Genomic DNA, 72089 nt, shown 5'->3' with positions numbered 1-72089 from the left:
AAATTTACCATATATTAGTAACTGTACGCTCCACGACAATCTCAAGATTTTAAGTACAGAGGGTATTGTAGAAACCATCGAGCCAGTAAGTGTGACTTGGAGTTTTGAGTGTGTGAATACAATTGTTTTGATCGGTGTGGATTTGTACATCTCTACTATAAAGATATTCATAATGTTTTTCACATATGATACAGTTGATATCATTTATTTAATTCAATTTTTTACGAACCGAATCAATAGTAGTCAATAGAAAACATAATCAATGGTGATCTATATTAAAAAGAATCAATAGTAGTGTATAGTAAAGATAATCAATTGTAGTCTATGATAAACAGAATCAATAGTAGTTTGTAGTAAACAGAATCAAGTTTATAGAAAACAGAATCAGATCGTAGTCTATAGTAAACATAATCAACAGTAATATATAGCGGACAGAATCAATCTTAGTCGATAGTAAGAACAATAAATTGTAGTGTATAGTAAACAGAATAAATGGTAGTTTGTAGTAAACAGAATCAATAGTAGTCTATAGAAAACAGAACCAGATCGTAGTCTATAGTAAACAGAATCAACAGTAATATATAATGAACAGAATCAATAGTAGTCTATAATCCCGTGAGGATCCTGGTTAAAATAGGTCCTCATTATCCCTTGTTTGTCGTACAAGGCGAGTAAATGGGGCTGTCCTTCGCATGAGACCGCAAAGACCAGGGCCCCGTGTCACAGCAGGTGTGAGACAATAAAGATCCCTACCTACTCAAAGACCGCAAGCGCCCAGCATAGCAGTCTGTAATATACAGAATCAGTAGTAGTAGTTAACATTATCAATAGTCTATAATAAACAGAACCAATAGTATTATATAGTAAACAGAATCAATAGTAGTATATGGAAAACAGAATCAATAGTAGTCAATAGTAAACAGAATCAATAGCAGTCTACAGTAAACAGAAACAATAGCAGTCTCTAGTAATCAGAATCAACAGTAGTCTATAGTAAACAGAATCAATAGTAGTATATAGTAAACAGAATCAACAGTAGTCTATAGTAAACAGAATCAATAGTAGTCTATAGTAAACAGAATCAATAGTAGTCAATAGTAAACATAATCAATAGTAGTCTATAGTAAACAGAATCAATAGTAGTCTATAGTAAACAGAAACAAAAGTAGTCTACCTTAAACAGAAACAATAGCAGTATAGAGTAAACAGAATCAACAATAGTCTATAGTAAACATAATCCATTGAGGAATACAGTAAATGTACTACACAATCCATTATACTATGTAGTTTCTGTTATAAAGGGTATTAATAAAGATAAATCATAGATGGTCGTAAACAAGTTGAACTCTAGTATATATTAACCAATCCAAATGCTAGCGTATACAAAACAGGAACAATCCTATCATATGATAAACAAAATCAATCCGCATATACAATAAACATAATGAATCATAGTTAAAAATAAACAAAATCAATTCTAGTATCTAGTAAACAAAATCAGTCTACGAGTTTAGTAAACAAAACCATTCAAAACGGTAAACAAAATGAATCGTAGTGTGTATTTAATGAATCCATGTGACATCTGAAAGCAAACTAGATTAGTGGTTACACAAATCATTTTCAATTTTATATGATCAAGATATCAGCATCCCGACAACCATCGTTTTCATGGCCGAGTATATGGCGATCCCATTTTAAGCTATGAGGTTTATACGAACAACATATTGTAGGTATGCTTTCAAGCAAATTCCTTTGTTTATTGTGTTGAATTTTACCTCAAAGTATCGTTTTGAGATTAAATTATGTTCATGATCTTCACCCTTTCATCTTAAAGATTAGATTAATCATACCGATATATGTTTATTGATACATGCTTTGATTTTTGGTCCGTATTTGCCACGGCTCCATTTATATTTTGATTGCTAAATTTTTGTTTCATTTGTACTGGTTTGTACTCCTGCTACTTAACGGAAAGCTTTGACTTAGATTGTTTAACAGTCGGATGTTTATTTCTTGCTGTGTACTACTTGGAATTCATTGACACATGCGACCTAGATTATTCTAAACCTCAAGAGTACGTTCTGTTGTAGAAAGATGGTTGTATCATTGTCTTTCAAGGTTGTACTACTATTATAAATACACTGGAACTCTGATGATAAAAAATTCCGATTAGGAAAGTCCTGGTTAAATACTTTAGGCATTTTTATAATCACTGTTCGTTATCTTCCCCTTTCTTTCAAAACTGGGAATTAGGATTTCGGACTTACTACTTCTGTGTGTGTAGATTCTGTTTGGCACGGATTTTAATATTAATTGTTTAATTACCGTAATATAGTATGTTGCTATTGTTACACTTTCTTTCAATTATCATTTGTAAATGAATCCTATTAATTGTTTTATTGTCTATGTTAGTACATTCTGCTGCCATTTTATCAATGATAGGACTGATCCATTAAAGTACTCAGTAAGGAACGAGTCTTATGAATTTTGTATGTTGTTGGTTTTATCGGCGGTTTTGAGTACTCTAAGATTATATTGAATTTCAGTCGTTGTCTATCATATCATCGGTAGTGTTCGTCATTGGTTATAACTTCCAATTTGTAATCAAGATACTGAATTTTCCAGGCCCGATCGTCAATCATCCGCCATTAAGAAGTGAGAATCATGCATGTTAGTAAATGACTTTACTACGTATATTATATGTCGCAGTGAGATCTGGCGCATTAAAAAATATCATTGCTTCGGTCCTGAGCGCTACGCTTTCAGATAAATATTGAAAAAAAAAGATTATCATGTTCTGGAAAAAACGAAATGCAAGAAAAATACAGTATCATTCAGCGAAAATTTAGAAATTTAGAAATGGTGCTCAAAGTAAAAAAAAAAACCCCTAAAACCCATTAAAAATCTAGTTTGTATAGGTGTTGTGCGATTGATCAATGTTAAATATCTGAACTGTTTCATGATACATCTAGTTAAAGTTAGATTCTATTTCGGTGAATACTAAAGACCGAATAATGAGGGAACGGTGAACGAAATACAAAGGAAAACAGTATCTACATTGACGCACTGTTAATTTGAAAACGAGACGTTTATGATACCTGACAAATGATATACAGCTGATAAATTCGCCGCCTCAGCTAAAAATCACATACCAACAATTATAGATAAGTATACAAAGAATGAGGAGGAAAGAACTTCGAAAATAATATTCACCACAACACAGTGTTGATGTTAGACTAGAATTGGTGAAATTATTAGTGTTTTTATACCACCGTGATAAAGACAATATCTGTGAAGATTTTAAATTGCTCTATGAAGCAGTTCCACCATTTGTCTCTAGAAAAAAACATATTTTATTGAATTATGTGATGATACCTTTCAGAATTATCATCAGCAAACTATTTTGAAAGTTCTTGCATAACAATATCGCAATGTTTTTAAGCTCATATTGTGCAGAAGTAACGTGTTAGTTATGATTCGCGGAACCCGTTGTCGATTTTTTTCTAAAACCGTTGATTGCATTTCTTTTGTTGCATCAGTGTTATATCAGAAACAACACTGACACTAAATGTACACATTTTATTGAGGTGCCTATATGACAATCAAATAATAGAAATACCACAGACAGCATTCTCCAGTCTCGTGAATTAAAAAAACCTGTAAGTGTATTTTATGTACTTTTGAAAAGGAAATAAAATCAATATAACAGGATGGTCATCTAAAAATAGATACGTGATACATCGATGTATATTGAAATTTACCAAATGATATATTTCAGCATCTATCACATGCACACAAAAACAGAAAATCATGTCAATGTCAAATTGCAATTAAAGTCTATTAATTTTAACAACAATATCCACCACATTGACACTTACCAGTCTTTTCACATGTAGTCATTCATGTTAGTTTCCCAGAAAAATTGTTTTAAATGTGTTTTAAAGAGAAATACGAGTCAGAAATACATATGATAGACTGTTTGTTCCCAGAGAATCTCACTATGTGCATAGTACAGAGGGTATTGTAGAAACCATTGAGCAAGGAAGTGTGACTTAAAGAAATGAGTGTGTAAATACAATTGTTATGTTCGGTGTGGAATTATAAATCTCTGCCATAAAGATATTAATAATGCTTTTCGCTTATAATATATTCAATACTATCAGTTTTCTTCAAAACAGATAATTAAAGGCAAAAAATAGTGATTTTCTGCAGTAGTGTTACACATAATTCCAACTGTAAATAGTGCAAAAGTGAAGATCACAAATGTTATGAATCACACAAATTAAGAAAGATGAAAAGCTAATTTAAGAAAGGCGACGCTGACGCTTATATAATGAATACGAAATTGAGAGTAGGTAAACACAAAACCCTATTGATGATATGACACGTGAAATCAGGTGGCGGGGTTTGTAAGTATCTCATTTTGATAATCATGTACAGTGGATTCAACGCATATTATTCATGTAAATGAGCTACATCCACCATGTACGATTCGATCCCTCAATAAAACCCCACGATTGTACATTGGCCTATCCATTTTGTTCAAACGGTTAAAGTTTTTGAAGAAAATAGGTCAAATTTGGAGGTTACTTGGTCAAACGCGTTGATACCATATCGAAGGGATAGGCATGCTGCATTTGAATATCAAATATTAAATCCTTATGCCCATGGTTCAAACGATATAGGCAATGTTAATGTTTTTGAAAAGAAAATCGAAATCCAGGGTCAACAGTTCCGGTAACAAAAAAATGTACTCTAATTACGCATCTATATTCATAACATCAAAGCTGCATTCCTTTTATTTAAAAAGATATAGCCCAGTTAAAAGGTTTCGAATAGTTGGTCAAAGTTCAAGGCAAATGTTATTAACTAAAATATCTACACCAACACCCTGTGCCTTGTTTCAAGAGATATAACCCTGGTTAACGTTATTGAAAAGCAGGTCAGTGTCCAAGGTCACAGGGTAAATAATCTTTTTACAAATATAATCGTATCTTCATGAGATATCTATATGTCAAATATCAAAACCCTATCCCCATTGTTTCAAAAGATATAACCCAGGTTAAAATTTTAAGTATCCACAGTAACGGTAAAGGTCAACAAGTCAAAAGTCTATATACCAAAACAAAGGTCTCTTAATGAGGCATCTCTTTGTGAAATATTACCCCCACCCCCCTCTTGGTACAAAAGTGTTAGCCCAGGTTAAACTTAATTCTTTGGATATAACACCAATGCCGACGCTGACATCATGCTCATGACAATTGCTCTCGGACAGTCGACGTAACGATCTTAAAATATCGTCCGTTACAACTGCTTTTGCTTTATCAAAATATTTTGTTAATGTAATGGATACGGCTGAATCTCGGTTTTCTGACAAACTGCCCGATTTCGTGGTACAGCCATATCAGTTTTACCAGTCAGGGATGTGTGACAAGCAAATAACGGTTCTTTATGTGAGGATGGTCTTGAAGATGAGTTTACAGATCAAGGTATCTAGCCGTCAGATAGGCACACTATTTTCGCTACCGTTTACGTGATCGTCATAAAGGACTGACGGCTGGTGTTATCGGTCGAAGGAAATGCTTACTTGTCCTAGGTTCCCGATTTCACCTCTGCTGCGGCCAGTGGTCTGTCTTTGTAGGGCCTCCATTTATATTTATATTGGTACAACTTTTTAGTTTTAAAAGTCATAGGAGACGATTTTCAAAATTAATTTGTTTTGCACGAAAATGTGTTCTTCTTCAATTATTTAATATATGTAAATAAATTAGTCATAAAAAAAATCGTGAGGTAACGGACGTTACCGATCGTCAAATGTTGCTGTGGTATGAAGTATCAAAATAGGATGATTACTTGTCGTCCTTGCTTGATAACGTCAAAAGAGACAAGTTTGACGCAATATATTGTATTTGCTTATATTAACAGCTGCAGATTTTAGCCATAGAAATGTTCAACGTGCTTACATTCAACTGTAATGTAGCAAGTCAGTTGTTTCAATGCACTTTTGTCCAAAGTAGTCAACGTCCAGATTGACTTGGGTGTGAAATCTACATCGTGAACACAGAACTCGAAGTTGTGTGATGTGCAATCATTTTCCGTGATTACAGGGGTTGATGATGATCAGTCTCGTTCATATCATATACACTCTACTTTAGCCAAAATAATGGGTATATAGGCCTATGAGAAATTAAATCTTCGACCCGATGCAGTTCCAACCACTTTCAACAACAGACCAACTGTAAGTACGGTGAAGACGAGAATATTCTGCAGAACGTTGACTGCATTGGCCTAATGACAGTAGTACATAGATTTATAACTTAGTATTTACATGTTTTAATTTGTCAATGAAATTGAACTATGAAATACTCACACCAAGCTCTTCTGATCAGAATGTTCTCTCTAAATATGTAAGTAAATTGAAGATTAATAGGCCTAGATCTAACGTTATGTGTTGAAAGTTGCAGTATCAGACCCCCCTTTCTGTTTATAAAAGGATGTCCAGAAAAAATATGGCGCGATATTGAAATTACAAGTTTATATATAAAGTGAAATAAAGTAATGTTTACGGTCATACAAGAGTGGGGGCGATCTTTTTAATGGCGCACGCATTTGTTATTTGGTTTCCTTACTAGGGACGAAATGAAAAAAACCCAACATTTTGTAAAGTGATAACGAAGAATTATTCTTCATATAGGCCCTAATGTCGCAAATTTGATTGTAAAAAAATCTTTATTAGCCATTTATATTTATTGATTATCATATTCACTTGTTAAACTGAAGTAGCTGCACACATTGCATTTAAAAATCTAATAGAAAGAAATTCAAAATACGGCGCTCATTATGTGTGCAAAGGAAATTCTGGTCTGTCTATAAGATATATCCAAATCAGGGTGGCATTTAGGCACGTAGAACAAAAGGAGGATAGGGATGGTGCCCACTTTTTTGTCAGTCAAATTTCAACTTGACTCCCCCTTTTGAAAAAAAAACAACCAAACACACAATCCTGCGTGTCTGAATGTGGTTAGAAATATTGCAGGTAATAAATATCTACACTGGCGGAAAAAAAGAAACTGTGCATTATTTAATATATCAAAAAATACTAAAAAAAAAATAACACTGAACCAATTTTTTTTTGTAATACTGTTAGCAAATGTATTCATTAAAACATTTCATAGTCCATTAATGTTAACGTCGAATAACGTCAATTTCAGCACACTCGAAAGGCACTGGTATTCGAACTTGAATTAACAAAGTTAATACCGCGTGTGACCACCATTTGCATTCACGCATGCTTGACATTGATGCCAATAAAGTGTTCAGAAATGCTTGAGGGGTGTTGTTCTAGATGTTTGTTAAAGCCCGGCCTAAATCAGCCAATGCCACTGGCTGATTTGGTAAACGGCGTAGACGTCGTTCCATTTCATCCCAGACGTGTTGGATCGGCGATAAATCGGGGAAAACAGCTGACCAAGGGAACACATCGACATTCTGTTGAATAGAATAGTCCCTGACTACACGTGCAACATTTGACCTTGGATTGTATTGCTGCAGAGTGTTGTGATCTTGCTGTCTCTGTATGAAGTGTATCACATGACACCAAATGATTTCGTTTCGATAGGTACGCCGGTGAGATTTCTATTGACAATTTGTAGAGGGGTCCTTCCACGTGCTGCTATTCCACCCCACACCATAACACTACCTCCACCGAATTGTCGACGTTGCACAACACAAGCGTCCTGATACCGCTCTCCAACGCGACGATACACTCTACCAATTAATCTGGATTCATCAGTGAAAAAGATATTTGCCAAGTCCCGTATTCTGAATCGCAGATGTCGTCTGCACCACGCAGTATTGGGCGCACCGCTGGACGTATTTGTCTGATGTTGTGTCCGCGCAGACGATTACGCACAGTTCCTGGACTGATTGGTCGAAGTTCTGTAATGCTACAAGCAACCAAACTTGCTGTCTGGAAACGATTTATCAGGTGCACAAGTCTAATGTGGCTGTCCTGTCGACGCGACGTCACTCGAGAACGCCCAGAACGTGGTCGATCCCGAGTGTTACCAGATTGTTGGAAACGTCTCCATAATGACTGGATGGTTTTCTGATGAACTCCAAAGTGTCTTGCTGCGATATTTTGTGTCATTCCTGTTTGAAGCATCCCAACAGCACGATTACGTTGGTTTTCGCTGATTCGTGGCATGACAGAAGGGTAAATTTTGTCAAAATTAAAGTGCTTTCCTTAACGAATAAGGTGCAAACAAACCTTTTACAGTTCTTACTCCAAACAGTCTTGGCCAGTTAAACTAGTGCGTACGAACACTTAAATAAACATATGTTCATTAACCATGGAAAAGTCCGTGCATCTGAGTTGGCTACAATCCGATATTGTTAAAAAACATCACCTTTATCGATTGTTTAGATTTTATAAATATAAACAATAAATATAGAACAAATATACTAAATTTTATAATGCACAGTTTCTTTTTTTCCGCTAGTATATACTTCTCTTATTATTATCAGATAATATTATCTAAAATTATCATCCAATACATTTATCATTATTTCAACCGATTCGGAATAAGTAAGATCTTGATTGATCTCCGATATTGTTCGTCCTCCGATGAAAAATCGTCAATGTGGCTTGCATTTGCATTAATTATGAGTTCAAAGTAATATCCTTGCAAAACAAACGCCTCTAGCTGCAAATTAATCATATATGGCCTTGCTTTTGTTTTGATTCGCAAATCTGATTGTGGTCTCTTATGAAATCCCCAAATCTGGGAATCTGGAACGATAATTGGGTAACGCTTTTCTAATCAAAGTACCTTAGCACTTCAATTTCTTAGCGTTAATATCGTTATTAATATACAAAAAGCATTTTTATGAGGAGTCTAATGAGCAAAGCTGATAATTATGGAGAAAAAAGGCATTGTTAAAAAAACGTCTCCTATGACCTTTAATGAGGAAGGAACGGGACATGATTCGGGCTTATGGAATTGTTCGTGTCGTTGGTCAGTTCGGTGGGTTTTTTTTTTAATTCTAATAATATCGACAATTCTAAAATATTTTTCTATCATGTCAACGATAATGGTAGCTCATTGATTATAACGTTGTAACCAAGACATTTGGGCTCAAGACCTGTTTGTCACCCGCTCGCCATGAAGAAGTGAGAGTGTTGCGTTTTAGTTAATAACATTAAACAGATATCCGATGTCGCGGTGGATTCTGACACGCTAAATAGCAACACTTGCTACGGCTTGGGCGCTAAGATTTGACTTAAAATCACATTCAAATAACCATAGATCAATTTATGTAACATGGCAATAAATAATAAGGAGGAAATAACTTCAGAAACCAGGTTCACCATACCGCAGTGTTGATGCTTGACTAGAACCGTACACATTATCAATGTCTTTCATACCAAAATAAGAAAGAAAATATTTGTGAAGATTGTGATTAGCTATATTAAATGATTACATCATGTCTCACTTATTTCTAGACAAACGCACATTTTTATTGAATCATGTGGCGATATCTCTCTGAATTAGAATCACTCGTCAATCTTGAAAGTACCAACAGAGCAATGCTACCATGCTTTTTAAGCTCATGTTGTGAAGAAGTAAAGTAGTGTTTATAAATCATGATACTGGTTCTCAAAAACAGTTTTTGAAATTACTATATCAGAGACAGCACTGACTTTAACTATATACATCCCATTTACATTCAGTGCGCTGCATAACAATGAAATAAAAGATATACTACAGACAGCATTTTCCAGGGTCGTGAATTTACAAATTTTATAAGTGTATTTTCTTGTAAACTTGAAAACGGAACAAAATCAACACAACAGTATGATCTTCTAAAAATGAATACGTAACACCACGATACATATTGAGACTTACCAAATTATGCCTCTATTACATGCATGCAATATTAAATTATCAAGTCACTGTGAATTTGCTGTTACATTCTATCAATTTTAACACAGATATCCACCACATCGACACCTATCAATCTTTAGACATGTTGCAATCTATGTTAATTTCCCCAGAAACTTGTTTTCAATGCATTTTAAAGAGAAATGCGAGTCAGAAATATACCACTGACTAGCAACTGTATTCTTTAAAACAATCTAAAGATTTTCTTGGTACAAAGGATACTATAGAATCGATTTAGTTACTTAGTGTGACTTGAAGTTTTGAGTGTGTGAATACAATTGTTTTTGGTCTCTGGAACTGTACATCTCTACGATAACAATATTGATGATACTTTTTGCTTATACTCTATTCTATAAAATTTGTTTTATTTAATTTTAAATCAAACAGAATCGATATTAGTCTATAGAAAACAGAATCAATAGCAGTCTATGGTAAAGTCAAAGACAACTCATAGTATTCTATAGTGAAAACAATCAATGGTAGTATATAGTAAACATAATCTATAGTGGTCTAAAGTAAACAAGATCTATAGTAGTCCATAGTAAACAGAATCAACAGTAATATGAAAGGTGAAGATAACGAACAGTGATCAATCTCATAACTCCCACAAGCAACACAAAATAGATAGTTGGGCAAACACGGACCCCTGGACACACCAGAGGTGGGATTAGGTGTCTAGGAGGAGTAAACATCCCTGTCGACCGGTCACACCCGCCATGAACTCTATATCCTAATCAGGTAAAAGGAGTCACCCGTGTTCAAAACCATGTGACAGGAACGGCCTAATAGTAGGTATGGACTATGTCAGACAGGATTTTACCAAATGATAGGTTGTATTGACGAACTAGATCGTTGTAACGACCATAGAATTTGCGAAATGCTGACTTCAATCGAGACTGTTGAACCCTTTACCATCAACTTGTTTGTCAGTAGCTTACATCGATTTAAAAACTGACCACACGAAGAACAAGCTCTTGCGTATCGAATCAGTTGGGAGATATAAACAACATATGCAAGTGATAATGGAATATAGCTACATAAACATGGGGAATTGACGGTGGAGAATACATATACAGTATCATTGCATCCTACTTGACATGCAGTTCCTAGAGTTCTGATACAAAATACGTCATCTAAACAAACTGAAGTGTAGTGCGATTGACATTTGTAAGAAGTTTACTTTGTCAGTATTATCCCCTGTACTGGCATTTTTAGTTTAAATCCTCAGCGAAATAGACAAATAAATATTATTATTATTATTATTAATATAAGTACAGGAGTTTCAACCGTCTCAATTGAAGCAAAGGATTTTGCAAATTCTATGGTCGTTTTAACGATGTAGTTTGCCAATACAACATATCATTAGGTCAGATGCTTCATGAATTCCACTTTTAGTAATTATGCGTATACTCCAACTGTTTTTTTAAAAGATGAAGTTCTTCAAAACCATGCTTCAGTTTTACACATATTTAATATCCCAGTCGCAATGCCGGATGAATAGGAGTTATCGTACCTATACTGACTTCCTAAACGTCAGGAAAAAAACACTTTAAAAACTAAGATTTATTCCTGGGTCCAGTTAAGTGTTTTATCAAGTCCCTGTCTTTGCTAAAAAGAACTGTGAAGGAAAAACTTCAAACGTACTCTGCAATTACATATGCCAGTAGTGGTGAAATAAAATGTGGATTAAAAAATCGAAAGAACTTGAAATCAACCCTCGAGTTTAGTAAACAAAATAAATCCTGGTTTATAATTCATGAAATGATGTAACATTTGAAAGCAAACTAAATCTGTTGTTAGACACGTCAAATTCTATTTTCACTTTCTTAGCAGCCCGACAATCATTGTTACAATGTCCGAATATATGGCGATCCCGCTTTAAGCTTTGGATTTTATACGAACAATTCATTGTAGGTGTGCACTTAAGGAAATATTCTTGTTTATTTTTTTAATTTCAGCTCAAAGTATCGTTTTGAGATTGAATACTGCTCGCTATCTTCCCCTTTTCATATTATAGATCGGTTATACCTGTAAATGTTAATTGGTGCATATTTGGATATTTAAAAAACCCACAGTTACTTGTATTGCATTAACGAAGTATCTCGTTAATTTAATGGATATAGACAGAATTCTGTTTTCTGACAAACTGCCTGATTTTGTGGCACAGACATACCAGTTTGAATCAGTCAGGGATGGGTGACAAGCAATTAACGTTTCTTCACAGGATGCTGGTCTTGAAGAGGAGCTTACGGATCAAGATCACTTTTCATCAGATACGCACACATATTTTCACTACGGATTACACCGTTTACTTGTTCGAGGTATAGGGCCCATGACGGTTGTGATCGGGGTATATGGGACGTTTACTCCTCATTGGCACCCGATTGCACCTCTAGTGCGTCAAGTGATCTGTATGTGCTATGGCTCCATTTATATTCTTATTGCTAAAACTTTTTCATTTGTACTGTTGTGTACCACTTGCACTCAACTGACACCAATGATCTAGATTGTTCTAGAGTTGGATGTTTATTTCTTGCTGTGTACTACTTGCACTTCATTGACACCAGTGACCTAGATTGTTCTAGATGCAAGGTGAAGATAACGAACAGTGATCAATCTCATAACTCCTATAAGCAATACAAAATAGATAGTTGGGCAAAAAAGGCGGGAGTAGTAATATCCATACTTCAGGTGCCTGTGGTTTATAGTACATATGGTACTGTAGAAACGATTGAGCCAGGAAGTGTGACTTAGAGTTTTGAGAGTGTGATTACAATCCGTTTCGCTCGGTGAGGAATTGTACATCTCTACGATAGTGATATTCATAAAGCTTTTCGCATCCAATATATTCGATATCATCTGTTTTATTCAATTTTAGTCGAGTTTCCGTTCCCTAAAAGCAGATAATTGAATGCAAAAAATACTGATTTTTTTACAATGGTGTTACACTTAATTTCAACTGTAAATCGTGCAAAAGTGATGATAACAAATGTGATCAATATAAAACTTATACGGTACCAATTTTGATGCACCAGATGCGCATTTCGACAAATAATGTCTCTTCAGTTATGCTGAACCGAAATGTTTGAAATCCGAAATAACAATGACGTTTTAGAGCTATTATAGGGGAAAACAGTATACCAAAAAGTGGAGTCAAATTCGTCTAAGGATAAGAGCTATGCGTGAGGAAGATAATCCTAAATTTTGAAATTAATTTCTAAATTTTATAACAGCAATTAAATATACATCCGTACTTACAAGCTAGTAACGAAGTACTTAGCTACTGGGTTGTAGAGACCCTCGGGGACGAACAGTCCACCAGCAGAGGCCTCGACCCAGTGGTAATAATGTATAACTTATTCGGTACCAATTTTGATGTATCAGATGCGCATTTTGACAAATAATGTCTCTTCGGTGATGCTGAACCGAACTGTTTGAAATCCGAAATAGCAATGAAATTTTAGAGCTATTATATAATGAATACACAAATTAAGAGTAGGAAAGCACAGCACTTTTTTGACCTCCATGAACCATATACAGTGCAGCCATCATAGTTTATCATAGGAGGATGGCCTTGGAGAGAGGTTTAGAAATCAAGATCTCTGGTAATCAGATAGGCACAGATATGTTCACTACGGATTACTCCGTTTACTTAATTAAAATATAGAGTCCACATCGGTTGTGATTGGGGGACAGGGGACATTTACCCCTCCTAGGCAACTGATTTAATCTTTGTTGTGGCCAGTGCCCCGTTTTTAGACAGGGACTGTTTTGTCCTCATAGGCACCGGATTCCACATCTTGCGCGTCAAGTGGTCAATATTTGTTAGGGCTCCATTGATAGTTTTATTGCTAAACCTTTTTTTTCAATTGCACTGTTTGTACTACTTGTACGCAACTGACACCTTTGACCTAGATTGTTATAGAGTTGGATGCTTATTTACTGCTGTGTACTACTGACACTCAACTGACACATTTCATCTAGATTGTTCTAGATCTCAGGTGTACTTTCTTTAGTAGAAAGATGAAGTAATGGTTGCATCATAATTTTCTTTCAAGATTGTACTAGAAAATTCATTCTTATTGTATATACACTGGAATTCTAATGATAAAAGGCTTTAATTAGAAAAGATCTGGTTAGACACTTTAGGTATTTTTGAATTACTAGGAACTAGAATTTTGGAAGTACTAGTTTTTTGTGTGTGCATTCTGTTTGGTACGGCTTTTGATATTGATTGTTTAATTACCCTAAGATAGTATTTTGCTATTGTTACACTTTCTTTCAATTATTATTTGGAAATAAATTACCTATACTGGATTCGTAAACTACATAAATTCTCTACAAAGAAAGATGCATCGCTGGATCCAGAAAAAACTACATATGCAAGAAATGGTGCAAATGAAATGTGGATTAAAAAAAACCTGAAGAACTTTTAGCAAACTTGAAATCAGAAAACTTTTTACACGACCATTCGTAACGATAAATTAAAAAAAACCCAGACTTTTTGACATATAGACAGTTCTTTCATCAAGCAAAAACAAAAAACCGCAAATATCCCTATCTAGTGATCAGTCATCTAAAAACTTACTTTGTTAAACACCACTCTGACTCCACGCACAAGTACTCTGAACTTGAAATAAAAAGTATGCTGGAGTTCAATTTTAGTATATAGTAAACAGCATCAATAGTAGTCTATGACAAACAGAATTAGTAGTAGTTCAAAGTTGAAAAAATAAATCGTAGTTTATAGTAAAGAGAATCAATGAAAAGTGAAGATAAGGCCTTTTTTTTTTATTAAGTTGGTTTACGGATCCGCCGCACTGGTTTTTTGGGATGTTGAAAAAAAAAATGTTTTTCACTCCTTTTTATATTTCCGACGCTGTAATGTTTCCTTTTCACAAAAAAACCCCAAACAAACAAACAAACAAAAAAGAAAGAAAGAAAAGAAAATAGATTCTGCTGGACTGGATATTTGGATAGGCACCTCCGCCGATCGTTGAAATATCGGGACAGTCCATAATATCCATGTGTCATGTGTGGAATATCAGTCAACTTCAGCCGGTGCTAACAATTATTCTGCACCTTAGTAACAATGCTTTTTGCTTCCAATAAGTTATCTGTTTATGAAACCAACTTCTAATTAGCATTAGTTATGCATTGTATACCATTTAGATATTTAAATCCCAAAATAAAAACAAACACTTGTTTTCAGATGGCATTCATGACGTACGTTGGGTTGCACTAATCACCTAAAGAAGTATAACCCTGTCTGACCTTACCATGCATACATTTTGCTGAGGATACACTTTTAAATTCTTATTAATGAATTTTAAACAAATATTCTTCATAATTAATATGTGTAATTCTTCATATATTGAAGGAGGTTGAAAACATATTTAACATTATTGAATTCATTCATTGTATATAATTTGTTCACTACCAACAATAAATTGATTTCACTTATATAAAATTCAGAATTTTTAAATAAATGTTTATAGGTTTCATGAATTTTATTTATAACTTTACTTGACTTCATAAATAATACTTTAAAACTTAAAAGTAATTTTTTAGACAAAATATAAGCTTGGTAAGGTCAGTCAGAATTTTAGTACTTCAGGTGATTTGTGCATCCCTATATACGTCATGGTTGCCATCTTTTGAATGAAAACACGATGTGGTTCTTTTATTTTGGGATTTACATAACTAAACGGTAAACAATGGACATTTGATGATGATAGTAAGTTAATTTAATAAACAAATATCATTGTTGAAGGAAACAGCATTGTTGCCATGGTGCACAATAGTCGCTATATACCACCGTCTTAAGCTCTTAAGTTGACAATGAAGAGAATATTAAAGTTGATGATAAAACATTGACCTCAAATCAAGTTCATTTTTATTACTTAACATTTTGTCATTTGAACTTTTTTTTTTACCTCCTCCCAACGGATTTGAAAATTTTGAAATCCTAAACCAATTTTTACAAAAAAAATGGCCTAACAAACAGTGATCAATCTCATAACAATGGTAGTCTAGAGTACACATAATCAATAGTGGTCTGTGGTAATCAGACGTAATTGTAGGTTATAAACCCAAGCAATAGTTACGATGTGTTCTGATTTCTTTTCAGACCAATCATTTTTTCAAGACATTAACATGTTTGACATACACACACTATCTAATTAAGATTGAGACAGTTTTAGTTGGATGACAGAAACTTGCGGAAGTTTTCATCCCCCCTCCCCCTCACTATTTGAATTTAGATTTTTATCCGACATCGATCTTTAAATCTCGCCTCTTACATATGTACTTCACGTTGCCAATGATTTTATTTAAAATCTAATAAAATGTTAGATTTCGTGTCCATTACTGACTTCATTTGTTTCAGTAAATTTTTATGTAGTATGATTTTTTATGGTTGCGTAATCTGTGCGTTCGAGTTTTGAAAGGCACGGGTTTGACTAGGGTCTCTTTATCAACACTAAAATTACCAAATTGAAAATGTTGACATATTTCCTGTCTCATTTAAAATAACAATGTTGTTGTGTTAACCTCACAGGAGAATACATATACATTTTAGAAAATATTTCCCCCCATTTTTTATACTTTGTTTGATATACATAACTTATGCATACCACGAAATTGATGATGTAATTTATGATGGTTTTTTACCCCCCCCCCTCCCCCTCTTTCTGATGCTACTAAAATAACCATCTTCCTGATAATCAGTAATCTTCATAAACCTGTAAATATATAATAACTTGAAATAATCAAATAAAATAATAAAACTAAACATGAATAATTCTTCTGCAATATCGCGTTAGATTTTTCCCGTTATGCAGTAAACAATTTGGAGCTGTGTTGCAGTAGTGTATCCCCTAATCTATCACTTTACTACTGTTGAAAATATCCAATAAATCTGGCAAATCGCTCACTTTATCACTATTTTGTCTTACAACCCAAGATATAAAATAACCCACTTTTCTCTGTATCAACGATAAAACGTAGTCAAAACAAATGCGCATTGAAAGTGTGTTAAAGTGCATGATTGTGGGGCAAAGGTATATGCGTTAAAGTGCGTGATTGTGGGGAAGGGGGTTAAACAGAATCAATTGCGTCTATGGGAAACAGAGTCAATTGTTGTTGTATACAGTAAACATAATCAATTGAGTCTATGGGAAACAGAACCAATAGTAATATATAGTAAACAGAATCAATAGTAGTCTATATTAAACATAACCAATAGTAGTATATACTAAACACAATCAATTGTAATCTATAGTAAACAGAATCGATAGTAGTGTATATTAAACATAATCAATAATAGTATATGGTAAACACAATCAATTGTAGTCTATAGTAGACAGAATCAATAGTAGTCTATGGTAAACAGAATCAATAGTAGTGTATAGTAGACAGAATCAATAGTAGTCTATAATAAACAGAATCGATAGTAGTGTATATTAAACAGAATCAATAGTAGTATATACTAAACATAATTAATTGTAGTCTATAGTAGACAGAATCAATAGTAGTATATATTAAACATAACCAATAGTAGTATATACTAAACACAATCAATTGTAATCTATAGTAAACATAATCAATAGTAATCTATAGTAAACAGAATCAATAGTAGTATATACTAAACATAATCAATTGTAGTTTATAGTAAACACAATCAATAGTAGTCTATGGTAAACAGAATCAATAGTAGTTTATAGTAAACACAATCAATAGTAGTCTATGGTGAACAGAATCAATAGTAGTATATAGTAAACATAATCAATTGTAGTGTATAGAAAAGAGAAGCATTGGTGTTTATAGTAAATAAAATCAATTGTAGTCTGTAGTAGACATAATCAATAAAAGTCAATGGTAGAAGGAATCAAATGTAGTCCGTGGAAAACGTTTTCAATTTGAAGTTGATATTGAACAGAATCAATTGTAATATATAGAAAACAAAATCAATTGTAGTTTATTGTAAACAGATTTAATAGTAGTTTATAGTAAACATAAAATGTATATAGAAAATATAATCAATAACAGTCTATAGTAAACAGAATCAATAGTAGTCAATCATAAACGGAATCAATAGTAGTCTATAGTAAACAGAATCAATAGTAGGATATTGAAAATATAATCAATAGTAGTCTATAGTAAAAAGAATCAATAGTATTCCATGGTAAACAGAATCAATAGTAGTCTATAGTAAACATAATCAATAGTAGTATATAGTAAACAGAACAAATAGTTGTCTATAGAAACAGAATCAATAGTATTATATGGTAAACAAAATCAATAGTAGTCTATAGTAAACAGAATTGGTATAAGTCTATAGTAGAGAGAATCAATAATAGTTTATATTAAGTATAAGAAATTGTAGCCTACATTAAGCTGAGTCAATAGTACACTATAGTTAGCAGACTCAATAATAATATATAGTAAACAGAATCAAGTGTCGTCCATAGGAAACAGAATCGATTGCGGACTACATCAAATGTAATGCACAGACTAAATCCTAGTGTGTACTTTATTCTATACAGGATAGTATTCAAAATAAATCATACATTATCGTAAACAGATCGCATGCTAGTCTTTATTAAGCGATGTAAATCCTGGTGTGTACAAACAGAATATGTCCTATTATATGATAAACTGATAAGTCTGTGTATACAGAACAGAATACAGTCTTAATGTTTAAAAAAATCAACATTGATGTATGGTAAACAAAATCAATCTTAAAGTATAGTAAACAAAACCAATGCTAATGTATTTCAAACCTAATAGACAACATATCTCGCCTGAAAGATTGACTCGTCTTAGCTTATCCATTTTAGTTAAAACAGTTTTTCTAAAATAGGTCAAAGTCCTAGGTTACTAGGTCAAACGCTTTGATACCATAGTGAAGGTCTTGACAGGCTGGATTTGTAACATCAAATCCCTGTTCCGTTGGTTCAAAAGATATAGTCAATTTAATGTTATAGTCCAGGGTCAACAGTTCTGGTAGCAAAAGAAATGTTTTCTAATTACACAGCTTTACTTATAGCATCAAAGCTTCATTCCTTTCGGTTGAAAAGCTTTCAAAAATTGGGTCAAAGTTAAAGGCAAATGTCATTAGCTCAAATATCTGCACTAGAACATACCTATATCCTTGGGGTATTTAGATGTGAAGTATTAAAACCCTGCACCCTTGATTCAAAAGGTATAGCCCATGTTCAGGTTTTTGAAAAGTAGGTCATTGGCCAAGGTCAGAGAGTAAAACGTCAATTTACCAATACAATGGTGTCTTCATGTGACATCAATATGCGTAATACCTGAACCCTATCCCTTTAGTTGAAAAAGTATAGCCCAGGTTAAAGTTTTTAATAATTAAGATAGCTCCTTACTTTTCATTTTATCTGATAAATCCTGTCAGAATTGTGTTTATTATACAGACAAACATTCCAGCAAAAGAAAACAACAACAAAATAAAGGTCTAATCACATCAGATTTACTAAACCAGCCTATCAAACATGTATACCCCCTATCATCTGTTAACAGTTTTTTAGCGTTTTTACCAATTATGACATTTTAAGCTACAACTTGTGTAAAAATAGTACAATAGTCATTATATTACACATGCTTCTTCTAATTATTTACCTTAAAGTATATACACATTTGTTTTTATGAATGGAAAGCACTAAAAGAAAATTTTACATAATATATGCCTCATTCTCACAAAAATTGTACAACAAGAATCATTGAGAAAATTGGACATCATGTCATTTTTATGGAAATTCCTCTGACACAAACATTTAAATTTGATAGTAAATTAAGGATAAACATCTGTTTAACAAAAAACACTTTTTTCTTTCAATTAGGCATTGTAAATAACTCTTATTAATTGTTCGATTGCTTTTGTTAGTAAATTCTGCTACTGCATTATGAATTGCAATTTTGACCCATAACAGTACTCAGAAAGGAACACGCCTTATAAATTATGTGTGTCGTTGCTTTGATCGGAGTTTTTAGAAATCTAATATTATATACAATTGCAGAAGTTTTCTGTCATGTCACCAGTAGTGGTTGGTCATTCATTATAACGTCCACTTTGTAACCAATATACCGAGAGTTCAAGACCCGCTCGTCAAACATCCGAAACTAAGATGTGAGAGTCCTGCATTTTAGTAAATGACTTTAAAAATATATATTAGATGTTGCCGTGGGTTCTGGCACGCTAAACAAATATCATTGCTACGGCCCTGAGCGCAACGCTTTGATTTAAATATTTGAAAAACATGGTCATGTTGTGGAAAAAAAAAGAAAGACTACTGCAGTGTAATGTTTGACGAGAATCGCTCAAATTATTAGGGTCGTTTATACCACCGTAGCAAAGAAAATATATGTGAAGATTCAAGGTTCGCTGTATTGCAAGACTTAGAAAAAATGAATTGTATTTTATAATAATAGAATGAATGTTAGTATATAGTTAACATAATCATTTGTAGCCTATATTAAACATAATCAATTGTAGTCTATAATGAAAGGCGAAGATAACGAAGAGTGATCAATCTCATAACTCCTATAAGCAATGCAAAATAAACAGTTCGGCAAACAAGGACCCCTGAAAATACTAGAGATGGGATCAGGTGCCTAGGAGGAGGAAGGATCCCCTGTCGACCAGGCACACCCGCCGTGAGTCCTATGTCTTGATCAGGTGAATGGAGTTATCCGTAATCAAAATATGTGCCACGAACGGCATGAAACACGTCAGACAGCATTTGACCCAAGGATAGTTTGCATTGGCAAACTAGATCATTATAATGATCATAGCATTTGCAAAATGCTGATTTTAAACGAAATTGTTGGTATCCCTGTACCCCCAACTTGTTTGTAAGTAGCCTGCTTCGATTAAAAAATCTGATCATTCGCAAAACAAGCTCTTGTGTATCGAATCATTTAAGAGATGTAAACACCATATGCATGCGATAATGGAACATTGCTACATAAATATGGGAAATTGACGATGGAGAAGTTGAAATCGAGATTGTCATAAAGTTCAGTTGTTGGTTCGCCGTTAATATCTACATTCGATGAAGTATCTAAATATGAAGCAGAAGTGGACGACTCTGTGGAGTCTTATTTTCGAGTTCACTGGGATATATTGAATCAACATATGAATGACATTTATAATTGTTAATATATTACGCATCGTCGATATCTCTAAATGTCGAATTGAAGGACACAGCATGACATTCTTCTTCTCACGTAGAAGTTTTTGAATAAATTCTGCTTCATAGGATTATAAAAACAGGTCAGCTAACAAAGGAGCACAGTTCGTGTGTCAATTATTTCTTGAGAAAAACACTTTTGTTGAATTATTGGTAACTCTCTGAATTAGATTCACTTCACTATGTTGTTTATATATTTGGACTATCTTGAAAGTAACAACAAATCAAAGGTCTTGGCATGCTGGATTTGAAATATTAAATCCCTACCCCCTTGATTCAAAAGATATAGCCAATTTAATGTTTTTGAAAAGAAGGTCAAAGTCCATGGTCAACTGTTCTGGTAACAAAAGACATAGTTTTTAATTACGCAGCTAAACTTATAGCATCAAAGCTTCATTCTTTTCGGTTCAAAAGCTTTCAAAAAGTGGGTGAAAGTTAAAGGCAAATGTCATTAGCTCAAATAGCTGCACTAGAACATAGCTACCTCCATGGGTCATTTAAATGTGAAGTATCAAAACCCTGCACCCTTGATTCAAAAGATATAGCCCATGTTCATGTTTTTGAAAGGTATGTCATTGGCCAAGATCAGAAAGTAAAACGTCCATTTACCAATATAATGGTGTTTTCATGTGACATCTATATGTGTAATATCAGAACCTTATTCCCTTTGGTTTAAAAATAGAGCTCAGGTTAAAGTTTTTAATAATTAGGTCAAGATCCCTAATAAAGGCCAATGGGTCAACTGTCTTGGTACCAAAACAGAAGTATCTTCACGGGACTTCTCTTTGTGAAATATTAAAACTATGTCCCCCTTGGTTAAAAGAAATTAGTTCAGGTCAAAACTTTTTTGTTCAAGTGTGACGCTGACGCCGACACCGTGGTCATGACAGTTCCTCTTCGGGCAGTCGCCCTGATGAGCTGAACTATCACCTGGTAGAACTCTTATTGCTTTATCAAAATATTTCGTTACTTTAATGGATATGACCGAATCTCTATTTTCTGACAAACTACTTGATTTCGTGGTACAGCCATATTAATTTGAACCAGTCAAGAATACATAACAAGCCAATGCGGTTATTTATATGGGGATGATCTTGATGAGGAGCTTACATACCAAGACATCTAACCGTCAGATAGGCACACTTTTTTCGCTACCGTTTACTTGATCATCATAGAGGGCTAACTGCTGGTGTTATCTATTGACAGGGATACTTACCCCTCCTAGGTTCCCGATTCCAATTCTGAAGTAGCCAGTGATCCGTGTTTGTCCAGGCTCCATTTAGATTTCTATTGCTTAACCTTTTTTGTTTTTACTGAGGAAGGTACAAAAGCCCAGAAGGTTCATTCAAGATTCCAAATTCAAAATACGAGATTCAAAATACAAGATTCGAATTTCAAAATACGAGATTCGAATTTCGAAATTCAAAATACAAATTAACCAATCAAAACGTAGGTCACAATAGAGTTAAGGTTAGATGGTGCATGCACATAAACTTAAAATATGACAGAATGTTTATTCTTTTAATATGTTTACCAAACAACGAAACATTTCTTCCAAAACGATAAATGAATTGATGTATTCTTTAATGCAGACAGGCCCGAAGTAAGTGGGAGGGTAAGGGGACAGAAAACGTCTTCCAGATCCTATATATCAATTCTGCACTGTATGTGATAACCAGGTCAAATAATGACGAATACTCCTCATAATACACCAGTGAAATCGTATATAAAGCCTATCAACTGATGATACCCCTCCAACAATTGATTTTAGTTTGATTTTTTTTCCAGTTAACTATGAAAGTTGAAGATAACGAACAGTGATCAATCTGATAACTCCCATAAGCAATACAATATAGATAGTTGGTAAAACACGGATCCCTATATGTAAACAATGAAGGGAATTCGAGCCATGAATATATATTGATCTCGGATATAAATGGCATCTTTTAAAAACATATTAGGCTCCAAGTAGCTTAACTACGTGCGTGATAACGACAGAATACTAGTATATCCATGTTTTAAAAAAATGTCTTATCCATAGAATACAATTTGTTATACCAGTAGAAGGCCGACCTCTAAAGCTTACAAAACGTGTGAAACGATTATATAAATCAAAAATGGGATGAGATAGACAAGGAATCCACACATTTCAGAGAAAATATCGCCGCAAAAAATAAAATCAGAAACGGGGATGGGTGGGTGTTGGTAGAAGTGTCGAAATTTCATCCATGTAGTTCGCACGTGCTTGGGTTCAACTGAATGAATAGTAATATATAGTAAACAGAATTAATAGTAGTATATGATAAACAGAATCAATAGTAATCTATAGTAAACTAAATCAATAGTAGTATATAGTAAACAGAATCAATAGTAGTTTCTAGTAAACACAATCAGTAGTAGTCTATGGTAAACGGAATCAATAGTAGTCTATAGTGAACTGAATCAATAGTAGTCTATAGTAAACAGAATCAATAGTAGTCTATAGTCTATAGTATATTGACATTATCTTGAAAATGATATCAATGTCCAATTTCACAGGGTAAACAGTCTTGGTATCATGATAATGGTGTCTTCATGAGGCATCTATATGTGAAATATCGAAACCCTATCCCCTTTGGTTCAAAAGATATAGCTCAAAATAAAGTATCTAATAAGTAGGTCAAAATCCGCAGTAAAGTTTAATAGGTCAAAAGACTTGGTACCAAAAGAAAGGTCTCTTCACAAGGCATGTCTTTTTGAAATATTAAAACTACTTCCCCTTTGGTTAAAAAAAAATAACACAGGTTAATTTTTTTTTCAAGTGTGACACTGAGGCCAAAACCTTGGCCATGACATTAGCTCTCCGGACAGTCGTCCCTGCGAGATAAAATATCCTCCGCTACAACTCTTATTCTTTTATCAAATTATTTCGTTAATCTAATGGATATGGTTGAATCTGTTTATACTGATAAACTGCCTGATTTCGTGGTACAGCCATTTCAGTTTCAAGCAGTCAGGAATGCATGGCAAGCGAATAACGGCTCTTCATGTGAGGATGGTCTTGAAAACTAGCTTACAGATCAAGACATCTAGCAGTCATATAAGCACACTCTTTTCGCTACCGTTTACATGATCGTCATAGAGGACTGGCAGCTGGTGTATCGGTCAACGAGGATGTTTACTTATCCTAGGTTCCTGATTTCACCTCTGTATCAGCCAGTGGTCCGTGCTTGTTTGGCCTCCATTTATATTTCTAAATCTAAACCTGTTTCGTGTTTACTAAGGAAGGAGGATGTCTCCTCTCGGACTAATGTAAGGGTTCATGTGGTTGGTCAGATCGGTGTTTTCTATGATTCTAATAATATCGGTCATTTTGAAATACTTTAATACCATGTCAACGATAGTGGTAGATCATTGATTATAACGTTGTAAGCAATTCAATGTGATTTTAACACCTCTTTGTCACCCACTCACCATTAAGAAGTGGGAGTGATGTATTTTAGTAAATTACCCTAAAACAGATATGCGACGTCGCTGTGGATTCTGATAAGCTAAATAGCTACCATTGTTACGACCCTAGGCGCTAAGATTGGACATAAATGAAAAAAAAAGTAACAAAAAAAATACCGTGCTATTCAGCGGTAATTAAGAAATTGTGTTTGAAGTAAAAATATCCCCATCAAAATCAAGTAATTATGATTTAATTATCTTCACCTTCCGATGTCACATGTGTTTATTATGTTTTTATTTTAGTAAATACAAAGGATTGAATGATGAGGGAACAATAAATAAAATTTGAAGAAAAATATTCCATTTACATACCTTGCACCATGACTTACTGTTAATTCAAAAACTGGACGCCGATATTATGTTTAAAAAAGGATATACATGTACAGATGATTTATTCGCTGCCTTGGCTTAAAATCGCATACCAACATTTGTAGATAAGTATACGTAGCAGTAAAGAATGAGGAGGGAAACAAACACTCCAGAAATCAAGTTCATCACACTGCAGTGTAATGTTAAACTAGAATCGCTCAAATTATTTCTCTGGTGTATCCAGGGGTCGGTGTTTGCCCAACTATCTATTTTGTATTGCTTATAGGAATTATGAAATTGTTCGTTATATTCACCTTTCATTAGTATCTTTTATACCACCGTAGCAAATAAAATATCTGTGAAAATTATAATTCGCTGTATGAAATGGATACATCATTTTTCTCATTCATTTCTAGTATTCTCCAGTTTAGTGAATTTACAAGTGCTGTAAGTGTATTTTTGTTTTAAATTTGAAAACGAAACAAAATTAGATTGATATAACAGGATGATCCTCTAAAATAGCATACGTAATACAACAATTCATATTGAAATTTACCAGCTGATTCATTTGAGCATCTATCACATGCACGCACGACTAAACTACCAAGACAATGATAATTTGCAATCACAGTCTACTAATTTCAAGAACCGCATTGACACCTACCAATCTTTAAACATGTTGCCATCTATGTTAATTTACTGAATTGCTGTTTTCAATGCATTTAAAGAGACATGCGAGTCAGAAATATACCATAGATTAGTAACTGAATGCTCCACGACAATCTCAATATTTTAAGTCAGAGGGTATTGTAGAAACGATCGAGCCAGTAAGTATGACTTGGAGTTTTGAGTGTGTAAATACAATTGTTTTGATCGGTGTGGATTTGTACATCTCTGCTATAAAGATATTCATAATGTTTTTCAATCATAGACGGAAAACGGAAATATTCATATGTAGTGATCGGTCATTCAAAAACTCACTTTGTTAAACACCACTCTGATTCCACGCACAAGTACTCTGAAGTTGAAATAAAACTGTGCTAAAGTTCCTAATTGACAATATCTTCATGGTCTTTGGTGATCAGGTCTTGCAACAGTCAGTTGGAATTCCCATGGGAACGAATTGTTTTCCTTTGTTAGCTGACCTGTTTCTATATCCATATGAAGCAGAATTTATTCAAAAACTTCTACGCGAGAAGAAAATAATCTCTCGCTGTGGCCTTCAATTCAACATTTAGATACATCGATGACGTTTTGTTTATTAGCAATAATAGGTTTCATTCATATGTCGATATGATATATCCATGTGAGCTTGAAATAAAGAACACCACAGAGTCGTCCACCTCTGCTTCATACTTAGATATTTTATTGAAAGTAGACATTATCGGCAAACTGACAACTCAACTGTATGACAAACGGGATGATTTCAGCTTCTCCATCGTCAACTTCCCATATTTATGTAGCAATATTCCATTATCACCTGCATATGGTGTTTATGTATCTCAACTGATTCGATATGCAAGAGTTTGTTCTGCGTATGGTCAGTTTTTAAATCGAGGTAAGCTACTGACAAAAAAGTTGATGGTAGAGGGCTTTCAACAGTCTCGATTGAAGTCAGTATTTCGCAAGTTCTATGGTCGTTATAACGATTTAGTTCGTCAGTACAACCTCGTATTGGGTCAAATGCTGTCTGACGTGTTTCATACCGATTATTAAGCCGTTCTTGGTACACTGATTTTGACTGCGGATAACTCCGTTTACCTGATCTGGATATAGGGCTCAGGGCGGGTGTGACCGGTCAACAGGGGATGCTTACCCCTCCTAGGCACCTGATCCCACCTCTGGTGTGTCCAGAGGTCCGTGTTTGCCCAACTATCTATTTTGTATTGCTTATAGGAGTTATGAGATTGATCACTGTTTGTTATCTTCACCTTGCATGATACAGTTGATATAATTTATTTCATTCAATAGTAGTGAATAGATAACATAAGCAACAGTGGTCTATATCAAACAGAATCAATAGTAGTGTATAGTGAAGATAATCATTTGCAGTCTATGATAAACCGAATCAATGGTAGTTTGTAGTAAACATAATCAATAGTAGTCTATAGAAAACAGAATCAGATCGTAGTCTATAGTAAACAGAATCAACAGTAATATATAGTGAACAAAATCAATAGTAGTCTATAGTAAACATAATCAATAATAGTCTATGGTAAACAGAATCAATAGTAGTATATAGGAAACAGAATCAGATCGTAGTCTATAGTAATCAGAATTAACAGTAATATATGGTGAACAGAATCAATCTTTGTCGATAGTAAGAACAATCAATTGTAGTGTATAGTAAACAGAATCAATAGTAATTTGTAGTAAACAGAATCAATAGTAGTCTATAGAAAACAGAATCAGATCGTAGTCTATAGTAAACAGAATCAACAGTAATATATAGTGAACAGAATCAATAATAGTCTATAATCCCGTGGGGATCCGGGTTAAAATAGGTCCTCAATATTCCTTGCTTCTCGTACGAGGCGATTAAATGTGGCGGTCCTTCGCATGAGACCGCAAAGACCAGGGCCCCGTGTCACAACAGGTGTGGCACGATAAAGATCCCTACCTACTCAAAGACCGTAAGCGCCCAGCATAGTAGTCTGTAAAAAACAGAATCAATAGTATTCTGATGTTAACATTATCAATATTCTATAGTAAACATAATCAATAGTAGTCTATAGTAAACAGAATCAATAGTAGTCTATACTAAACAAAATCAATAGTAGTCTATAGTAAACAGAATCAATAGTAGTCTATAGTAAACAGAATCAATAGTAGTCTATACTAAACAGAATCAACGGTAGTCTATAGTAAACATAATCAATTGAGAGACACAGTAAATGTAATACACATAATCTATTCTACTGTGTAGTTTATGTTATAAAGGATATTTAAAAAAAAATCAGAGATGATCGTAAACAAGTCGAATCCTAGTCTATATTAATGAATCTAAATGCTAGCATATACAAAACAGAATAAATCCTATCATATGATGAACAAAATCAATCCGCATATACAGTAAACATAATGAATCACAGTTTAAAATAAACAAAATCAATTCTACTATCTTGTAAACAAAATCAACTTACGAGTTTAGTAAACAAAACCATTCAAAACGGTAAACAAAATGAATCGTAGTGTGTATTTAATGAATCCATGTAACATCTGAAAACAAACTAAATTTGTGGTTACACAAATAATTTTCAATTTGATATGATCACGATATCAGCATCCCGACAACCATCGTTTCCATTTCCGAGTATATGGCGATCCCATTTTAAGCTATGAGGTTTATACGAACAAGCATTATTAGTATGCTTTCAAGCAAATTTCTGTTTATTGTGTTGAATTTTACCTCAAAGTATCGTTTTGAGATTAAATTATGTTCATGATCTTCACCTTTTCATCTTAAGGATTAGATTAATTATACCGATATATGTTTATTGATACATGCTTGGATGTTTGGTCCGTATTTGCCGGGGCTCCATTTATATTTTGATTGCTATTTTTTTTTCATTTGTACTAGTTTGTACTACTGCTACTCAACGGACAGCTTTGACCTAGATTGTTTAACAGTCGGATGTTTATTTCTTGCTGTGTACTACTTGGAATTCATTGACACATGCGACCTAGATTATTCTAAACCTCAAGAGTACGTTCTGTTGTAGAAAGATGGTTGTATCATTGTTTTTCAAGGTTGTACTACTATTATAAATACACTGGAACTCTGATGATAAAAAATTCCGATTACAAAAGTTCTGGTTAGACACTTTAGGCATTTTTATAATCACTGTTCGTTATCTTCCCCTTTCTTTCAAAACTGGGAATTAGGATTTCGGAATGACTATTTCTGTGTGTGTAGATTCTGTTTGGCACGGATTTTTATATTAATTGTTTAATTACTGTAAGATAGTATGTTGCTATTGTTACACTTTCTTTCAATTATTATTTGTAAATAAATCCTATTAATTGTTTTATTGTCTATGTTAGTAAATTCTGCTGCCATTTTATCAATAATAACTCTGACCCATAACAGTACTCAATAAGGAACAAGTCTTATGAATGTTGTGTGTTGTTGGTTTTATCGGCGGTTTTCAGTACTCTAAGATTATATTGAATTGCAGTCGTTTTCTATCATATCATCGGTAGTGTTCGTAATTGGTTATAACTTCCAATTTGTAATCAAGATACTGAAATGTCTAGACCCGATCATCAATCATCCGCCATTAAGAAGTGAGAGCCATGCATGTTAGTAAATGACTTTACTACGTATATTAGATGTTGCGATGGGATTTGGCGCACTAAACAAATATCATTGCTTCGGTCCTGAGCGCAACGCTTTCAGATAAAAAAAGATGATCATGTTCTGGAAAAAACGAAATGCAAGAAAATCATAGTATCGTTCAGTGAAAATTTAGAAATTTAGTAAATGGTGCTCAAAGTAAAAAAAAGCATACACCTAAAACCCATACAAATCTAGTTTGTATAGGTGTTATGCGATTGATCAATGTTAATTATCTGAACTGTTTCATGATACATCTAGTTAAAGTTAGATTCTATTTCGGTGAATACTAAGGACCGAATAATGAGGGAAAGGTGAACGAAATACAAAGGAAAACATCTCATTCTACCTTGACGCACTGTTAATTTAAAAACGAGATGTTTATGATACCTGAAAAATGATATACAGCTGATAAATTCGCCGCCTCAGCTAAAAATCACATACCAACAATTATAGATAAGTATACGAACCAGTAAATAATGACTAGTAAACAACTTCGAAAATAATAGTCTCCACATTCCAGTGTTGATGTTAGAGTAGAATCGCTGACATTATTACTGTTTTTATATCACCGTAACAAAGACAATATTTGTGAAGATTTTAATTTGCTGTATGAAATGGTCATATCATTTGTCTCATTTATCTCTAGAAAAACATATTTTATTGAATTATGTGATGGTACATTTCAGAATTTGCATCAGCGAACTATTTTGAAAGTTCTTGCACAAGAATGTCGCCATGTTTTTAAGCTCATATTGTGCAGAAGTAAAGTGTTAGTTATGATTCGCGGTACCCGTTGTCGATTTTTTTTTCTAAAACCGTTGATTGCATTTCTTTTGTTGCATCAGTGTTATATCAGAAACAGCACTGACAGTAAATGTACACATTTTTTTTTCAGGTGGCTATATGACAATCAAATAATAGAAATACCACAGACAGCATTCTCCAGTCTCGTGAATTTAAAAAAACTGTAAGTGTAATTTTGTGTACTTTTGAAAAGGAAATAAAATCAATATAACAGGATGGTCATCTAAAAATAGATACGTGATTCATCGATCTATATTGAAATTTACCAAATGATATATTTCAGCGTCTATCACATGCACGCAAAAACCGAAAATCATGTCAATGTCAAATTGCAATTAAAATCTATTAATTTTAACAACTATATCCACCACATTGACACTTACCAATCTTTTCACATGTAGTCATTCATGTTAGTTTCCCAGAAAAATTGTTTTCAATGTCTTTTAAAGAGAAACACGAGTCAGAAATATATATGATAGACTGTTTGTTCCCAGAGAATCTCACTATGTGGACAGTACATACGATATTGTAGAAACGATTAAGCCAATAAGTGTAACTTAAAGAAATGAGTGTGTAAATACAATTGTTATGTTCTGTGTGGAATTGTAAATATCTGCCATAAAGCTATTAATAATACCAATATTCTGAGTTTTATTCAAAACAGATAATTAAAGGCAAAACATACTGATTTTCTGCAGTGGTGTTACACATAATTCCAACTGTAAATAGTGCAAAAGTGAAGATCACAAATGTTATGAATCACACAAATTAAGAAAGATGAAAGGCTAATTTATGAAAGGCGACGCTCACGCGTATATAATGAAACTAAATTGAGAGTAGGTAAACACAGAACCCTATTGATGATATTACAGGTGAAATCAGGTGGCGGGGTTTGTAAGCATCTCATTTTGATAATCATGTACAGTGGATTCAACGCATATTATTCATGTAATTGAGCTACATCCACCATGTACGATTCGATCCCTCAATAAAACCCCACGATTTTACATAAGCCTTTCCATTTTGTTCAAAAGGTTAAAGTTTTTCAAAAAAATAGGTCAAATTCGGAGGTTACTTGGTCAAACGCGTTGATAACCTATCAAAGGAATGGGCATGCTGCATTTGAATATCAAATATTAAATCCTTATTCCCATGGTTCAAACGATATAGGCAATGTTAATGTTTTTGAAAAGAAGATCGAAATCCAGGGTCAACAGTTCCGGTAACAAAAAAGTGTACACTAATTACGCATCTACATTCATAACATCAAAGCTACATTCCTTTTGTTGAAAAAGATATAGCCCATTTAAAAGGTTTCGAATAGTTGGTCAAAGTTCAAGGCAAATGTTATTAGCTCAAATATCTACACCAACATATATGTTCATGATACATTTATATGTGAAATATCAAAACCCCTGTCCCTTGTTTCAATAGATATGACCCTGATTAACGTTATTGAAAAGCAGGTCAGTGTCCAAGGTCACAGGGTAAATAATATTTTTACCAATATAATCGTATCTTCATGAGACATCTATATGTCAAATATCAAAACCCTATCCCCATTGTTTCAAAAGATATAACCCAGGTTAAAATTTTAATAAGTATCCACAGTAGCGGTAAAGGTCAATAGGTTAAAAGTCTATATACCAAAACAAAGGTCTCTTAATGAGGCATCTCTTTGTGAAATATTACCCCGATTCTCCTCTCCGTACAAAGGTGTTAGCCCAGGTTAAACTTGATTCTTTGGATATAACACCAACGCCGACGCTGACACCATGCTCATGACAATAACTCTCGGACGGTCGTCGTGACGATCTTAAAATATCGTCCGTTACAACTGCTGTTGCTTTATCAAAATATTTCGTTAATGTAATGGATATGGCTGAATCTCTGTTTTCTGACAAACTGTCCGATTTCGTAGTACAACCATATCAGTTTTAACCAATCAGGGATGTGTGACAAGCAAATAACGGTTCTTCATGTGAGGATGGTCTTGAAGATGAGTTTACAGATCAAGGTATCTAGCCGTCAGATAGGCGCACTATTTTCGCTACCGTTTACGTGATCGTCATAGAGGACTGACGGCTGGTGTTATCGGTTGAAGGAAATGCTTACTTGTCCTAGGTTCCCGATTTCACCTCTGCTGCGGCCAGGGGTCCGTCTTTGTAGGGCCTCCATTTATATTGATATTGGTAAAACGTTTTCGTTTTAAAAGTCATAGGAGACGATTTTCAAAATTAATTTGTTTTGAATGAAAATGTGTTCTTCTTCAATTATTTAATATATGTAAATAAGTTAGTCATAAAAAAAATCGTAAGGTAACGGACGTTACCGATCGTCAAATGTTGCTGTGGTATGAAATATCAAAATAGGATGATTACTTATCGTCCTTGCTTGATAACGTCAAAAGAGACCAGTTTGACGCAATATATTGTATTTGTTATGCTAACAGCTGCAGATTTTAGCCATATAAATGTTTAACGTGCTTACATTCAACTGAAATGTAGCAAGTCAGTTGTTTCAATGCACTTTTGTCCAAAGTATTCAACGTCCAGATTGACTTGGGTGTGAAATCTACATCGTGAACACAGAACTCGAAGTTGTGTTATGTGCAATCATTTTTCGTGATTACAGGGGTTGATGGTGATCAATCTCGTTCATATCATATAAACTCTACTTTAGCCAAAATAATGGGTATATAGGCCTATAAGAAATTAAATCTTCGACCCGATGCAGTTCCAACCATTTTCAACAACAGACCAACTGTAAGTACGGCGAAGACGAGAACATCCTGCAGAACGTTGACTGCATTGGCCTAATGACAGTAGTACATATATTCATAACTTAGTATTTACATGTTTTAATTTATCAATGAAATTGAACTTTGAAATACTCACATCAAGCTCTTCTGATCTGAATTTTCCCTCTAAATATGTAATTAAATTGAATATGAATAGGCCTAGATCTAACTTTATGTGTTGCAAGTTGAAGTATCACCCCTTTTACGGCACATTTCGTCGTTTCGGCACCTTTAGTCGCCGACGACCATTTGTGCCACACGTATCGTCGCCAGGCGACCGAACGTGCCGTGAGGGTGGACACGATTGGTCGCCAATTTTAGACCATGCCCGAGCACGAATGGTCGCACCTCAAGCTCCCACTCCCAAACCCCAACTTTGCTTTTCTCCTCCTCCTCCAGCATAGATTCCCTTTCTTCTCTTTCTCCTTTCTAATCCTCCTCCTCCTCCTCCTTCTCCAAATTCTTCTTCAATTTCTTCCGGTTTGATCAAACTGAACGAGTCTGGTAATAGCTAAGGGAGATGTGGCGCTCTATAGTAGGCTTCGATTAATAATCAGAAAAATCACAGCTCATCTTAATCCTATTCAAAACAGCTCTTCAAACCTTCGACGTGTTTCAAGTGTGCAGAAAATATGCTTAATCTTGCATTTCATAAATGTGGTGTAAAAATGTAGGCCTACAAGAGGAGAAAGTGCACAAAACATGACATGATATACCCACAAAACTGTAGTATTCCTCCATAGACGCCTACTCTTCAACATGTCAGAGCTATCCCCGCGCTGTCCTCTAATCACCCCATGTAACCCCCCCCCCCCTCTCTCTCTCTCTCTCTCTCTCTCTCTCTCTCTCTCTCACACGCAAACATACACACAGTTCTCTCTCTCGTCCACGCCAAATTCAATAACAGAGAGAAAGACAATTGTGTTTGGGCTAAATACTTTTAAAAATAATGACTTTAAAAAATAGTGGCTCTATTTTAAGAGAGCCAATTTCATGTCATACCTATGAAGTTGCTTTATAGATTTGCTTACTGCACCTGTTCAATTTGATGCGTATTTGTAAAAGTTCCAATTTTGTACATTTTACTTCATGCTTATTGCTAGTACAGTAGTTGGCTTAAATTCATTTTTCTAAATTTTGTTCATCGTGATAGTACTGGTGGATTTTTTTTTTTACATGAAGTTAACATGGTAAGTGGTAAAGCGCTGTTCATGAATATCATGTTAACGAAAACTAAAACTGTGCATGCAGTGTTGTTTATGCTGAATTCAAAGATTTCATTTTCTTATCAAACCATGACAAATGGTAGTACTTGCTTTGTATTTCACTCTGTGTGCTCATGTGTATTTGTATGCGTGTTTGCGCACTCATACTTATCAGGATGTATGTCACGCCATATTTACATTTACTCCTTTATAAAGGTACCTTATATCTATGAGATATCTTCTATTTCGAATAAGATATCTAATATATTTTATAAGATGTCTCATATAATTTACAGTTGATAATATATCTCATAAAATATACATTGTATAAGATATTTTTAAAACTATATAAGAAATTTCATAAACTTTATAAGATATCTTGTATATTAAACAAGATGTCTTATTAACTTTGTGATATATCTTATAAAAGATAGAAGATATCTTATAAATTTATTTTTGTAAGATATTTTATAAAACATAAGATATCTTAAATGTTTTATAAGAAGATATCTCATAATTGAATTTTTATAAGATATCTCATAAATTTTATGAGATATCATATAAAACATACGGTATGTCAAATATGTTTTATAAGATATCTTATACATGTTATAAAAGTAAATTCACAAAGTTTTGGGTCAGAATTTACTAACAAAGGCAGTCAAACAAGTAATAACATTTATTTGCAATTATTGAAAGAAAGTTATAATAATAACAAAGTACATGTACTAACTCAGATAAGGTGAACACTAAACAATGCCCGTGCTGAGCCGAATCTGTATACAAAACAAATCACGAATCGGTTGTTAATTTCCAAAGAAATTTCTAAATCCTAGTCCCAGTTATAGAATAATAAAAAACGCCTGAAGTGCTTGTTTAACCAGAGCTTAACATCGTCTAAATTCACATTGTATTCAAAATCAGAATCAATTTTCTGGTACATGTACATTCTTGAAAGACACAGTTCGTTATCTTTCTACAACGTGATAAACATCGAACTCTAGAACAATCTAGGTCACAGGTGTCACTCAAGTGCAAGTATAACACAACAATAGGACACTTTATATAGTTTATAAGATATCTTATAAAAATGCATTGATGAGATATCTTATAAAAATATAAGATATCTTATAAATTTTAAGAAATAACTTATAAAACATATAAGGTATCTTATATGTTTTACAAGATATCTTATAAAATAAATGGGATATATAATAAAATTTCTTTTATGAGATGCATTATAAAAGTTATAAAATATCTTATAAGAGTTAATGAGATATCTTAAATCAAAAATGTTGATAAGACATCTTATAAGGTTTATGAAATATATTGTATACTATATAAGATATCTCGTATAAAGCAACATATCAAGATGTTTTTTATCTTTTATAAGATGTCTTATAGGATTTATGAGATATCTTTTAAGAGGAATAAATGTAAAAACGAAGCGCAATAAGGATGGTATGTTAGAGTATTGTGTTGCTAAAATGTTGCGACTCATGTGTTTGCAAAATAAATTCACATCACATTCCATCCAGAAATGCCCAGGTTTTTTGTTTGTTGGCTTTGTATCGTACTTGACTTGTGTCACAAATGTGTGCACGTATGTGCATGTGTAATGCAAAACAAACTTTATTACATATGAATGCACACATATACGCACGCATATACACAGATGCATGTATATACACATGCATGCACACATACACGCGCGCACACACTCACACCGTCACTCAAATACACACAGACACGTACAAACAAACACACAAGTGAACATACACCCTTTTTGCAAAACATAAGCAAAGTTGGGGTTTGGGACAGGGGTCTTGGGTGGCGACCATTCGTGCTCGGGTATGGCCTAAAATTGACGACCATTCGTGTCCACCTTAACGGCACATTCGGTCGAGAGGCGACGATACGTGCAGCATGTTTGGTCTCTGGCGACGAAACGTGCAGCACGAATGGTCGCCGGCGACCAAACGTGCCATGGCGACCAAAGGTGCCGTAACACACCCCCTGTCTGTTTATAAGTGGATGTCCAAAGAAAAGATGGCGCGATATTCAAATTACAAGTTTATATATCAAGTGAAATAAACTATTTGTACGGTCATACGAGAGTGGGGGTGATCTTTTTTTAATGACGCACACGTTTCTTATTCGGTTTCCTTACTTGGGAGGAAATAAATATTTACACTAGCGGAAAAAAAGCAACTGTGCATTATTTAATATATCAAACAATAATAAAAAATAACAATGAACCAATTTTATTTTTTTAATACTGTTAACAAATGTATTCGTTACAACATTTCATAATCCATTAATGTTAACGTCGAATAACCTCAATTTCAGCACACTCGAAAGGCACTGGTATTCGAACTTGAATTAACAAAGTTAATACCGTGTGTGACCACCATTTGCATTCACACAGGTTTAACATTAATTCCACTAAAGTGTTCAGAAATGCTTGAGGGATGTTGTTCTAAATGTTTGTTAAAGCCCGGTCTAAATCAGCCAATGTCACTGTCTGATTTGGTAAACGGCGTAGACGTCGTTCTATTTCATCCCAGACGTGTTCGATCGGCGATAAATCGAGGGAAACAGCTGACCAAGGCGAGACATCGATATTATGTTGAATAAATTAGTCCCTGACTACACGTGCAAGATGTGGCCTTGTGTTGTCTTGCTGCAGAGTGTTGTGATTTTGCTGTGTCTGTATGAAGGGTATCACATGGCACCGAATGATTTTGTCTCGATAGCGTAGGCCGGTGAGATTTCCATTGAGAATTTGTAGAGGGATCCTTCTACGTGCTGTTATTCCACCCCACACCATAACGCTACCTCCACCGAATTATCGACGTTGCACAACACAAGCGTCCTATCACCGCTCCCCAACACGACGATACACTCTACAATGGCCGTCACTGCTATTCAAATGAAATCTGCATTCATCAGTAAAAAGAATATTGGCCCAGGCATGTATTCTGAATAGCAGATGACGTCTGTACCACCCTAGTCTAGCGATACGATAACATTGAAGCAGTATTGGGCGCAACACTGGGCGTTTTTGTCTGATGTTGTGCTTCTGCAGACGATTACCCACAGTTCTTGAACTTGGTCGAAGTCTAGGAATGCTATGAGCAGTCAAACTTGCTGTCTGAAAACAATTTACCAGGTACAGAAGTATAATGTGGCTTTCCTGTCGAGGCAACGTCACTCGAGGACGCCCAGAACGTGGTCGATCCCAAGTGTTACCAGATTGTTGGAAACGTCTCCATATTGACTGGATGGTTTTCCGATGAACTCCAAACTGTCTTGCTACGATATTTTGTGCCATCCCTGTTTGAAGCATCCCAACTGCACGATTGCGTTGGTTTTCGCTGAGTCGTGGCATGACATAAGGGTACATTTTATCAAAACTAAAGTGCTTTCATGAACGAATAGGGTGCAAACAAACCATTTACACCTTTTACTCCAAACAGAATTGGCCAGTAAAACTAGTGCGTACGAACACTTCAATAAATAACCTTTGTCCATTAACCATTAAAAAGTCCGTGCATCTGATTCGGGTTATATCCGATATTGTTAAAAAAAACATCACCTTTATCGATTGTTTAGATTTTATGAATATAAACCAGAAGTGATAAAAGAATTAAATAGGTTCAGATGAGGAATATGTTTTATTTCCAACGGACAACGCTTGTAACAGCATTCTCATTGTAAGATTCATTATTACAATTGTTTTTAAACGAACTTGGCATGAATTCCACTTTTGGTAATTATGCGTAACTATTTTTTTAAAGATAAAATTCTTCAAAACCATGCTTCAGTTTTACAAATATTTAATATTCCAGTGACTATGTCGGATGGATATGAGTTACCGTACCTATACTGGATTCATAAACGTCAGGGAAAAAAATTACAAACTAAGATACATCGCTGGATCCTGTTAAGTGTTATATCAAGTCCCTGTATTTGCTGAAAAAAATAACAGCTGTGAAGGAAAAACTTCAAACGTATTCTGCAATTACATATACAAGTATTGGTGAAATAAAACATGGATTAAAAAATTCGAAAGAAGTTGAAATCAACCCTCGAGTTTAGTAAACAAAATAAATCCTAGTGTATAATTCATGAAATGATGTATCATTTGAAAGCAAACTAAATATGTGGTTTGACACGTCAATTTCCATTTTCACAATCTAAGCAGCCCGACAATCATCGTTACAATGTCCGAATATATGGCGATCTCGCTTTAAGCTTTGGCATTTATACGAACAATTCATTGTAGGTATGCACTTAAGCAAATATTCTTGTTTATTTTGTTGAACTTCACCTCAAGTTATCGTTTTGAGATTGAATAATCTTCGCTATCTTCCCCTTTTCATATTATAAATTGGCTATACCTGTAGATGTTAATTGGTTCATATTTGGATATTTGAAAAAAAAAACCGTTACTTGTATTGCATTAACGAAGTATCTCGTTAATTTAATGGATATAAACAGCATTCTGTTTTCTGACAAACTGCCTGATTCCGTGGCACAACCATACCAGTTTGAATCAGTCAGGGATGGGTGACAAGCAATTAACGTTTCTTGATAGGATGATGGTCTTGAAGAGGAGCTTACGGATCAAGATCGCTAGCAATCAGATACGCACACATATTTTCACTACGGATTACACCGTTTACTTGTTCGAGGTATAGGGCCCACGGCGGTTGTGATCAGGGTACATGGGACGTTTATTCCTCAGTGGTACCCGATTGCACCTCTAGTGCGGCAAGTGATCCGTATTTGAATGGGCTCCATTTATATTCTTATTGCTAAAACTTTTTCATTTGTACTGTTGTGTACTACTTGCACTCAACTGACACCAATGGACTAGATTGTTCTAGAGTTGGATGTTTATTTCTTGCTGTGTACTACTTGCACTTCATTAACACCAGTGACCTAGATTGTTCTAGATCTCAAGGGAACTTTCTTGAGTAGAAATATGACGCAATGGTTCCACCATTGTCTTATAGAATGCTAGTCCTAAATTAATGTCTGTTATAAATAGACTGCAATTCTGATGAGAATTTTAAAAAAAAAACTCTCATTAGAAACCCTCTGGTTAGAGACTTTAAGTATTTTTGAATTATTTTCATAATTGGGAATGAGGATTTTGGAATTTCTATTTGTTTTTGTAAATTCTGTTTGTCACGGATTTCATAATGATTGCTTTACAACCGTTGAGTTAGTACATTGCTATTGTTACACTTTTCATTATAAATAAATCTTATTAATCGTTCGATTTCGTTTGTTAATAAATTCTGCTACTGTAGTATCAATGGTAAGTCTGACCCATAACAGTACTCAGAAAGGAACACGTCTTATAAATTTTGTGTGTCGTTGGTTTGATCGGAGCTTTTCAGAAATCTAATATTATATACAACTGCAGAAGTTTTCTGTCATGTCACCAGTAGTGGTTGGTCATTCATTATAACGTCCACTTTGTAACCAATATACTGAGAGTTCAAGACCCGCTCGTCAAACATCCGAAACTAAGATGTGAGAGTCATGCATTTTAGTAAATGACTTTAAAACGTATATTAGATGTTACCGTCGATTCTGGCACGCTAAACAAATATCATTGACACAGCCCTGAGCGCAACGCTTTAAAATAAATATTTGAAAAAGATGGTCATGTTCTTGGAAAAAAACGAAACACCAGGAAATAACAGTGACATTCAGCGGAAATTTAGAATTGATGGTTGAAATAAAATAAAACCCATGAAAATCAAGTCCGTATATCAGTTAAGAGATTGATCAATGTTCATTATATTAACCTTTTTAATATTGCATGTAGTTAAAGTCATATATCGTTTCGGTGAATACTAAGGACCAAATGATGAGGGAATAGTTTGTGAAATGTGAAGGAAACATTTCATTCCACCTTGATATACTGTTAATTTAAAAACCAGACGCCGATGTTACCTAAAAATTGATATATTGCTTATAAATTTAAATTCCTGGTTTAAAATCGCATACCAACAATCATACATAGGTATATGAAGGGAGAGAAGAATGAGAAGGAAAATCACTTCATCGTAATGGAGTGTAATGTTTGACGAGGATCGCTCAAATTAATAGTGTCGTTTATACCACTGTAGCAAAGAAAATATATGTGAACATCAAGGTTCGAAGTACTGCCAGCTTTAAAAAAAGAATCAATCGTATTTTATAACAAAAAAAGGGATGTTAATCTATAGTAGCTATAATCATTGATATCCTATATTTAACACAATCAATTGTAGTCTATAATGAAAGGCGAAGATACCGAATAGTGATCAATCTCATAACTCCCATAAGCAATAGAAAAGAAACAGTTTGGCAAACAAGGACCCCTGGAAATAGTAAAAGTGGGATCAGGTGCCTAGGAGGAGTAAGCATCACCTGTCGACCGGTCACACCCACCGTAAGCCCTGTGTCTTGATCAGGTAGATGGAGTTATCCGTAATCAAAATCTGTGACAAGAACGGCCTAACAATCGACATAAAACACGTCAGACAGCATTTGACCCAATTACAGTTTGTATTGGCAAACTTGATCGTTATAACGACCATAGCATTTACGAAATGCTGATTTTAAACGAGACTGTTGGAACCCCTGTACCACCAACTTGTTTGTCACTAGCCTGCTTGGATTATAAAAACTGACCACCCACAAAACAAGCTCGTGTGTATCGAATCATTTATGAAATGTAAACACCATATGTAGGTGATGATGGGGTAAACTACGTAAATATGGAAAATTGACGATGGAGAAGTTGAAATCCCGTTTAACATAAAGTTGAGTTAAGAGTTTGCCGTTAATATCTATATTCGATGAGATATCTAACTATGAGGCAGAAATGGAAGACTATGTTGTGTCTTTGTTTCGAGCTCACTGGGGTATATTGAATCGACATATGAATGAAAGTTATTATTGTTAATAGATAATACATCGTCGATATATCTAAATGTTGAATTGAAGGACACAGCAAGAAATGTTTTTCTTCTCACATAGAAGTTTTTGAATAAATTCTGCTTCAGTTCTTGGCACACTGATTTTGACTGCGGATATCTCCGTTTACCTGATCAGGATATATGGCTCAGGGCGGGTGTGACTGATCAACAGGGGATGCTTACTCCTCCTAGGCACCTGATCCCACCTCTGGTGTGTCCAGGGGTCCGTGTCTGCCCAACTATCTATCTTGTATTGCTTATAGGAGTTATGAGATTGATTACTGTTCGTAATCTTGACCTTGCATGATACAGTTGATATAATTTAATTCATTCAATAGTAGTCAATAGATAACATAACCAATGGTGGTCTATATTAAACAGAATCAATAGTAGTGTATAGTGAAGATAATCAATTGTAGTCTATGATAAACCGAATCAATGGTAGCTTGTAGTAAACAGAATCAACAGTAGTCTATAGAAAACAGAATCAGATCGTAGTCTATAGTAAACAGAATCAACAGTAATATATAGTGAACAGAATCAATAGTAGTCTATAGTAAACATAATCAATAATAGTATATGGTAAACAGAATCAATAGTAGTATATAGGGAACAGAATCAGATCGTAGTCTATAGTAATCAGAATTAACAGTAATATATGGTGAACAGAATCAATATTTGTCGATAGTAAGAACAATAAATTGTAGTCTATAGTAAACAGAATCAATAGTAATTTGTAGTAAACAGAATCAATAGTAGTCTATAGAAAACAGAATCAGATCGTAGTCTATAGTAAACAGAATCAACAATAATATATAGCGAACAGAATCAATAGTAGTCTATAATCCCGTGGGGATCCGGGTTAAAATAGGTCCTCAGTATCCCTTGCTTCTCGTACGAGGCGATTAAATGGGGCGGTCCTTCGCATGAGACCGCAAAAACAACAGGTGTGGCACGATAAAGATCCCTATCTACTCAAAGACCGTAAGCGCCCAGCATAGTAGTCTGTAATAAACAGAATCAATAGTAGTCTAATGTTAACATTATCAATATTCTATAGTAAACATAATCAATAGTAGTCTATAGTAAACATGATCAATAGTAGTATATAGTAAACAAAATCAATAGTAGTCTATAGTAAACAGAATGAATAGTAGTCTATACTAAACAGAATCAATAGTAGTCTATACTAAACAGAATCAATAGTAGTCTATACTAAACAGAATCAATAGTAGTCTATAGTAAACAGAATCAACAGTAGTCTATGGTAAACAGAATCAATAGTAGTCTATGGTAAACAGAATCAATAGTAGTCTATAGTAAACAGAATCAATAGTAGTCTATGATAAACAGAATCAATAGTAGTCTATAGTAAACAGAATCAATAGTAGTCTATACTAAACAGAATCAATAGTAGTCTATACTAAATAGAATCAACGGTAGTCTATAGTAAACATAATCAATTGAGAGACACAGTAAATGTAATACACATAATCTATTCTACTGTGTAATTTATGTTATAAAGGATATTAATAAAAAAAAAAACATAGATGATCGTAAACAAGTCGAACCCTAGTCTATATTAAGGAATCTAAATGCTAACATATACAAAACAGAATAAATCCTATCATATGATGAACAAAATCAATCCACATATACAGTAAACATAATGAATCACAGTTTAAAATAAACAAAACCAATTCTAGAATCTTGTAAACAAAATCAACTTACGAGTTTAGTAAACAAAACTATTCAAAACGGTAAACACAATGAATCGTAGTGTGTATTTAATGAATCCATGTAACATCTGAAAACAAACTAAATTTGTGGTTACACAAATAATTTTCAATTTGATATGATCACGATATCAGCATCCCGACAACCATCGTTTCCATTTCCGAGTATATGGCGATCCCATTTTAAGCTATGAGGTTTATACGAACAAGCATTATTAGTATGCTTTCAAGCAAATTTCTTTGTTTATTGTGTTAAATTTTACCCCAAAGTATCGTTTTGAGATTAAATTATGTTCATGATCTTCACCTTTTCATCTTAAGGATTAGATTAATTATACCGATATATGTTTATTGATACATGCTTGGATGTTTGGTCCGTATTTGCCAGGGCTCCATTTATATTTTGATTGCTATTTTTTTTTCATTTGTACTGGTTTGTACTACTGCTACTCAACGGACAGCTTTGACCTAGATTTTTTTAACAGTCGGATGTTTATTTCTTGCTGTGTACTACTTGGAATTCATTGACACATGCGACCTAGATTATTCTAAACCTCAAGAGTACGTTCTGTTGTAGAAAGATGGTTGTATCATTGTCTTTCAAGGTTGTACTACTATTATAAATACACTGGAACTCTGATGATAAAAAATTCCGATTACAAAAGTTCTGGTTAGACACTTTAGGCATTTTTATAATCACTGTTCGTTATCTAACTCTTTCTTTCAAAACTGGGAATTAGAATTTCGGAATGACTATTTCTGTGTGTGTAGATTCTGTTTGGCACGGATATTTTATATTAATTGTTTAATTACTGTAAGATAGTATGTTGCTATTGTCACACTTTCTTTCAATTATTATTTGTAAAGAAATCCTATTAATTGTTTTATTGTCAATGTTAGTAAATTCTGCTGCCATTTTATCGATAATAAGTCTGACCCATAACAGTACTCAGTAAGGAACAAGTCTTATGCATGTTGTGTGTTGTTGGTTTTATCAGCGCTTTTCAGTACTCTAAGATTATATTGAATTGCAGTCGTTTTCTATCATATCATCGGTAGTGTTCGTCATTGGTTATAACTTCCAATTTGCAATAAGATACTGAAATTTCCAGAGCCGATCGTCAACCATCCGTCATTAAGAAGTGAGAGTCATGCATTTTAGTAAATTACTTTACTACGTATATTAAATGTCGCGGTGGGATCTGGCGCACTAAACAAATATCATTGATTCGGTTCTGAGCGCTACGCTTTGAGATAAATATTGTAAAAAAGATGATCATTTTCTGGAAAAAACGAAATGCAAGAAAATTGCAGTATCGTTCAACGAAAATTTAGAAATTTAGTAAATGGTGCTCGAAGTAAAAAAAACAAACACCTAAAACCCATAAAAATCCAGTTTGTATAGGTGTTATGTGATTGATCAATGTTAATTATCTTAACTGTTTCACGATACATCTAGTTAAAGTTAGATTCTATTTCGGTGAATACTAAGGACCGAATAATGAGGGAACGGTGAACGAAATACAAAGAAAAGCATTTCATTCTACCTTGACGCACTGTTAATTTAAAAACGAGACGTTTATGTTACCCGAAGAATGATATACAGCTGATAAATTCGCCGCCTCAGCTAAAAATCGCATACCAACAATTATAGATAATTATACGAACCAGTAAAGAATGAAGAGGAAACAACTTCGAAAATGATAGTCACCACACTGTAGTGTTGATGTTAGAGTAGAATCGCTGACATTATTTGTGTTTTTATACCACCGTAACAAAGACAATATCTGTGAAGATTTTGATTTGCTGTATGAAATGGTTACACCATTTGTCTCATTTATCTCTAGAAGAACATATTTTATTGAATGATGTGATGGTACATTTCAGAATTATCATCAGTGAACTATTTTGAAAGTTCTTGCATAACAATACTGCCATGTTTTAAGATCATATTGTGAAGAAGTAAAATGTTAGTTATGATTCGTGGTGCCCGTTGTCGATTTTTTTTTTCTAAAACCGTTGATTGTATTGCCTTTGTTGCATCAATGTTATATCAGAAACAGCACCGACACTAAATGTACACATTTTTCCCCCAGGTGGCTATATAAGAATCAAATAATAAAAATACCACAGACAGCTGTAAATTTGAAAAGGAAAGAAAATCAAGATAACAGAATGGTCATCTAAAAATAGATACACGATACATCGATGCATATTTAAATTTAACAAATTATATATTTCAGCGTCTATCACATGCACGCAAAAGCCGAAAATCATGTCAATGTCAAATTGCAATTAAAGTCTATTACTTTTAACAACGATATCCACCACATTGACACTTACCAATCTTTTCACAGGTAGTCATTCATGTTATTTTCCCCAGAAAATTGTTTCCAATGTGTTTTAAAGAGAAACACGAGTCAGAAATATATATGACAGACTGTTTGTTCCCAGAGAATCTCACTATGTGGACAGTAGATACCATATTGTAGAAACGATTGAGCCAGTAAGTGTGACTTAAAGAAATGAGTGTGTAAATACAATTGTTATGTTCGGTGTGGAATTTTAAATATCTGCCATAAAGATATTAATAATGCTTTTCGCTTATAATATATTCAATATTATGAGTTTTATTCAAAACAGATAATTAAAGGCAAAAAATACTGATTTTCTGCAGTGGTGTTACACATAATTCCAACTGTAAATAGTGCAAAATGAAGCTCACAAATGTTATGAATCACACAAATTAAGAAAGATGAAAGGCTAATTTGTGAAAGGCGACGCTGACACTTATGTAATGAATACGAAATTGAGAGTAGGTAAACACAAAACCCTCTTGATGATATAACAGTTGAAATCAGGTGGCGGGGTTTGTAAGCATCTCATTTTGATAATTATGTACAGTGGATTCAACGCATATTATTCATGTAATTTAGCTACATCCACCATCTACGATTCGAGCCCTCAATAAAACCCCACGATTGTACATTGGCCTATCCATTTTGTTCAAAAGCTTAAAGTTTTTGAAAAAAAAAATAGGTCAAATTCGTAGATTACTTGGTGAAACGCGTTGATACCATATCGAAGGAATGGGCATGCTGCATTTGAATATCAAATATTAAATCCTTATTCCCATGGTTCAAACGATATAGGCAATGTTAATGTTTTTGAAAAGAAGATCGAAATCCAGGGTCAACAGTTCCGGTAACAAAAAAGTGTACTCTAACTAAGCATCTATATTCATAACATCAAAGCTGCATTCCTTTTGATTAAAAAGATATAGCCCAGTTAAAAGGTTTCGAATAGTTGGTCAAAGTTCAAGGCAAATGTCATTAGCTCAAATATCTACACCAGCATATATCTTCATGATACATTTGTATGTGAATTATCAAAACCCTGTCCCTTGTTTCAAGAGATATAACCCTGGATAACGTTATTGAAAAGCAAGTCAGTGTCCAAGGTCACAGGGTAAATAATATTTTTACCAATATAATCGTATCTTCATGAGACATCTATATGTCAAATATCAAAACCCTATCCCCATTGTTTCAAAAGATATAACCCAGGTTAAAATTTTAATAAGTATCCACAGTAGCGGTAAAGGTCAATAGGTCAAAAGTCTATATACCAAAACAAAGGTCTCTTAATGGGGCATTTCTTTGTGAAATATTACCCCCACCCCCCTCTTGGTACAAACGTGTTAGCCCAGGTTAAACTTAATTCTTTGGATATAACACCAACGCCGACGCTGACACCATGCTCATGACAATAGATCTAGGACAGTCGTCGTGACAATCTTAAAATATCGTCCGTTACAACTGCTGTTCCTTTATCGAAATATTTCGTTGATGTAATGGATATGGCTGCATCTCTGTTTTCTGACAAACTGCCCGATTTCGTGGTAGAGCCATATCAGTTTTAACCAGTCAGGGATGTGTGACAAGCAAATAACGGTTCTTTATGTGAGGATGGTCTTGAAGATGAGTTTACAGATCAAGGTATCTAGCCGTCAGATAGGCACACTATTTTCGCTACCGTTTACGTGATCGTCATAGAGGACTGACGGCTGGTGTTATCGGTCGAAGGAAATGCTTACTTGTCCTAGGTTCCCGATTTCACCTCTGCTGCAGCCAGTGGTCCGTCTTTGTAGGGCCTCCATTTATATTCATATTGGTAAAACTTTTTAGTTTTAAAAGTCATAGGAGACGATTTTCAAAATTAATTTGTTTTGCACGAAAATGTGTTCTTCTTCAATTATTTAATATATGTAAACAAATTAGTCATAAACAAATCGTAAGGTAACGGACGTTACCGATCGTCAAATGTTGCTGTGGTATGAAGTATCAAAATAGGATGATTACTTATCGTCCTTGCTTGATAAGGTCAAAAGAGACCAGTTTGACGCAATATATTGCATTTGCTTATATTAACAGCTGCATATTTTAGCCATAGAAATGTTCAACGTGCTTACATTCAACTATAATGTAGCAAGTCAGTTGTTTCAATGCACTTTTGTCCAAAGTACTCAACGTCCAGATTGACTTGGGTGTGAAATCTACATCGTGAACACAGAACTCGAAGTTGTGTTATGTGCAATCATTTTTCGTGATTACAGGGGTTGATGATGATCAGTCTAGTTCATATCAAATACACTCTACTTTAGCCAAAATAATGGGTATATAGGCCTATAACAAATCAAATCTTCGACCCGATGCAGTTCCAACCATTTTCAACAACAGACCAACTGCAAGTACGGTGAAGACGAAAATATTCTGCAGAACGTTGACTGCATTGGCCTAATGACAGTAGTACATAGATGTATAACTTAGTATTTACATGTTTTAATTTGTCAATGAAATTGAACTATGAAATACTCACATCAAGCTCTTCTGATCAGAATGTTCTCTCTAAATATGTAAATAAATTGAAGATTAATAGGCCTAGATCTAACGTTATGTGTTGAAAGTTGCAGTATCAGACCCCACTTTCTGTTTATAAAAGGATGTCCAGAGAAAATATGGCGCGATATTGAAATTACAAGTTTATATATAAAGTGAAATAAACTAATGTTTACGGTCATACAAGAGTGGGGAAGATCTTTTTAATGCCGCACGCATTTGTTATTTGGTTTCCTTACTAGGGACGAAATGAAAAAAAAAAAACATTTTGTTAAGTGATAACGAAGAATTCTTCTTCATATAGGCCCTAATATCGAAAATTTGATTGTAAAAGAATCTTTATTAGCCATTTATATTTATTGATTATCATATTCACTTGTTAAACTGAAATAGCTGCATACATTGCATGTCAAAATCCTAATAGAAAGAAATTCAAAATACGGCGCTCATAATGTGTGTAAAGGAAATTCTGGTCTGTCTATAAGATATATCCCAATCAGGGTGGGATTTAGGCACGTAGAACCAAAGGAGGATAGGGATGGTGCCCACTTTTTTGTCAGTCAACTTTCAACTTGACTCCCCCTTTTGAAAAAAAACAAACACACAATCCTGCGTGTCTTAATGTGGTTAGAAAGATTGCAGGTAATAAATATCTACACTGGCGGAAAAAAAGAAACTGCATTATTTAATATATCAAAAAATAATAACAAAAAATAACACTGAACCAATTTTATTTTTTGTAATACTGTTAGCAAATGTATTCATTAAAACAGTTCATAGTCCATTAATGTTAACGTCGAATAACGTTAATTTCAGCACACTCGAAAGGCACTGGTATTCGAACTTGAATTAACAAAGTTAATAACGCGTCTGACCACCATTTGCATTCACGCATGCTTGACATTGATGCCAGTAAAGTGTTCAGAAATGCTTGAGGGGTGTTGTTCTAGATGTTTGTTAAAGCCCGGCCTAAATCAGCCAATGCCACTGACTGGTTTGGTAAACGGCGTAGACGTCGTTCCATTTCATCCCAGACGTGTTGGATCGGCGTTAAATCGAGGAAACAGCTGACCAAGGCAACATATCGACATTCTGCTGAATAGAATAGTCCCTGACTACACGTGCAACATTTGACCTTGCGTTGTCTTGCTGCAGTGTGTTGTGATCTTGCTGTCTCTGTATGAAGGGTCTCACATGACACCAAATGATTTCGCCTCGATACCGTACGTCGGTGAGATTTCCATTGACAATTTGTAGAGGGGTCCTTCCACGTGCTGTTATTCCACCCCACACCATAACACTACCTCCACCGAATTGTCGACGTTGCACAACATAAGCGTCCTGATACCGGTCCCCAACGCGACGATACACTCTACAATGGCCGTCACTGCTATCCAAATTAAATCTGGATTCATCAGTGAAAAAGATATTGGCCCAGTCCTGTATTCTGAATCGCAGATGTCGACTACACCACGCTAGTCTAGCAATACAATGTCATTGGAGCAGTATTGGGCGCACCGCTGGACCTATTGGTCTGATGTTGTGCCCCGCGCAGACGATTACGCACAGTTCCTGAACTGATTGGTCGAAGTCCAGTAATACTATGAGCAGTCGAACGTGCTGTCTGGAAACGATTTCTCAGGTGCACAAGTCCAATGTGGCTGTCCTGTCGACGAGACGTCACTCGAGAACGCCCAGAACGTGGTCGATCCCGAGTGTTACCAGATTGTTGGAAACGTCTCCATAATGACTGGGTTGTTTCCTGATGAACTCCAAAGTGTCTTGCTGCGATATTTTGTGCCATTCCTGTTTGAAGCATCCCAACAGCACGGTTACGTTGGTTTTCTCTGATTCGTGGCATGAAAGAAGGGTAAATTTTGTCAAAACTAAAGTGCTTTCCTTAAAGAATAAGGTGCAAACAAACCTTTTACACTTCTTACTCCAAACAGTCTTGGTCAGTAAAACTAGTGCGTGCGAACACTTCAATAAACATCTGTTAATTAACCATGGAAAAGTCCGTGCATCTGAGTTGGTTACAATCCGATATTGTTAAAAAACATCACCTTTATCGATTGTTTAGATTTTATAAATATAAACAATAAATATAGAACAAATATACTAAATTTTATAATGCACAGTTTCTTTTTTTCCGCTAGCATATACTTCTCTTATTGTCATCAGATAATATAATCTGAAAATTATCAACCAATATATTTATCATTATTTCAACCGATTCGGAATAAATAAGATCTTGATAGATCTCCGATATTGTTCGTCCTCCGATGAAAAATCGTCAATGTGGCCGGCATTTGCATTAATTATGAGTTCAAAGTAATATCCTTGCATAACAAACACCTCTAGTTGCAAATTAATCATATATGGCTTTGCTTTTGTTTTGATTCGCAAATCTGATTGTGATATCTTATGAAATTCCAAAATATGGGAATCTGGAACGATAATCGGGTAACGCTATTCTAATCAAAGTACCTTAGCACTTCAATTTCTTAGCGTTAATATCGTTATTAATATAAAAAAAAGCATTTTTATGAGGAGTCTAATGAGCAAAGCTGATAATGGAGAAAAAAGGCATTGTTAAAAAAAATCTCCTATGACCTTTAATGAGGAAGGAACGGGACCTGTTTCGGGCTTATGGAATTGTTCGTGTCGTTGGTCAGTTAGGTTGTTTTTTTTTAATTCTAATAATATCGACGATTCTAAAATATTTTTCTATCATGTCAATGATAATGGTAGCTTATTGATTATAACGTTGCAACCAAGACATTTGAGCTCAAGACCTATTTGTCACCCGCTCGCCATGAAAAGGTGAGAGTGTTGCTCTTTAGTTAATAACATTAAACAGATATCCGATGTCGCGGTGGATTCTGACACGCTAAATAGCAACAATTGCTACGGCTTGGGCGCTAAAATTTGACTTAAAATCACATTCAATTAACCATATATCAATTTATGTAGCATGGTAATAGATAATAAGGAGGAAATAATTTCAGAAACCAGGTTCACCATACTGCAGTGTTGATGCTAGACTAGAACCGTACACATTATCAATGTATTTTATACCAAAATAAGAAAGAAAATTTTTGTGAAGATTTTGATTTGCTATATTAAATGGTTACATCATGTCTCAGTTATTTCTAGACAAACGCACATTTTCATTGAATCATACGACGATATATCTCTGAATTAAAATCACTCGTCAATCTTGAAAGTACCAACAGAGCAATGCTACCATGCTTTTTAAGCTCATTTTGTGAATTAGAGGAGTAGTTATAAATCATGATACTCGTTGTCAAAAACAGTTTTTGAAAAGCACTATATCAGAGACAGCACCGACTTTACATATATGCATTTGATTTACATTCAGTGCGCTGCATAACAATCAAATACAAGATATACTACAGACAGCATTCGCCAGTGTCGTGAATTTACAAATTTTATAAGTGTATTTTCTTGTAAACTTGAAAACGGAACAAAATCAAGACATCAGTATGATCTTCTAAAAATGAATACGTAACACCACGATACATATTGAGACTTACCAAATTATGCCTCTATTACATCCATGCAATATTGAATTATCAAGTCACTGTGAATTTGCTGTTACATTCTATCAATTTTAACACATATAGCCACCACATCGACACCTATCAATCTTTAGACATGTTGCACTTTATGTAAGTTTCCCCAGAAACTTATTTTCAATGCATTTTAAAGAAAAATGCGAGTGAAAAATATACCGTTGACTAACAACTGTATTCTTTAAAGCAATCTAAATATTTTCTTGGTACAGAGGATATTGTAGAATCGATTTTTTTCCTTAGTGCGACGTGGAGTTTTGAGTGTGAATACAATGATTTTTTGGTCTCTGGAATTGTACATCTCTACGATAACAATATTGATGATGCTTTTTGCTTACACTATATTCAATAAAATTTGTCTTATTTAATTTTACATCAAACAGAATCGATATTAGTCTATAGAAAACAGAATCAATAGCAGTCTATGATAAAGCCAAAGACAATCAATAGTATTCTATAGTAAAAACAATCAATGGTAGTATATAGTAAACATAATCAATAGTTGTCTAAAGTAAACAAAATATATAGTAGTCCATAGTAAACATAATCAATAGTAATATGAAATGTGAAGATTACGAACATTGATCAATCTCATAATTCCTACAAACAATACGAAAGGACAGTTGGGTAAACATGTACCCCTGGACACACCAGAGGAATGAACTATGTCAGAAAGGATTTGACCCAATGATAGGTTGTATTGACGAACTAGATCATTGTAACGACCATAGAATTTGCGAAATGCTGACTTCAATCGAGACTGTTGAACCACTGTACCATCAACTTGTTTGTCAATAGCTTACCTCGATTTAAAAAACTGAGCACACGGAGAACAAGCTCTTGCGTATCAGATCAGTTGAGAGATATAAACAACATATGCAAGTGGTGGTGGAATATAGCTACATAAACATGGGAAGCTGACGGTGGAGAATACAAATACAGTATCATTGCATCCTACTTGACATGTAGTTCCTAGAGTTTTGATACAAAATACGTCATCTAAACGAACTGAAGTGTAGTGCGATTGACATTTGTAAGAATTTTACTTTGTCCGTATTATCCCTTGTATTTACATTTTTTGTTTAATTCCTCAGTTAAATGAATAAATAGATATTATTATTATTATTATTAATATAAGTACAGGGGTTTCAACCGTCTTAATTGAAGTCAGCATTTTGCAAATTCTATGGTCGTTTTAACGATCTAGTTTGCCAATACAACATATTATTAGGTCAAATCCTGTCTGACGTATTTCATACCGATTGTTAGGCCGTTCTTGACACACTGATTTTGACTACGTATAACTCCATTTAGCTGATCAGTATATAGGGCTCACGGCGGGTTTGACCGGTTGACAGGGTATGATTACTCCTCCTAGGCACCTGATCCCAACCCTGTGTCCAGGGGTCCGTGTTTGCCCAACTATTTATTTGTTTTGCTTATAGGACTTATGAGATTGATCACTGTTCGTTATCTTCGCCTTTTATCAATTGCATGATCACATAATAGTCACTCGATATCGTCACCTTTTATGATGTATTAAACTTGACTAGTCCACAGGGGAATGAATTGAGTGTGATGAGACTCTTGCTCAAAGACGAAAACGCAATAATGGACATTGATCATATGGAAGACACAGTATAAATGATGTCACGTTTGATTTACTTTTACCTTACATCAACAGACAATTAGGTCCAAATCAGTTTTCCACAAAACTTTACTCTGTTCCATTGAGTTATAATTACGCTATTTGAAGAAGCCACAGCTAGTGTATACTTGAATTTTCAACACCAGAATATAGCATAAACTATATGATAATGAATGCTGCCAATTACAGTGTCTTAAAACCATGACAATTCATGGTGATATACCTTCGAAATCAAGCCGCAAGTTTCTTAAGTTCAAATTTACATACAGAGGAATATATACCATCAACATAAGCAACATTATTCGTCATGAAAGGTGAAGAAAACGAACAGTGATCAATCTCATAACTCCTACAAGCCATACAAAATAAATAGTTGGGCAAACACGGACCCCTGAAAACACCAGAGGTGGGATCAAATGCCTAGGAGGAGTAAGCATCCCCTGTCGACCGGTCACACCCGCCGTGAGCCCTTTATCCTGTTCAGGTAAACGAAGTTATCTGCAGTGAAAATCAGTGTGTTAAGAACGGCTTAACAATCGGTATGAAGCACGCCAGACAGCATTTGACCCAATAAAAGAGTTCAACCGTGTATTCCAACTTTTTGCAAGCCCAAGTCTACGTCCAGTATTTCCTACAAATATACTTCTACCATTACATCCAAACATTGTAATTACAAAAACAAATCTTGCAGCGCCTAGACATAGACTATCTTATCCTTAATCCTTAATTTCCCTATGTGTTCTTGTTCTTCATCTTCTTTCAACTGTAATCCAGATGGACATGTCATTATTGGTGATGTTGATATAGTTGAAAATTGGGATGCTTACTCCTCCTAGACACCTTATCCCACCTCTGGTGTGTCAAGGAGTCCGTTTTTGCTCAACTATCTATTTTGTTTTGCTTATAGGAGTTAATGAGATTGATCACTGTTCATTATATTCACCTTTGATGAGAATATCAATTCACTTATCCTAAAATGTCCTAAATACAGAGAACTGCATTCTTCCGATTAGCGACATCACTTCATCTCTATTATGAATTATGTAGGCGATTATAGCAGACGATGTGTTAAATATGGAAAAGATTGTTGTACATTGACAAAATGGATTAACCGTATAAAAGGGATTTTAAAATATCGCATTAGAGATATCAAAACAAAGATATGTACCCTTTATCCTTTTGTGTTTAGTAAACCAGTAGTGATAAAAGAATTAGATAGGTTCACATAAGGAATATGTTTTATTTCCAACTGACAACGCTTGTAACATCTTTGTCGTTGTAAGACTCATTATTACAATTGTATCGAACTTTTCATGAATTCCACTTTTGGTAATTATGCGTATACCCCAACTGGTTTTTTTAAAGATGAAGTTCTTCAAAACCATGCTTCAGTTTTACACATATTTAATATCTCAGTCACTATGTCGGATGAATAAGAGTTACCGTACCTATACTGACTTCCTAAACGTCCGAAAAAATCACAAACTAAGATCTATTCCTGGGTCCAGTTAAGTGTTTCATCAAGTCCCCGTCTTTGCTAAAAAGAGCTGTGAGGAAAAACGTCAAACGTACTCTGTAATTACATATGCCAGTAGTGGTGAAATAAAATGTGGATTAAAAAATTGAAAGAACTTGAAATCAACCCCCGAGTTTAGTAAACAAAATAAATCCTAGTGTATAATTCATGAAATGATGTAACATTTGAAAGCAAACTAAATATGTTGTTAGACACGTCAAATTCCATTTTCACGGTCTTAGCAGCCCGACAATCATCGTTACAATGTCCGAATATATGGCGATCCCGCTTTAGGCTTTGGATTTTATAGGAACAATTCATTGTAGGTGTGCACTTAAGGAAATATTCTTGTTTATTTTGTTGATTTTCAGCTCAAAATATCGTTTTGAGATTGAATACTGTTCGCTATCTTCCCCTTTTCATATTATAGATCGGTTATACCTGTATATGTTAATTGGTGCATATTTGGATATTTGAAAAAAACCAAACAGTTACTTGTATTGCATTAACGAAATATCTCATTAATTTAATGGATATAGACAGAATTCTGTTTTCTGACAAACTGCCTGATTTCGTGGCACAGACATACCAGTTTGAATCAGTCAGGGATGGGTGACAAGCAATTAATGTTTCTTCACATGATGATGGTCTTGAAGAGGAGCTTACGGATCAAGATCACTAGCCATCAGATACGCACACATATTTTCACTACGGATTACACCGTTTACTTGTTCGAGGTATAGGGCCCATATCGGTAGTGATCGGGGTACATGGAACGTACATGCACCCGATTGCACCTCTAGTGCGGCAAGTGATCCGTATTTGACTGTACTGTTGTGTACTACTTGCACTCAACTGACACCAATCACCTAGATTGTTCTAGAGTTGGATGTTTATTTCTTGTTGTATACTACTTGCACTACATTGACACCAGTGACTTAGACTGTTCTAGATCTCAAGGGAACTTTCTTGAGTAGAAACATGACGCAATGGTTGCATCATTGTATTTTAAAATACTAGTAATAGATTAATGTCTGCTATAAATAGACTGCAAGTCTGATGACAATAAAAACAACTCTGATTAGAAACCCTCTGGTTAGACACTTTAGGCATTTTGAATTATTTTCATAATTGGGAATGCGGATTTTGGAATTACTTTTTGTGTTTGTAGATTCTGTTTGGTACGGATTTCATATTGATTGCTCTACAACCGTTTAATTAATATTTTACTATTGTTACACTTTTCTTTCAATTAGGCATTGTAAATAACTCTTATTAATTGTTCGATTGCTTTTGTTAGTAAATTCTGCTACTGCATTATGAATTGCAATTTTGACCCATAACAGTACTCAGAAAGGAACACGCCTGATAAATTGTGTGTGTCGTTGCTTTGATCGGAGTTTTTAGAAATCTAATATTATATACAATTGCAGAAGTTTTCTGTCATGTCACCAGTAGTGGTTGGTCATTCATTATAACGTCCACTTTGTAACCAATATACCGAGAGTTCAAGACCCGCTCGTCAAACATCCGAAACTAAGATGTGAGAGTCATGCATTTTAGTAAATGACTTTAAAACGTATATTAGATGTTGCCGTGGGTTCTGGCACGCTAAACAAATATCACAGCTACGGCCCTGAGCGCAACGCTTTGATTTAAATATTTGAAAAACATGGTCATGTTGTGGAAAAAAAAAGAAAGACTGGGAAATAACAGTGTCATTCAGCAGAAACCTAGAAATGATAGTTTAAATAAAATAAAACCCATAAAAATCAATTCCGTATATGAGTTAAGAGATTGATCAATGTTCATCATCTTAACCTTTTAATAATACATGCAGTTCAATTTATATCTCGTTTCTGTGAATACTAAGGACCAAATGATGAGGGAATAGTTTGCGAAATGTAAAGGAACCATTTCAATCCACCTTGATATACTGTTAATTTGAAAATCAGACGCCGATGGTACCTAAAAAAACTATAGGGTTTATAAATCCAACTGCCTGAGTTAAAATCGCATACCAATTATCATACATAAGTATATGAAGGGAGAGGAGAATGAGGAGGAAAAACACTTCAGAATTCAGATTCATCATACTGCAGTTTAATGTTTGACGAGAATCGTTCAAATTATTAGGGTCGTTTATACCACCGTAGCAAAGAAAATATATGTGAAGATCAAGGTTCGCTGTATTGCAAGACTTAGAAAAAATGAATCGTATTTTATAATAATAGAATGAATGTTAGTATATAGTAAACACAATCATTGGTAGCCTATATTAAACATAATCATTTGTAGTCTATAATGAAAGGCGAAGATAACGAAGAGTGATCAATCTCATAACTCCTATAAGCAATGCAAAATAAACAGTTGGGCAAACAAGGACCCCTGGAAATATTAGAGATGGGATCAGGTGCCTAGGAGGAACAAAGACCCCCTGTCGAGCAGGCACACCCGCCGTGAATCCTATGTCTTGATCAGGTAAATGAAGTTATCCGTAATCAATATATGTGCCACGAACGGCTTAACAATCGGCATGAAGCACGTCAGGCAAGCATTTGACCCAAGGATAGTCTGTATTGGCAAACTAGATCATTATAATGATCATAGCATTTGCAAAAATGCTGATTTTAAACGAAATTGTTGGTATCCCTGTATCCCTATCTTGCTTGTCAGTAGCCTGCTCCGAGTAAAAAATCTGATCATCCGTAAAACAAGCTCTTGTGTATCGAATCATTTAAGATATGTAAACACCATATGCAGGCGATAATGGAACATTGCTACATAAATATGAGAAATTGACAATGGAGAAGTTGAAATCCCGATTGAGTTGTTGGTTCGCCGTTAATATCTACATTCGATGAAATATCTAAATATGAAGCAGAAGTGGACGACTCTGTGGTGTCTTATTTTCGAGTTCACTGGGATATATTGAATCAACATATGAATGACATTTATTATTGTTAATAGATAACGCATCGTCGATATCTCTAAATGTTGAATTGAAGGACACAGCATGACATTCTTCTTCTCACGTAGAAGTTTTTGAATAAATTCTGCTTCATAGGATTATAAAAACAGGTCAGCTAACAAAGGAGCACAATTCGTGTGTCAATTATTTCTCGAGAAAAACACTTTTGTTGAATTATTGGTAACTCTCTGAATTAGATTCACTTCACTATGTTGTTTATATATTTGGACTACCTTAAAAGTAACAAGAAATCAAAGGTCTTGGCATGCTGGATTTGAAATATGAAATCCCTATCCCTTTGGTTCAAAAGATATAGCCAATTTAATGTTTTTGAAAAGAAAGTCAAAGTCCATAGTCAACTGTTCTCGTAACAAAAGAAATGATTTTTAATTACGCAGCTAAACTTATAGCATCAAAGCTTCTTTTCGGTTCAAAAGCTTTCAAAAAGTGGGTGAAAGTTAAAGGCAAATGTCTTTAGCTCAAATAGCTGCACTAGAACATAGACTACCTCCATGGGTCATTTAAATGTGAAGTATCAAAACCCTGCACCCTTGATTCAAAAGATATAGACCATGTTCAGGTTTTTGAAAAGTAGGTCATTAGCCAAGATCAGAGAGTAAAACGTCCATTTACCAATATAATGGTGTCTTCATGTGACATATATATGTGTAATATCAGAACCTTATCCCGTTTGGTTTAAAAATAGAGCTCATGTTAAAGTTTTAAATAATTAGGTTAATATTCCTAATAAAGGCCAATGGGTCAACTGTCTTGGTACCAAAACAGAAGTACCTTCATGGGGCTTCTCTTTGTGAAATATTAAAACTATGTCCCCCTTGGTTAAAAGAAATTAGTTCAGGTCAAAACTTTTTTGTTCAAGTGTGATACTGACGCCGACACCGTGGTCACGACAGTTCCTCTTCGGGCAGTCGCCCCGATGAGCTGAACTATCATCTGGTACAACTCTTATTGCTTTATCAAAATATTTCGTTACTTTAATGGAGATGACCGAATCTCTATTTTCTGACAAACTACTTGATTTCGTGGTACAGCCATATTAATTTGAACCAGTCAGTAATACATAGCAAGCCAATGCGGTTATTTATATGGGGATGATCTTGAGGAGGAGCTTACATACGAAGGCATCTAACCGTCAGATAGGCACACTCTTTTCGCTACCGTTTACTTGATCGTCATTGAGGATTAACTGCTGGTGTTATCTATCGACGGGGATCCTCACCCCTCCTAGGTTCCCGATTCCAATTCTGGAGTAGCCAGTGATCTATGTTTGTCCAGGCTCCATTTAGATTTCTATTGCTTAACCTTTTTTGTTTTTACTGAGGAGGTACACAAGCCCAGAAGGTTCATTCAAGATTCCAAATTCAAAATACGAGATTCGAATTTCAAAATACGAGATTCTAATTTCGAAATTCAAAATACAAATTAACCAATCAAAACGTAGGTCACAATAGAGTAAAGGTTAGATGGTGCATGCACATAAACTTAAAATATGACAAAATGTTTATTCTTTTAATACGTTTACCAAACAACGAGACATTTCTTCCAAAACGATAAATGATTTGATGCATTCTTTGATGCAGACAGGCCCGAAGTAAGTCGGAAGGTAAGGGAAAAGAAAACTTCTTCCAGATCCCATATATCAATTTTGCACTGTATGTGATAACCAGGTCAAACAATAACGAATACACCTCATAATACACCTTAAAGTGAAATCGTATATAAAGCCTATCAACTGATGATACCCCTCCAACAATTGATTTTAGTTTGATTTTTTTCCAGTTAACTATGAAAGTTGAAGATAACGAACAGTGATCAATCTCATAACTCCCATAAGCAATACAATATAGATAGTTGGTTAAACACGGATACCTATATGTAAACAATGAAGGAAATTCGAACCATGAATATATATTGATCTCGGATATAAATGGCATCTTTTAAAAACATATTAGGCTCCAAAAAGCTTAACTACGTGCGTGATAACGACAGAATACTAGTATATCCATGTTTTAAAAAAATGTCTTATCCATAGAATACAATTTGTTATACCAGTAGAAGGCCGACCTCTAAAGCTTACAAAACGTGTGAAACGATCATATAAATTGAAATTGGGATGAGATAGACAAAGAATTCACACATTTCAGAGAACATATCGCCGCAAACAAAATCAAAAACGGGGGTGGGTGGGTGTTGATAGAAGTGTCGAAATTTCATCCATGTAGTTCGCACGTGCTTGGGTTCAACAGAATCAATAGTAATATATAGTAAACAGAATTAAAAGTAGTATATGATAAACAGAATCAATAGTAGTCTATAGTAAACTAAATCAATAGTAGTCTATAGTGAACTGAATCAATAGTAGTCTATAGTAAACAGAATCAATAGTAGTCTATAGTCTATAGTATATTGACCTTATCTTGAAAATTATATCAATGTCCAATGTCACAGGGTAAACAGTCTTGGTATCATGATAATGGTGTCTTCATGAGGCATCTATATGTGAAATATCGAAACCTTTGGTTCAATAGATATAGCTCAAAATAAAGTATCTAATAAGTAGGTCAAAATCCGCAGTAAAGTTTAATAGGTCAAAAGACTTGGTACCAAAAGAAAGGTCTCTTCACTAGGCATCTCTTTTTGAAATATTAAAACTACCTCCCCTTTGGTTAAAAAAAGATAGCCCAGGTTAATTTTTTTTTCAAGTGTGACACTCACGCTGAGGTCAAAACCTTGGCCATGACAATAGCTCTCCGGATAATCGTCCCTGCGAGATAAAATATCCTCAGTTACAACTCTTATTGTTTTATCAAATTATTTTGTTAATCTAATGGACAGTATTTTCCAGTCTCGTGAATTTACAAGTGTTGTAAGTGTATTTTTGTTTTAAATTTGAAAACGAAACAAAATTGATATAACAGGATGATCCTAAAAAATTGCATACGTAATATAACTATTCATATTGAAATCTACCAAACGATTCATTTGAGCTTCTATCACATGCATGCACGACTAAACTACCAAGTCAATGCTAATTTGCAATCACAGTCTACTAATTTTAAGGACCGAATTGACACCTACCAATCTTTAAACATGTTGCCATCTATGTTAATTTATTAAATTGTTTTTTTTTTCAATGCATTTAAAGAGAAATGCGAGTCAGAAATTTACCATAGATTAGTAACTGTACGTTCCACGACAATTTCAAGAGTTTAAGTACAGAGGGTATTGTAGAAACGATCGAGACAGTAAGTGTGACTTGGAGTTTTGAGTATGTGAATACAATTGTTTTGCTCGGTGTGGATTTGTACATCTCTACTATAGAGATATTCATAATGTTTTTCATATCTGATGCAGTTGATAAAATTTATTCCATTCAATTTTGTACGAACCGAATCAATAGTAGTCAATAGATAACATAATTAATGGTGGTGTATATTAAAAAGAATCAATAGTAGTGTATAGTGAAGATAATCAATTGTAGTATATGATAAACAGAATCAATAGTAGTTTGTAGTAAACAGAATTAAGTCTGTAGAGAATCAGATCGTAGTCTATAGTAAAAAGAATCAACAGCAATATATAGTGAACAAGATCAATATTAGTCTATAGTAAGCACACTCAATTGTAGTCTACAGTAAACAGAATCAATAGTAGTCTATAGTAAACATAACCAATAATAGTCTATAGTAAACAGAATCAATAGTACTCTATAGAAAACAGAATGAACAGTAATATATAGTGAACAGAATCAATAGTAGTCTATAATCCCGTGGTGATACGGATTAAAATAGGTCCTCAGTATCCCTTGCTTGTCGTACGAGGTAACTAAATGGGGCGGTCCTTGGCATGAGACCGCAAACACCAATGCCCCGTGCCACAACAGGTGCGACACGATAAAGATCCCTACCTGCTCAAAGGCCGTAAGCGCCCAGCATAGCAGTCTGTAATAACATAATCAATGGTAGTTGTTAACATTATCAATAGTCTATAGTAAACAGAATCAATAGTAGTCTATAGTAAACAGAATCAATAGTAGTCTATAGTAAACAGAAACAAAAGTAGTCTACATTAAACAGAAACAATAGCAGTATATAGTAAACAGAATCAACAGTAGTCTATAGTAAACATAATCCATTGAGGAATACAGTAAATGTACTACACAATCCGTTATACTATGTAGTTTATGTTATAAAGGATATTAATAAAGATAAATCATAGATGGTCGTAAACAAGTTGAACCCTAGTCTATATTAACCAATCCAAATGCTAGCATATACAAAACAGAAACAATCCTATCATATGATAAACAAAATCAATCCGCATATACAGTAAACATAATGAATCATAGTCTAAAATAAACAAAACCAATTCTAGTATCTAGTAAACAAAATCAACTTACGAGTTTAGTAAACAAAACCATTCAAAACGGTAAACAAAATGAATCGTAGTGTGTATTTAATGAATCCATGTAACCCCTGAAAGCAAACTAAATTTGTGGTTACACAAATCATTTTGAATTTTATATAATCACGATATCAGCATCCCGACAACCATCGTTTCCATGTCCGAGTATATGGCGATCCCATTTTAAGCTATGAGGTTTATACGAACAGCGCATTGTAGGTATGCTTTCAAGCAAATTCCTTTGTTTATTGTGTTGAATTTTACCTCAAAGTATCGTTTTGAGATTGAATTATCTTCATGATCTTCACCTTTTCATCCTAAGGATTAGATTAATTATACCGATATATGTGTATTGATACATGCTTGGAAGTTTGGTCCGTATTTTCCAGGGCTCCATTTATATTTTTATTGCTAAAGTTGTTTTTTTTTCATGTGTACTGGTTTGTACTACTGCTACTCAACTGACACATTTGACCTAGATTGTTTAACAGTCGGATGTTTATTTCGTGCTGTGTACTACTTGGAATTTATTGACACATGCGACCTAGATTATTCTAAACCTCAAGTGTACTTTCTGTTGTAAAAAAAGGTTGTATCATTGTCTTTCAAGGTTGTACTAATATTACTATACACTGGAATTCTGATGATAAAACGTTCCGATTAGAAAAGTTTTGGTTAGACACTTTAGGTATTTTTATAATCACTGTTCGTTATCTTCCCCTTTCTTTCAAAACTGGGAATTAGGATTTCGGAATTACTATTTCTGTGTGTGTAGATTCTGTTTGGCACGGATTTTTATAGTAATTGTTTAATTACCGTAAGATAGTATGTTGCTATTGCTACACTTTCTTTCAATTATTATTTGTAAATAAATTTTATTAATTGTTTTATTGTCTATGTTAGTAAATTCTGCTGCCATTTTATCAATGATAAGTCTGACCCATAACAGTAATCAGTAAGGAACAAGTCTTATGCATGTTGTGTGTTGTTGGTTTTATCGGCGGTTTTCAGTGTTCTAAGATTATATTGAATTGCAGTCGTTGTCTATCATATCATCGGTAGTGTTCGTCATTGGTAATAACTTCCAATATGCAATCAAGATGCTGAAATTTCCAGAGCCGATCGTCAATCATCCGCCATTAAGAAGTGAGAGTCATGCATTTTAGTAAATTACTTTACTACGTATATTAGATGTCGCGGTGGGATCTGGCGCACTAAACAAATATCATTGATTCGGTCCTGAGCGCTACGCTTTGAGATAAATATTTTAAAAAAGATGATCATGTTCTGGAAAAAACGAAATGCAAGAAAATTACAGTATCGTTCAACGAAAATTTAGAAATTTAGTAAATGGTGCTCGAAGTAAAAAAACACCTAAACCCATACATATTCAGGATGTATAGGTGTTATGCGATTGATCAATGTTAATTATCTTAACTGTTTGATGACACATCTAGTTAAAGTTATATTCTATTTCGGTGAATACTAAGGACGGAATAATGAGGGAACGGTGAACGAAATGCAAAGGAAAACATTTCATTCTACCTTGACGCACTGTTAATTTAAAAACGAGACGTTTATGATAACTGAAGAATTATATACAGCTGATAAATTCGCCGCCTCAGCTAAAAAATCACATACCAGCAATTATAGATAAGTATACGAACCAGTAAATAATGAGGAGTAAAGAACTTCGAAAATAATAGTCACCACACTGCTGTGTTAATGTTAGAGTAGAATCGCTGAAATTATTACGGTTTTTATACCACCGTAACAAAGACAATATCTATGAAGATTTTAATTTGCTGTGTGAAATGTTTACACAATTTGTCTCATTTATCTCTAGAAAAGCATAATTTATTGAATTATGTGATAGTACCTTTCAGAATTATCATCAGTGAACTATTTTGAAAGTTCTTGCATAACAATACCGCCATGTTTTAAGCTCATATTGTGAAGAAGTAAAATGTTAGTTATGATTCGCGATATTCCTTGTCGAATTTTTGTCTAAAACCGTTGATCGCATTTCTTTTGCTGTATGAGTGTTATATCAGAAACAGCACTGACACTAAATTTACACATTTTTTGTCAGGTGGCTACATGACAATCAAATAATAGAAATACCACAGCGAGCAATCTCCAGTATCGTGAACTTATAAAACCTGTAAGTGTATTTTTGTGTAAATTTCAAAAGGAAATAAAATCAATATAACAGGATGGTCATCTGAAAATAGATACCTGATACGTCGATGTATATTGAAATTTACCAAATGATATATTACAGCGTCTATCACATGCACGCAAAACAGAAAATCATGTCAATGCCAAATTGCAATCAAAGTCTATTGATTTTAACAACGATATCCACCACATTCACAGTTAGCAATCTTTTCACAGGTAGTCATTCTTGTTAGTTTCCCAGAAAAATTGTTTCCAATGTGTTTTAAAGAGAAACACGAGTCAGAAATATATATGACAGACTGTTTGCTCCCAGAGAATTTCACTATGTGGACAGTACATACCATATTGTAGAAACGATTGAGCCAGTAAGTGTGACTTAAAGAAATGAGTGTGTAAATACAATTGCTATGTTCGGTGTGGAATTGTAAATCTATCCCATAAAGATATTAATAATGTTTTTCGCTTATAATATATTCAATAGTATCAGTTTTATTCAAAACAGATAATTAAAGGCAAAAAATACTGATTTTCTGCAGTGGTGTTACACATAATTCCAACTGTAAATAGTGCAAAAGTGAAGCTCACAAATGTTATGAATCACACAAATTAAGAAAGATGAAAGGCTAATTTATGAAAGGCGACGCTGACGCTTATATAATGAATACGAAATTGAAAGTAGGTAAACACAAAACCCTATTGATGATATGACACGTGAAATCAGGTGGCGGGGTTTGTAAGCATCTCATTTTGATAATCATGTACAGTGAATTCAACGCATATTATTCATGTAATTGAGCTACATCCACCATGTACGATTCGATCCCTCAATAAAACCCCACGATTGTACATTGGCCTATCCATTTTCTTCAAAAGGTTAAAGTTTTTGAAAAAAATAGGTCAAATTCGGAGGTTACTTGGTCAAACGCGTTGATACCATATCGAAGGAATTGGCATGCTACATTTGAATATTAAATATTAAATCCGTATTCCCATGGTTCAAACGATATAGGCAATGTTAATGTTTTTGAAAAGAAGATCGAAATCCAGGGTCAACAGTTCCGGTAACAAAAAAGTGTACTCTAATTGCGCATCTATATTCATAACATCAAAGCTGGATTCCTTTTGATCAAAAAGACATAGCCCAGTTAAAAGGTTTCGAATAGTTGGTCAAAGTTCAAGGCAAATGTTATTAGCTCCAATATCTACATCAACATATATGTTCATGATAACTTTATATGTGAAATATCAAAACCCTGTCCCTTGTTTCAAGAGATATAACCCTGGTTAACGTTATTGAAAAGCAGGTCAGTGTCCAAGGTCACAGGGTAAATAATCTTTTTACCAATATAATCGTATCTTCATGAGACATCTATATGTCAAATATCAAAACCCTATCCCCATTGTTTCAAAAGATATAACCCAGGTTAAAATTTTAATAAGTATCCACAGTAGCGGTAAAGGTCAATAGGTCAAAAGTCTATATACCAAAACAAAGGTCTCTTAATGAGGCATCTCTTTGTGAAATATTACCCTCACCCCCCTCTTTGTACAAAATTGTTAGTCCTGGTTAAACTTAATTCTTTGGATATAACACCAACGCCGACGCTGACACCATGCTCATGACAATTGCTCTCGGACAGTCGTCGTGACGATCTTAAAATATCGTCCGTTACAACTGCTGTTGCTTTATCAAAATATTTCGTTAATGTAATGGATTTTGCTGAATCTCTGACAAACTGCCCGATTTCGTGGTACAGCCATATCAGTTTTAACCAGTCAGGGATGTGTGACAAGCAAACAACGGTTCTTCATGTGAGGATGGTCTTGAAGATGAATTTACAGATCAAGGTATCTAGCCATCAGATAGGCACACTATTTTCGCTACCGTTTACGTGATCGTCATAGAGGACTGACGGCTGGTGTTATCGGTCGAAGGAAATGCTTACTTGTCCTAGGTTCCCGATTTCACCTCTGCTGCGGCCAGTGGTCCGTCTTTGTAGGACCTCCATTTATATTTATATTGGTAAAACTTTTTCGTTTTAAAAGTCATAGGAGACGATTTTCAAAATTAATTTGTTTTGCTCGAAAATGTGTTCTTCTTCAATTATTTAATATATGTAAATAAATTAGTGATTCGAAAATCGTAAGGTAATGGTATGAAGTATCAAAATAGGATGATTACTTATCGTCCTTGCTTGATAACGTCAAAAGAGACCGGTTTGACGCAATATATTGTATTTGCTTATATTAACAGCTGCAGATTTTAGACATATAAATGTACAACGTGCTTACATTCAACTGTAATGGAGCAAGTCAGTTGTTTCAATGCACTTTTGTCCAAAGTATTCAACGTCCAGATTGACTTGGGTGTGAAATCTACATCGTGAACACAGAACTCAAAGTTGTGTGATGTGTAATCATTTCCCGTGATTACAGTTGTTGATGGTGATCAGTCTTGTTCATATCATATACACTCTACTTTAGCCAAAATAATGGGTATATAGACCTATAAGAAATTCAATCTTCGACCCGATGCAGTTCCAATCATTTTCAACATCAAACCAACTGCAAGTACGGTCAAGACGAGAATATTCTGCATTGGCCTAATGACAGTAGTACATAGCTTTATAACTTAGTATTTACATGTTTTAATTTGTTAATGAAATTGAACTATGAAATACTCACAACAACCTCTTCTGATCAGAATGTTCTCTCTAAATATGTAAGTAAATTGAAGATTAATAGGCCTAGATCTAACTTTATGTGTTGAAAGTTGCAGTATCAGACCCCCCTTTCTGTTTATAAAAGGATGTCCAGAGGAAATATGGCGCGATATTGAAATTACAAGTTTATTTATCAAGTGAAATAATCTAATGTTTACGGTCATACAAGAGTGGGAGATGATCTTTTTTTAATGGCGTACATATTTGTTATTTGGTTTCCTTACTAGGGACGAAATGAAAAAAAAAATGTAAAGTGATAGCGAAGAATTATTCTTCATATAGGCCCTAATGTCGCAAATTTGATTGTAAAAGAATCTTTATTAGCCATTTATATTCATTGATTATAATATTCACTTGTTAAACTGAAATAGCTGCACACATTGCATGTAAAAATCCTAATAGAAAGAAATTCAAAATACGGCGCTCAAAATGTGTGCAAAGGAAATTCTGATCTGTCTATAAGATATATCCAATTCAGGGTGGGATTTAGGCACGTAGAACCAAAGGGGGTAGGGATGGTGCCCACTTTTTTGTCAGTCAACTTTCAACATGACTCCCCCTTTTGAAAAAAAAACCCACACACAATCCTGTGTGTCTGAATGTGGTTAGAAATATTGCAGGTAATAAATATATAGACTGGCGGAAAACAAGAAACTGTGCATTATTTAATATATCCAAAAATAAAAAAAAAAAACCCACTGAACCAATTTTATTTTCTGTAATACTGTTAGCAAATGTATTCATTAAAACATTTCATGGTCCATTAATGTTAACTTCGAATAACGTCAATTTCGGCACACTAGAAAGGCACTGGTATTCGAACTTGAATTAACAAAGTTAATACCGCGTGTGACCACCATTTGCATTCACGCATGCTTGACATTGATGCCAGTAAAGTGTTCAGAAATGCTTGAGGGGTGTTGTTCTAGATGTTTGTTAAAGCCTGGCCTAAATCAGCCAATGCCACTGGCTGATTTGGTAAACGGTGTAGACGTCAATCCGTTTCATCCCAGACGTGTTGGATCGGCGATAAATCGGGGAAAACAGCTGACCAAGGCAACATATCGACATTATGTTGAATAGAATAGTCCCTGACTACACGTGCAACATTTGACCTTGCGTTGTCTTTCTGCAGTGTGTTGTGATCTTGCTGTCTCTGTATGAAGAGTATCACATGACACCAAATGATTTCGTCTGCATAGCGTACGCCGGTGAGATTTCCATTGACAATTTGTAGAGGGGTCCTTCCATGTGCTGTTATTCCACCCCACACCATAACACGACCTCCACCGAATTATCGACGTTGCACAACATAAGCGTCCTAATACCGCTCCCCAACGCGACGATACACTCTACAATGGCCGTCACTGCTATCCAAATTAAATCTGGATTCATCAGTGAAAAAGATATTGGCCCAGTCCTGTATTCTGAATCACAGATGTCGTCTACACCACGCTAGTCTAGCGATATGATGTCATTGGAGCAGTATTGGGCGCAACGCTGGACGCATTTGTCTGATGTTGTTCCCTCGCAGATGATTACACACACTTCCTGGACTGATTGGTCGAAGTCCAGTAATGCTACGAGCAGTCAAACTTGCTGTCTGGAAATGATTTATCAGGTGCACAAGTCAAATGTGGCTGTCCTTTCGACGCGACGCCACTCGAGAACGCCCAGAACGTGGTCGATCCCGAGTGTTACCAGATTGTTGGAAACGTCTCCACAATGACTGGATGGTTTTCTGATGAACTCCAAAGTGTCTTGCTGCGATATTTTGTGCCATTCCTGTTTGAAGCATCTCAACAGCACGATTACGTTGGTTTTCGCTGATTCGTGGCATGAAAGAAGGGTAAATTTTGTCAAAACTAAAGTGCTTTCCTTAACGAATAAGGTGCAAACAAACCTTTTACACTTCTTACTCCAAACAGTCTTGGCCAGTAAAACTAGTGCGTACGAACACTTCAATAAACATATGTTCATTAACCATGGACAAGTCCGTACATCTGAGTTGGGTACAATCTGATATTGTTAAAAACATAACCTTTATCGATTGTTTAGATTTTATAAATATAAACAATAAATATAGAACAAATATACTAAATTTTATAATGCACAGTTTCTTTTTTTCCTGCTAGTATATACTTCTTTTATTACCATCAGATAATATAATCCGAAAATTATTATCCAATACATTCATCATTATTTCAACCGATTCGGAATAAATAAGATCTTGATCGATCTCCGATATTGTTTGTCCTCCGATGAAAAATCGTCAATGTGGCTGACATTTGCATTAATTATGAGTTCAAAGTAATATCCTTGCATAACAAACGCCTCTAGTTGCAAATTAATCATATATGGCCTTGCTTTTGTTTTGATTCGCAAATCTGATTGTGGTCTCTTATGAAATCCCAAAATCTGGGAATCTGGAACGATAATCGGGTAACGCTTTTCTAATCAAAGTACCTTAGCACTTCAATTTCTTAGCGTTAATATCGTTATTAATAAAAAAAAAAGCATTTTTATGAGGAGTCTAATGAGCAAAGCTGATAATTATAGAGAAAAAAAAGGCATTGTTAAAAAACGTGTCCTATGACCTTTAATGAGGAAGGAACGGGACCTGATTCGGACTTATGGAATTGTTCGTGTCGTTGGTCAGTTGGGTGGTTGTTTTTTTTTTTAATTCTAGTACTACCGACAATTCTAAAATATTTTTCTATCGTGTCAACGATAATGGTAGCTCATTGATTATAACATTGTAACCAAGACATTTGAGCTCAAAACCTGTTTGTCACCCGCTCGCCATGAAGGAGTTAGAGTGTTGCATTTTAGTTAATAACATTAAACAGATATCCGATGTCGCGGTGGATTCTGACACGCTAAATAGCAACAATTGCGACGGCTTGGGCGCTAAGATTTGACTTAAAATCACATTCAAATAACCATAGATCAATTTATGTAGCATGGCAATAAATAATAAGGAGGAAATAACATCAGAAACCAGGTTCACCATACCGCAGTGTTGATGCTAGACTAGAATCGTACACATTATCAATGTATTTTATACCAAAATAAGAAAGAAAATATTTGTGAAGATTGGGATTTGCTATATTAAATGGTTACATCATGTCTCACTTATTTCTAGACAAACGCACATTTTCATTGAATCATGTGATGATATCTCTCTGAATTAGAATCACTCGTCAATCTTGAAAGTACCAACAGAGCAATGCTACCATGCTTTTTAAGCTCATTTTGGGAAGTAGAGTAGTAGTTATAAATCATGATACTCGTTGTCAAAAACAGTTTTTGAAAAACACTATATCAGAGACAGCACCGACTTTACATATATGCATTTGATTTATATTCAGTGCGCTGCATAACAATCAAATAGAAGATATACTACAGACAACATTCTCCAGTGTCGTGAATTTACAAATTTTCTTGTAAACTTGAAAATGGAACAAAATCAACACAACAGTATGATCTTCTAAAAATGAATACGTAACACCACGATACATATTAAGACTTACCAAATTATGCCTGTATTACATGCATGCAAGATTAAATTATCAAGTCACTGTGAATTTGCTGTTACATTCTATCAATTTTAACACAGATATCCACCACATCGACACCTACCAATCTTTAGACATGTTGCAATCTATGTTAGTTTCCCAAGAAACCTGTTTTCAATGAATTGTAAAGAGAAATGCGAGTCAGAAATATACCACTGACTAACAACTGTATTCTTTAAAGCAATCTAAATATTTTCTTGGTACAGAGGATATTGTAGAATCGATTTATTTACTTAATGTGACGTGGAGTTTTGAGTGTGAATACAATTGTTTTTTGGTCTCTGGAACTGTACATCTCTACGATAACAATATTGATGATGCTTTTTGCTTATACTATATTCAATAAAACTTGTCTTATTTAATTTTACATCAAACAGAATCGATATTAGTCTATAGAAAACAGAACCAATAGCAGTCTCTGGTAAAGCGAACGACAACTCATAGTATTCTATAGTGAAAACAATCAATGGTAGTATATAGTAAACATAAGCAATAGTGGTCTAAAGTAAACAAGATCTATAGTAGGCCATAGTAAACATAATCAATAGTAATATGAAAGGTGAAGATAACGAACATTGATCAATCTCATAACTCCTACAAGCAATACGAAAAGATAGTTGGGAAACATGTACCCTTGGACACACCAGAGGTATGAACTATGTCAGACAGCATTTGACCCAATGATAGGTTGTATTGACGAACTAGATCGTTGTAACGACCATATAATTTGCGAAATGCTGACTTCAATCGAGACTGTTGAACCACTGTACCATCAACCTGTTTGTCAATAGCTTACCTCGATTTAAAAACTGAGCACACGCAGAACAAGTTCTTGCGTACGGAATCAGTTGAGAGATATAAACAACATATGCAAGTGATAATGGAATATAGCTACATAAACATGGGAAGCTGACGGTGGAGAATACAAATACAGTATCATTGCATCCTACTTGACATGTAGTTCCTAGAGTTCTGATACAAAATACGTCATCTAAACGAACTGAAGTGTAGTGCTATTGGCATTTGTAAGAATTTTACTTTGTCCGTATTATCCCTTGTATTGGCATTTTTCGTTAAATTCCTCAGTTAAATGAATAAATAGATATTATTATTATTATTATTATTATTATTAATATAAGTACAGGGGTTTCAACCGTCTTAATTGAAGTCAGCATTTGCAAATTCTATGGTCGTTTTAACAATCTAGTTTGCTAATACAACATATTATTAGGTAAAATGCTGTCTGACGTGTTTCATACCGATTGTTAGGCCGTTCTTGGCCCACTGATTTTGACTACGGATACCTCCATTTACCTGATCAGGATATAGGGCTCACGACGGGTTTGGCCGGTTGACAGGGTATGCTTACTCCTCCTAGGCACCTGATCCCAACCCTGTGTTCAGGGGTCCGTGTTTGCCCAACTATTTATTTGTTTTGCTTATAGGAGTTAAGAGATTGATCACTGTTCGTTATCTTCGCCTTTTATCATTTGCATGATGACATAATAGTCACTCGATATCGTCACCTTTTATGATATAGGAAACTTGACAAGTCCACAGGGGAATGAATTGAGTGTGATTAGACTCTTGCTTAAAGACGAAAACGCAATAATGGACATCGATCATATGAAAGACAGTATAAATGATGTCACGTTTGATTTACTTTTACTTTACATTAACAGACAATTAGGTCCAAATCAGTTTTGCACAAAACTTTAGTCTGTTCCATTG

Source organism: Ostrea edulis, chromosome 8 (genome assembly GCF_947568905.1).
Source record: "Ostrea edulis chromosome 8, xbOstEdul1.1, whole genome shotgun sequence".
Lineage (NCBI taxonomy): Eukaryota > Metazoa > Mollusca > Bivalvia > Ostreida > Ostreidae > Ostrea > Ostrea edulis.
Note: the sequence above shows the minus strand (reverse complement) of the source record.